General features: G+C 41.5%; 1 protein-coding gene and 1 long non-coding RNA gene across 5 annotated transcripts; one reads left to right on the forward strand and one right to left on the reverse strand.

Moving 5' to 3' along the window:
- Positions 1 to 13425: 13425 nt before the first annotated feature.
- efnb3a (ephrin-B3a) lies at positions 13426 to 55997 on the reverse strand. 4 transcript variants are annotated; one of them, XM_053516361.1, is made up of 6 exons: positions 55916 to 55997; positions 54666 to 54833; positions 43867 to 44147; positions 19778 to 19870; positions 19529 to 19591; positions 13426 to 18771 (listed from the first exon to the last, which is right to left on the reverse strand). In XM_053516361.1, exons 2-6 carry the CDS (start codon positions 54764 to 54766, stop codon positions 18323 to 18325), a joined length of 987 nt encoding a protein of 328 aa, XP_053372336.1. In that variant the 5' UTR covers positions 54767 to 54833; positions 55916 to 55997; the 3' UTR covers positions 13426 to 18322. The 4 variants fall into 4 exon arrangements, with proteins under 4 accessions (XP_053372336.1, XP_053372335.1, XP_053372334.1 ...); XM_053516360.1 differs by having other exon boundaries at positions 54662 to 54833; XM_053516359.1 differs by lacking the exon at positions 55916 to 55997 and having other exon boundaries at positions 54662 to 55759.
- LOC128545749 (uncharacterized) lies at positions 39678 to 41209 on the forward strand. Its single transcript, XR_008365886.1, has 3 exons — positions 39678 to 39876; positions 39994 to 40161; positions 40685 to 41209. It is a non-coding gene; the product is annotated as an uncharacterized LOC128545749 (long non-coding RNA).
- Positions 55998 to 57795: the final 1798 nt, after the last annotated feature.

Consider the following 57795-nt stretch of genomic DNA (forward strand, 5'->3'; position numbering starts at 1 on the left):
GATTGAACAGTTAGAGGCCTGTATTAGACAAGAATGGGAGAGCATTCCTATTTCTAAACTTGAGAAACTGGTCTCCTCGGTCCCCAGACGTCTGTTGAGTGTTGTAAGAAGAAGGGGAGATGCCACACAGAGGTGAAAATGGCCTTGTCCCAACTTTTTTGGGATTTGTTGACACCATGAAATTTTGAATCAACATATTTTTTCCTTAAAATGATACATTTTCTCAGTTAAACTTTTGTTCCGTGATTTATGTTCTATTCTGAATAAAATATTAGAAGTAGGCACCTCCACATCATTGCATTCAGTTTTTATTCACGATTTGTATAGTGTCCCAACTTTTTTGGAATCCGGTTTGTATATATATATATATACTAAATATAGTGTGCTATATACTGTACATTCTGCAGTTAATAAGAATAGTGTGTGTGTGTGTGTGTGTGTGTGTTCAAAGAGTGATGCATTATGTGTGTCAGCAGTGAGCAGCTGATTGATTTAGGCTGGATTTGTCCAACACCTCATCTTGCGGTGTGTGTGTGTGTGTGTGTTAACAAATGCTAAAGTTGTCCAGAACTGACAGGTGTACGTACTGTGGTGTTGATAGAAATAATATTGTGTGTGTGTGTGTGTGTGTTTCTTTGACAGTGATGAAGTCGTACATCACCAGGTGGTGTAACAGTGTCAGTAAATATACAACCAGCTTTACTGCTTATGAAAGAGAACAGAGATGATTTTCACACACACCGTTTACATAGCTGAGGACTGAATTGAAAAAAATGCGCACACACACACACACACACACACACACACACACACACATAGAGGATAAAGCTCAAGGTTCCTTTAGACTTCCCCAGTTAACACACATCCTGTAATTCATACAGGGTTCTCAAGGTTCCTTTGTATACGTAAACATAAAGACATTTTCTGAGGTTGTCATGGACAAAATGACAAGTGAAAGACCTTTAAAGGTTCCCTCTGGTCTTTCTTCTTTAACAAATGAAGATCTCAGTCCTCAGAGTTTGTGTTAATGTTTCAGCTGAAACTCTTTTTATATAAGGTCACAATAGGTAAAAAAAAAAAAAAACTAATAATTGACTTGTTTAAATTGTAACTGATACTAATATTTAAAAAAAAAAAACATGAAAAGCTTTTGTCCTCACATTTTGGTTTGCTCATAACTACATCTGGGCGTCTAAACAGACTATGAAATTAATTTTGAACATTATGTGTCCTTAAACAATTCAAGAATAATTAAATGGTACCTTTGCCTCGCCTCATGAATTTTGTTTTAATTTCGCAAGAAATTTGCCTCGGCATATGAAGCATTTTCAGCGTACAAGCGACCGAACCGAGTCGAACCGAACACCAACAAGTTCCGCGTACATAAGTAAGTTTTAATGTCTACTTATTTCATATTTACCTAATTTATATGTCTTTACTAAATGTTGTTTTTATATGCAAAAATATGATTATAGTGTTTCATTTATTATGATTTTAAGTTGTAAATTTCAACTTAAGAATGTAAATTTTTGAGTTAAAAAAAATTTTTTTTTGGAAAAATTGCAAATGAATAATATTAAAGAATATTGTTTCCTCTCATTTTGGAATCTTATTAAATCAGGATCTTTTTCTTACTATGCACTCAGTTGAAATGATTCAAATATTGTCCTGGCACAACGTCACTGCAGCTACACTATCGTTTATTATAAAAGTTATAAAATTATTAATTGTTGTCTTTACTTCAGTCAAAGGCAGAACAGCAGTCCTGAGTTGAACATTCATTTGCCTGGTTGAACATTAAGTTTACCATTTGAGATTTGTTTTGTGTTAATGATTCACGAAATGTATTTAATCTCCACCAGACACTCGGCGCTGCTCGAGTCCGACCGAAAGGCAGCGAGACTTCAGGTGTAAAAATGTTTAATACTCTGAGATCAGTGATGAAAGAGCAACACTAAAGGCAAGATTCCTGCTCTGGTGCACACCTCGAGAGTGTGTGTGTGTGTGTGTGTGTGTGTTTATGCAGGCTCTGGTTTATTGAATTGATCTGTCTGTTAGGCTGTTGTTGGTGTGTAATGTGTCACTGCCTCCACCGCAGAGCAAATATTGAAACTCATCCTTCTGTAACTGCATGCTTCAGAGACAAGCCATCACAAACAATCATAAGCTTTTCCACTCTCTCCACACACACGCACACACACACACACACGCACACACACACACACACACACACACACCTGCTGACAGCAGGACAGGAATATCCCCAAGCCTGGGGAGAGGCTTTGTGTTTATTTTGTTCATTGCTGAGACACGGATAGATGGAGGGAATGGAATTTTTTTTTATTGTTTTGCTAATTAGCTGCTCCTGAGAAAAATATGATGATGATGCAATTAAAAAGGAAAACATCACCATCATCATCATCATCATCATCATAGAGAAACTAACCAACAAATCAACAAACAAACAAACAAATAACCCCAAAGTCACCCCACAAGCACAAGAATCAAACAAAACCTACATTGGAAAAAAAAAATTACAATTAAATTGGTTTCTATGTGATATGAAGTAATTCTCATTAAGCTGGTTACTACAGGTGACAGGATGCACCTACTGTAGAGGCCACGCCTCCTTCTATGGAACCAACAGGACAGGAAACAATTGGCACGCTTCCTTTACAAAAAATAATAGAACATAAATGAAACACAGGCCACACCTTCTTCACTAAGACAAACAGAGGCCACGCCCTTTTAGAACACAGACCATTAAGACTTTACTACACACCTTCTTTAATAAGACCAACAGAGGCCACACCTCCTTTACGAAGAGACCAACAGAGGCCACACCTCCTTTAATAAGACCAACAGAGGCCACACCTCCTTTAATAAGACCAACAGAGGCCACACCTCCTTTAATAAGACCAACAGAGGCCACACCTCCTACACTGAGACGGATGGATAACAGAGGCTAATAAAAAGCTACATGTGCAGCCGATCTACCTGATCTTCTGTACTAACATTAACTAGCCTTTATACAGTAGTTATTGTTGTTCTGTTGCCATGGTGACCACAATGTTAATGTCACATAAGTGAAATTTAAACTTAAACATTGATAAATAAAACATAGAGATAGCATGGACCTTCGAATCTAACGCTGCTTAGGTGTTAATGCTAATCGTTAATGCTAAAAGACTCGCTCGTGGTGATGTCATATCTCTGATGTAGAGACTCTCGAACCCGTTCCGTCTCCGTCGCCTCCCGGTGTTCATCCAACACACAATGTTTAGTAAATATTGAGAGCGGTGAAGCGAGCTGAATCGTTACTCCGGGCCGTTCTCACGCCTCTCGGGCCATGAGAACGCTCAGGCCTTTTAGTCCCGAGTTAAATAATGACTCATAATGAAAGAGAGGAGTGTCGTTTGTTACTCTTTAATATCCTTTCACTGTGTTTGACTTGCTGCGTTCAAAGGTGAGAGGCACTCTGGGTTATTGCTGTGTACACATACATTACACACACATTACGCACACACACACACACACACACACACATCGTGTCTATGTAAAGACACAGACATGAATCTGTCCAGTGGAACAAAAGACGAGACAGAAAGTACATTTTCCTCGCCGCGGGCTCTTTTTCACCGAATGCTTGATCGTCACTCTGAGTGATTTGATCCCTCGAGCGACACTCATGATTATTCAATGTTCATATTTTAAAAAACATTACGCACGGATTTGAATGAAATTGCCCTAAGTGTGTATAATGACTGCAATAATGAATCCGAATCGTCTCGAGCTGTTAGCTTTTGTTCTGGCTTTGTGCGTTGTGTTGATTAGCTCAGTGTGGTACAGTTGAGCGCTTGCTCTGATGCGCGCTCGGTTTTGCCCCCCCGCACAACCCCCCACCCTCCCGTAGTGTTCACAACAATCCTCTCCGTCTCCGCGGTGCTCGTCTCAAAGAGTCCCTCCTGCACAGGTTACTGGTTAACCAGGCTGATGTATGTTTAATTTAATGAACACACTCCATAGTTGGACAACGGGGAAGCACAGAGACCGATGTTATTTTAAAATGTGTGTCTCAGTTATCAGAAATTTGGTGATAATTTCATTCCTGAAGGCTCAGAATTATATTTAGCATCAAGTTTACCCCAAATTTATTAGAATTAGCCATATCAAGAAACAACTACAACATGTCACAAGTCAAAAAACTGTTGCTAGGCAACATTTAATCAAAGACATTTTTTGAAATACTGTGAACACACAACACAATCGTTCCTGCTGTTTTTACTACAGCAACATTTGCAAAATGTAAATGTCGATGGCCAGGATAAACAACAATAATCTAAATCTAGGTGCCAAATATACAAGAGTCTCTGGTGAAAGGTATAAAATAAATCCTGGAATTTGTCTTCTAAATGGAAAACAGATTTGTGAACTGTGATTGAACTTGTCTACAGTATATAATTCCACTAGGAATAGGCAAAATAGAGCAAAAAAAAGCTCAGCTACTAACAAAATGTGCTATTGTGAAATCTTAAATGAAATAAAAATAAATATGATCTCTATGTCTCTATGTCTCTTCAAAATAATGGGGCTACACAGTAAGAAAGACTGATGCAATAACTTATATAATATATTTTATATACTTCAACTTATAACTTTATTTTTGCATTCATGAATATTTTTGCGAACTAGATAGATTTTCCCCACCAGCTGGCCCATCTGTTTGTGCACTCAGAATACCTTTTAGACAAATGCGAATAAATAACTATTTAGGAGAAGTTTTTAAAAAGAAGCTTTAATGCTGAAAAAAGTAAAAAATTAAAATTGCAAAATTTCTAATTAATAAAAAATACATTTATGCAATATCATTTAACATTTTTAACTGTAAAGAATTACAGAATTTTGTTATTGTGATTGCTGATAACACTGTTCTTCTGTAAAAATCTCTGTTTATAATTATTTAATTCAATAATATTATAGATTACAGAATTTGCCTGGTATTAATATTCAGAATAAGAGGATGTGTTTGGGGGAAAATGTGTGGATTAATGGGTAAATTATTCAATTTAATCACTCTACTTTCTGTCTTTCTTAGAAACAAAAGTAAATTTATTTCATGGTTGAAATGAACTTTTTTGTTTGGATCAAACATAACGCTGTATACAGCACTTTGTAAAAGTGAAGCGTTTGCATGTTTATTTGTGGATTTTAGACTTTTGGATCTAATTTGATCTTATAACCTCAAAGCAGTTGATTTGGTTAATTATGTGCGTCGTTGTTGTCATTGTTGTAACCGTAAACCAAGACTGGCCAATATAACGAAAACTGTCTACTAATAATAATCTAATAATCTACTAATGCGCTTCTTGCTGGATGTAAACAAACACCTGCACCGATAGATATTAATTAGAAAAGAGTGTGTATCTTTTAGCCTTTATGTTTATAAATACTGTGAATCATTTTGGAGAGATCTGGAGAAACGTTAAGTTGCTGTGCTTTAAGGAGGCCAGGGAGCCACGTCCTTTCCGCCCTATAACTGTAGAACATGTGAAATCCACGCCCTTGTATTTTCTGTGCTGCTCGATTAATCGTGTTTTCAGGAGGAGCATCTGGTGAAACCGCAGTGGAGCACTCCACATGCACACCGCACAGATGTAACTCAGTATTGCAATGCTTCAGTCATAACCTGGAATTTACAGTCATCTGATTGGCTGAAACGGCCTTCAGGAAAAAGTGCATCTGTCAATCAGGAAAGTCTTAAATATCTACACAAACGCAGGGAAGTTCATGAACGCCGAATGGTTTGTAAATGTAAAATACACTGATCTGACTTGTGTGTGTGTGTGTGTGTCTGTGTGTGTGTGTCATTGCAGTGTATTATTATAACATATACACCAGTAAAGCGTTCAAACCTTAATAACATTATACCTGATTGTACTGACATCATATTTCATCATTTTATTCCTCCTTTATTGCTCTTTTTTTATTGAGTCTTTCTTTGACGTCTCCTGCTGTTTGATTAGGATTCTTGTAAATCTATTTCTCTCGCTCTTTCTTTCTTCCCTCCCACTCTTTGGTCCTGCCTTTGTATCTGCTGTTCTTTCATTTCTTTGATATCTTTTTATCTCCCTCTTTGTGAAAGGTCAATATTTTCTGGCTCTGAGCGTGAGAGCTGACTTTCAACTCGGCTGCTCGGGAGTTTCTCTCACTTTGGGTGTTAAATTCCATTAAAAAAGAGACGTAACAAAGCGACCGTGTATTTCTGACACCTCGCTGAGGGACTGATTCGGATCAATCACCGTGCGCTCGGACCCTCAGCTCGTGGTTGTTTAGCGGACGCTACGCTGTGTCGCTGTAGCTAGTGGGTGTGGCCTGTTAGATAGACGTACGGTAAAGTCTAAAATCATTTCACATTCAAAAATCAGGGGATGTAAACTTTTGCACCGCGCCTGTGGATGAGACCCGCTTTAAAGCGTCGCTTCCTTCTTTGGTGTGTGGAGCGGAAATAAATCAGCTACAGACGTGATGCACTACAGATGAACATCTCCGTGGTGTGTGTTATTAGTCCACCCTGAACCAACACACTGCTACAGCAGAGGAGTGTATGACTGCTCTCTCTCTTCTGCCGTGTGTGTGTGTGTGTTTAATATAAATGTGATATATGGCCAAATATATGGGCTGTTTAGGACAGACAAATGGTGACCACCCTCACTTCTTTGCTCACTAATGCAACTATAATACTGTCTGACCCAATGTGTGTGTGTGTGTGTGTGTGTGTGTGTGTGTGTGTGTGTGTGTTGGTTTGGAGACAGAACATTAGGGAGTATGTAGAGATTATTAGTTGATTTATAGAAGTAAAACATTGGCTTGATGAGTGAAACATGAATATAGCGCTAAGGGATGTGGAGATATAACTCATCCTGAGACCATGATCACACACACACACACACACACACACTCCATCTGACAACAGTTTTGGGTGTCGTACAGGTCAGAAATCAAATCCCCGCATCCTGCATGTGTGTGTGTAAGGGTGTGTCGTGTCTGATACGATTAGGAATTATGATTGATACCAGGATCACCATGGCAACGCCCAAACATGTCCAGTGCTAGTAATGTAAAACTGACCACACACATACAAACACATACACACACACACACTGCATTAACCCTGAACTGTGGAAACGGGTGAAAAAAGTTCAACAGGAAGTCGATCGCTGTATTGGGTTAATGCGAAGGATTATCTCACGTCACTGAACACGGTGTAGCCCCGCCCACTTTAACATGTCTCGAAAAAAGAGTGAAGACACAAAATCAAAAAGTTTGCTGGATTTGTCAGGCAGCAGGCCAGCGGTGGCATTTCACTGGAGTGTGTTTGCGGAAATATTTTCATTGAACAAACAAATCTGAATTTAAAATTTTCCGAACTGGGTTTTTTTTGTATTTTGTATGTTGTAATTGTGTATGACGTGGAGATATAATACGTAAATAATGAAAGAATGATCAGGTTATATATTAGTTAAGGAGTTTTCTTGGGGGAAACAATCGCAGACCCTTGTTCAGGAAACACCATCAGATTATCAGACTAGATCTTATTCCAGGAAAATCAATGACGTTAAACACACACACCTTACCCTGTGTGACTTTATTTCTATTTGACTTTAAGGCCTTGTTCACACGGGCGTTAAAATCGAGCGTTTGTAGCGTCCGGTGTGCGCGGATCAAGCGGCGAGTGTTTTTTACACGTAGGAGTTAATGAGAGTGTTCACACGGGCTTTGGTGACGTGCGTTTGTCCGGCTGCGCATTTATACGGCATTAAAAAAACGTTGCATGCAGCTTTTTCTTGGCGTTCATTTTACGCTTCGGAGGACCGGATATATCCCATGATCCTACATGCTATACATAGGGAAATGTGGAAAAGGGCAAAATTAAAAAAAAATAATTGTTGAAAAACTTACGCGGAAATTTTCGCATTTCTTTATAAACCACAAAAAAACTTCCTTTAATCCGACGTTGTGCAGTTAGAGAGTGAACCCGGTAGTGGCGGCCTTTCATATCCAGTTCGACACACTGCCCCCACAGGTTAACACACAAACTACAATCTGGGCTGCAGGCTGACGTTAGACAGAGACAAACAAACGCCAGTGTAGAAGTCAATCAAGCGCCGCTACAAAGCGCAACATAAACGTCCAGGACGTTCAGAGCGCGTTCGTTTATCCAAAAACTTAACGCGTGAACAAGGCCTAAATGTTCCATATTTTAGTACTGCTTTTTAACAATTTAACATCTGTTTAGGGGGGGCGCTCTGCGTGACGCTTCACAAACGTATTAAGTTGCCCGCACGGCAGTTCTTCAACTCCAGTTTTATTATAAACATCAGAAACGTCGCTCTAACTAAGAGAAACAGATTTTGCATTTTGAAGCAGGTTCAGTCGAGGCAGAGTTTAAAGAGGAAAGTGGAGTGTATGTGTGTGTTTCATTAGTACTGGACACATCAACCTCTGCTACTTTAGCTAACACTTTAACACTTTAACGCACTTATTGTTAAACTAGTAAAAATCTTCGTTGTCAAATGTTTTTCGATTTAAGACACAGCCGGTGTGTCACACACTCGAGTCGGCTTAAAGAGACGCGGAGCTCGTCGGTCTGTTCAACATCACTGTGTGTGAAATCACTGAACACATACTGAATACACTCGCGCGCCGGACTGACAGGGACGTCGTGACTCGGGCCGCGGTGGATGTGACGGTTTAAACCTCCGGGTGCAGAGAGGCAGGCGAGTGTGTGAATAAACACCTCCTGGCGTGAAGCTGCTTCTGCGAACACACACACACACACACACACAGCTGTGTGTGAAGAATAAGCCACGCTCCTCTGTTTGGCCCCGGGCCGCATCACACCACGTCTGTCCCGCTTAACCGTTCGTCTGTTACACCAAGCCGGACATGACGGCGGGTAGATCCGCGCCCGTTCACACACACACCTCCTGACGTTTTCACCCACGTTTCTTTGTTTTGTTTTAGTTCTATACGTCTTAAATCTGGTCGAGGCCTTGAGTGGCAGGAAATCCAGGGAGCCGTTTGAGGAACGCTCTGATCTCTGAGACCTGGCAGCGCTCGGGCAATAAGCACTCCTACATACGGACTTGTATTAGTGGAGGATGATGGGACTCATTAGCTCTGTGTGTGTGTGTGTGTGTGTGTGTGTGGTGTGTTTATTGCAATGTGACTTTTTTTCCACATTAGCAGGAGGAACGTGATGGAGCAACGGCACAGGGATTAAATAAATATTTACACAACAGATATTCAGCAGAACACAGAGTGTACACACACACACACACGCACGCACCAGTGAGCACCTCTACGTTAGACCCTCGGGTGTGTGTGTGTGTGTGTGTGTGTGTGTGTTCTGTTTGTGGCTCTATTTTTTCGAAGAGTACTAATGGTCGATGCCATTAATGGTTAGGAAAAATGTGTGTGTGTGTGTGTGTGTGTGTGTATGCATGCCCATGCACATGGCTCTGTGTGTGCATGTGTGTGTAGCTTTGGGACTGTGCCCTACATTCTATGTTAACCCGGTTCACTCAGCTGGAATCTCTCTCTGAAGCTCCTCAGCAGAATTAGCCAAATTTACCCGACTGTACGTGACTCTCGTTAAACTGTGTCAAGCCATGACACACACACACACACACACACACACACACACACACACACACACACTACTAATGCAAGCGTATGCTACATTTCTATGTCCTAATCTACATCCTATTCTGTTATATATTAACATTTTCTTGCTATGAACAAAAACTGTCCATGTTTTTTCCTTTCATTTTTACGACGTTTAAATGTCACAAAGAAACCAGAAAAATCCAATTTCTTCAGCATCAGAGACTGAAATGCAAAGTCGTTATAATAAAAATAATAAAAATTATTAATATTGTTATTATTGTTATTATTATTTGTTGCCTTCTTCCCCTAATTCCTTGTTGGGTAACATGTTAGTAAGTTCTGCTGAATCCCCAATGTTTGTGTCTGCGTTTATCACAAACTGACATCATTCGGTTATTTCATTTTATTTGCTAACAAATAACGAGTGTCAGGCGTTAACGAGCCGGGACGTGCTTCTTGAATTCCTTCAGCTTCAGGATCTGGAATGTGATTCGTGATCTTCGCGATCGTGAAAAATGTCCAGTTTCTCCGGTGCTGTTGAATCCTGGATTCCGATTGGCCAGAAGATTGGCAGCACGTTTGTAAAGCGTTACTGTTTCTATAGCAACAGCTCATTCAAACTAATGTGTATGCCAGATGCTCCATTAACAGTGTGAACAATTTGACCTGGTAAAGTTTAACGTAAATGCACCATGTATAGAAGGAAGGAGTCTCCAGTTTAAGCATGACGAGCTGCAGGAAAGCGAGACAGAGCGAGAGTTTATAACTGATCCAGTGCACGAGCTGTTGCTATAGAAACAACAAACTGGTACAAAAGTGATGCTGACTTTTTTATTTTTATTTTTATTAGGCAATGTTCTCTGACCTATAAGAATCCAAAATTCATTAGCGCCACTGCATGATGCCGGAGATTTGGGGTCCAAATCACGAAACGGATTCTAGTAAGTGACCAGTATTGACAACGTGTTTACACATGTGACTATAAACGGATAAAAAGGCTGAAAAAAAAAAATACATACATGTTTTATTTCTCGGGCATTTGTGTTTATTACGGCTTGTAAAAACCTTCACAGGTCGTCATGAATAAATGAAACGCACTCGGAATGTCTGACTCCCGCCGAAAGTCTTCGGCCTTCGGAAATTTAAGCCACCCATCAGAATTTATTGCTGCTTCCACACTGGAAAGTCGTTCCGTGAAACACAGAGTTTGTTTTATGGTTTTGCGCGGAACGGGACCCGTGCGGTCCAAAAGCTTCCCCCTTTTGCCTCGTAAATCCGATGAACGTTCTGGCAGCGGCGCTGGGAGTCGTCCAGGCACTTCTCGCCGAATGTTAGATGAGCGTTTATGATCTCGGTGGTTTCCACCTTCTCCCCCGAAACTCATTTTTTTCTAATTTTGGAGTCTGGAGCGCCGAGCGAAGAGACGCCTGCAGGTTTTTATGAGCCTCTGAGACTCCCGGGATGATTTTACCCTGCATGCTTAGAGAAACTCTGGCAGACCGGACGCTCTGGGGAAAAGTTACCGCTCGTCCAAGCAGGGAACGGTTTGGAGGATAATCAAATTCACACCATTTTCTCCTCGTTTCTCAAACGCTAGTCCGTGAGCCAGGACGTGTTCAGAGTGAAAAGTGAAAGTGTGTTCCTTCTGCTTTTTGCACTTCCAGATAAAAGGCTAAACGGAGCAACAAAGCGGACGCGCGGTCTCCGTCAGGTTCTGTCAGGCTCGGGGGGGAGGGGCGTGGCCATAGGGTTTGTTCTGTCAGTCATAGTAAAAAGAGGTGTGGCCTCTGGATCTGTTCTGTCAGTCACAGGAAAGAAGTTTTTCGCACTCAGACTAATGGAGACACACACACACACACACACACACACATCCATTAAGGAGTGTTCCTATCTCTAAAGGCCAGATTGTGTGTTTGTGTGTGTGTGTGTGTGTGTGTGTGTGTGCATGTGTTTTGCCCCAGGCAGCCATTTTCAGGTCTTTCATATCTGAATAGAGATGCCCTGCATTTAAACTGAAGGAAATTGATTTAATAATACATATGATTATAGAAAGCTCTTCACACACACACACACACACACACAATACACAGTCCACCTTTTCTTCTCCAGTTGTGTGCTTTTATTCTTCAGGACCTAAATGACAGCTGTGTGAATCTCACAAAACAAATAAGCTTCAGTAATGACAAAAACACGATAATACAACAAAATTCATCAATTCAAGTAAACCAACTTTCAGAAAACAGGTGGGAAAAGTAAGTACACCCTATAATTCAGTACAATGAATAACCCGAAGTTAAGGTTGGCTGTCTTTACAACGCCGCTGTAGTTATTATTTGGTGTGTGTGTGTGTCCTGGTCATCACCCCTCCATCAGTAGGACATACTGTAGGAACGAGAATCGTATACGCCCAGTCGTCCCCAATACGATACGATATGATCGTGACACCTCTGTGCTGATTCGATTTGTATTGTGATTCTGTAAGTATCCCGATTCTGTATTATTTACAATTCTACACATTCTATCAATAGGGCTGTCTTTGGTTTTCACCGAGCATCTTCACCTTGGGCTCCATCGGTGGCAGCCGGTCAATAAGTGAATGAAAAAAAGTCATTTAGTCACAATATTCTGCCGTATTGGGTTTTTTTAAATCATCCTTGGGGCGGAGCACTGTGCACCCCGAACCTTTCTGGTTTGTTCAGACACAGATTCACAAACATACACAGCGCTCCATGTTTGCTACTGAGAGAGGAAGCTGCCTTTTATCCAATTCAATTTTATTTCTATAGCAGTTTTAGCAGTGGTCATCGTCACGAAGCAGCTTCACAGAATCAAAACAAAATCAGGGAAATGTGAGAAAGGCAATGTTGAGGGAAAAACCTCGGTGACATGACAATAGGAAGAAACCACCATATTAGCCACCTTTACATGAAACTCAAACTCGTTCAGCTTTTTTTTCCCCATCAGCATGTGTCAGGAATGTGCTCACAAAGACCTGTACAGTAGGTCACATGATGGAGCTTTTGGGTTTTTCTGTAAACTCTCCGATGATGAAGCGGTCTGATCTTGGACCGAATTTGCTTGACCGCTCGCTCCTGGGAAGGTTGGACACTCTCCGTGAACATGTACACAATCCTCGAATGCTGAATCTGCTGGTTCGGTTTGGAGACGCCCTCCTGACTCGGGCAGGCCAATGAGAAGCTTCACAGCCTCTGATGTCATGGCTAATGTCACTACTTCTGGGCAGGAAGTCCAGAACGCTCCAGAACATCAACCTGCCCAGAGTTCTGCTTCCATAGAGCCACACACACACTTTTCAGTGATTATGTAATCCTATGCACATCTGTAATAACACCTGGCTGAATACATAGGGAGGGTTTCTGGGTGTTGGTTTACTTTAAGGGAAAGACGACGCTGTATTGAACTTACTTGTGTTTGTTTGTTCTAACCAGAGAAAAACTGCTAGTTTATAGAAGTTTCTGAGGTCAAAATCATTGCTATTTAGGCTCTCATATATATATTTTAAACCAGCACAGAATTAAAGGAGGGTGTACTTTCTTTTTCCCCAGATGACTGTATAGAAAATCTGTGTGCATGTGTGTGTGTGTGTGTGTGTGTAAGAGAGAGCGTCAGTCCTCCTTTGAGTTGGTTATTATTAGACTGTAGCCTGAAAGCATGTCCATCACATAACACGTACAAAATTCTCTTTCACATACTCTCTCTTTCTCTCTCTCTCACACACACACACACACACACACACACACACACACACACACACACACACACAGAGGACCATGGCCTCACTTTATCGTGGGTCATTTGAGTTTCTGTCAGAACGGTGTTTTGATTTCAAATTCAGAGATCATGGAGATGAGCTAAGGGATAAGACAGACAGCTTGTGATATGAACAGTGTGTGTGTGTGTGTGTGTGTGTGTGTGTGCGTGTCTGAGTGAAGGTGAGCTGCACAGTGATGACACAATTAATATGCCAATGACGTCGGTCACAGCTCGAATCTCAACAGTCTGTGGATGAAATGGAAGGACATGAAATAAGAAGATAAGTTAAAGAACCGAAAGCGAGACGAAGAGACATGACATCGTTCAGGTGCCAGAATGTGGGCGGGGCAAATTAAAATGTTCGCAGATGAGAAGCAAGTGTGAAACGTTGATAGCTAGGCGCTGATCGAAGTAACTCAAACCTATCGTGATATAAAATATGATAATTGATCAGTATCGGATGCCGCGGTCAGGAGGAAAGAGATGTGCAGTTTTATAACTGATCGCTGTCTTGAGATGTCATCAATGTGCATCAAACTCCTCCCACTGATGAGTTGTCCTACTGACACTTATTACTTGTATTTACCTTAGAAGTTGTTTTATTATAGGAGTAGCAAATCAATCCAGAGACGTTTTATGGAAGAGGATAACCGTATTCTATGGTGTTTTATAAGAGAGTTTTTTATGAAAGCAGCAGTCGTATCCTCCTTGTATTCTGATTGTTTTCTAATAACCATTTTATATTTCAAGGCGGAGCAGGAAGGAAAACTTTCAATGCGGTACAAAAAAAAACAACTTTTGGAATATCGAGGCAACTGGCACTGCTTACACACGTCTAATCGAGTCTGCTTCATAATGGATAGACACTCCAGATGGGAGGAGCCTCTGCCCACCCACCGTCTCTGTGATTAGCTCGTAGGGCTGCGTGACTTAAACGTGGATACGGAAACTGACAGGATCACTCCTTGATTGACTGTGACTCCAGATTGAGACCAAAGAAGTAAACACTCTGCCGTTCACTCCGAGCGCTCCATCCCTCCAAAGAACCCTCACGGTGCCTTGTGTGGCATTTTGCGCGTACAAGGTGTGAGGTGGTGATGATGGTGTTGGAATAAATGAACAGCGTGAGAACGTTGTTCATTGTCTTATTTGTGTAAACGTGTTAAGAGGCGGAGCTTCGTGAACTGTCACCTCAGTACGACCAGTTATGTCTCCTGATTGGTCAGCTGAGCTTTTTTTTTTTTATCCTCCAGGGTCCTCAAGAGTCAGCAGTTTCTCTTCTGAGCAGAAATACAAGGAGAAACCTTAGTTGTCTAACATAAACATGAGTGAACTCACCTGGTGACACTGTCGCTAAATTATTTTCCTTTTGATTTGTTTCTCTGTAGAGCTGTAGAGAGACGGCGTGCGGTCGTCTGGAAGCAACTAACAACCAGCGTGAGGCGGGAAAGTGCTGGCGGTGTGAAGTCAGGGTTAGACGCGTGTAAAGAGAAAGACAGCAGGAGAAATCGGGACAAACGCAGGAGGAGGGAAACGCCGGCGCTTTTGGTTTCACGGCGACTGAAATAAACACGCCGAGGGAAATGTGAGCGAGGATCGGAATAAACACCACGCACACACACACACACACACACAGATTTAAAACCACTCACTTCAATATTTCAACTGTTCCATCTCACAGTGTGTTTGTGAGGTTTTAGGACATCGTTAACACACATGCAATCCAAACATTTACTACAACTGCCAGTCTCTGCTGCAGGTGTGTAGAAAGTTCTTTAGTTTAACACACACACGCAAACACACACAGTGTTCAGCACAGTCTGAAATTAAAATGTCCACAATGTCACCTTTAATCCCAAAATGTATTTAGCGAACCGAGCCATGTCTGTTTTGTCATGTTCGCGTCTTTAGTTACAACGCTAATGTTGCTAACACGCCCAGGAAGCATATAGCCTCCATAACTAGTAAAATAACTGATTATTTTAGAAATATAAACACAAAAACATGAACTTATGGCTGTATGAAGAGAAACTCGTGCAGTAATATTGGGTTTATTAATAAATGAAAGATTTCCTGAAACTGGTTCATGTTTATATTCTTTAATATTAGCTCTAGATGTTACATAAACACCGATCAGCCATGACATTGACTTTCTTGTGGCACCAGTAAGGGGTGTGTCTAAGGGGTGGTGTGTATCAGGCAACACGTGAACACAAGTGACTTTGACAAAGGCTAGATTGCGATGAGCATCTTCAAAAACGCAGCTCTTGTGGGATGTTCTCGGATGTACTGCAGAGGTCAGAAGGAAGGAGAACATGCGACAGGGTCTTAAGCGGCTAGGGGTCTCTGGTGCACATGAGGAGTGAAGGCTAGACAGAGCACCCATGCTGAAGGTTTGCAGAAGCTTGATTATAATTTTTTTGGTTCCATGGGTGTCATTTTAAAAGACAAAGGTGCTATAAGAGCTGCAGGTTGGTGTGAGACTTGGTGGCTCTGTGGTAAAAGCCTTGCTGCTGGACTCGGAGGTTGTTGGTTCGAATCTGGTGTGTCCCTGCTCTTGCTGACATTGGGTGGACAAAGGTGATGGAGGAGAAGAAGGAAGTGGTGCTAGTGGAGGAGTGAGGAAGAGGTGGTTGCTGAAAATGATGCTGGAGAATTCCAGTGAAAGTGTGGGTGACAGTGTTTCTATATTTATGCAGAAACTAAGTCAATCCTCTCTTCAGGCTCCAAAACCCTTTTCTTCTCCTTCTTCAACCCAGTGGGGGGAAGCTGCCCAGATTTAACCCCCTCAGGTTATGCCCCCTGGCACCTTCCACTACTTCCTGAACCATCCAGACTCTTATCTTGGAGTCCTGGCTAAGGTTTGAACCAGCAACCTCAACCATATGAGCTACAGGAACTTATACTAGTGTGCTGTTTTATAGAGCTTGACACCAGCAACATCATACATCAGTGCACTAACCCATACACGGCTGGGCAGGACTGGGTTTGACAGGGTTTGAGCCAGTGACCTTTTGGTCCTGCAGCAAGTACTCCCCATAAACTACAGGCACTCATACTCACACTCATCCACATGAGCTTCATGAACTCATACTGTAACTCTGTTTTATAGAACTTGTACACTACATGTGTAATCTTGATCTACAGCAAAAGTAAAACCTAACATTGTTGAATTAGCAACACCACACAGTGAAGACTGTGACACTAATCACTACACCACTACATGTGGTCACTGCTTATCACATACCATGGATTTCCTCTCAGTCGTCTGATAGCACCACTAATCAAAATACACCCACACACTCTGTACATCATTGATGACTGGGAGGAGTTTAAAATGCTTCCAGTTGCTCATTTGGGGAAGTTTTATGAAGATAAATAAAACAAAGGGTGCGCTTATTTATTATAGATTTTAGTTAATTGGTTGTAAAGACATTTTAAACACACAACTCATCTAAACCACACTCCCTGGGGCGTGAATCAACCATCTCCAGCATGAAGAGCCACCACTTAAACCACCTGCCCGATGAGGAACACAAAGGGGGGCTTAGATAACATCTGTCAGGTTTATTAACAGCTTCACATCAGGAACCAGAGAGAAGATGTTTGGAATTGTTTAGAATTCTTATCCTCTTTTCTTTATTTGTCCTTGAGTTCTCGACAAAATTCTTATGGGAAACCTCGGGAGCTGTGCGATGTTCTTCTGGGAAACCTCAGGACCTGGGTGATGTTCTGATGGGATCTGGGTGATCTTCTGCTGGGAAACCTCAAGTCCTGGCCTTCATATGAATGTTAATCTGACAGGTACCACCTACCTAAACACAGTTAAAGACCGAGTTACACCTCTTCATGGAGACATTGTTCCCTGGTGGCAATGTCATCTTTTAGGAGGATAATGCGCCCTGACGCAGTGCACACACTCTTTAGAAATGGTTTGAGGAACATGACAGTTGTTCAAGGTGTTGACTTGGTCTACAAATTCTCCAGATCTCCAGTGGAAAGTCTGATCAAGTCTGATCCATGGAGGCTCCACCTTACAACTTACAGGATTTAAAGGATCTGCTGCTGACGGTTCGGTGCCAGATATCACACACACCTTCAGAGGGCTGTTTTAGTGACACAAGGGGGCGCTAGACAATAATAAGCACGGGGTTTAATATTATGGCCGATCGCCAAACTGCAAATATTACGCTAGGTATTTTAATATTAAAGAAATGTAATATTTAATATTAAATGTTTATTTACCATTAGATATTCTATTACTACTATTATTAGTCACACTGAAAATATAACACTGCGAAGCTAACAATGTTTATCTAGCTAATATCAAGCTCTATGTTGCTCAATTATGTTGAAATCTTCCGTTGTAAACTGTGTAAAAAATATACACAATAATCAGGAACCTCAACGTTTCTCTCAGATGTGTCGAAAAACCTGAAAAATAATACTGAGAACGACTGAAAATACACCACCTTCACATTTAGCATTGACCAGCATGAACTAACTAAGCCCCGCCCCCACACCTGAGCCTATGTGTGTGCTGATGACATCAAACTCTCTGCCGAGGAAGAAAGTGATTCAGTCTGTGTGTGTGTGTGTGTGTGTGTGTGTGTGGGATGATTTATTCACACAAATGTAGTGTAACATGATGAACTGTGGGCTATAAGCTTTCATTACATGTTAGCAGCATTAGTCTTGTAGAACACCAACGATGCAAACACACACACACACGCACACACATATAACGTGTTCCGGTCGATCAAGGGTGTGTATGATAAGGAGATGTTTCAGTGAAGACAGAAATAGTCTCCGGTCTTTGTGTGTGTGTGTGTGTGTGTGTGTGTGTGTGTGGGACTGTGAGAGTTTTCCAGGTTCCTCCTCATACTTTGTAGTAGATGTTAGCGGGACTCTGAGGAGGCATCTCCTGTACGATGTAGACCGGATGTCCATAATCGCCGCTGACCTTCTCATAGTGCGGGCAGTAGGCGGAGTCAGAAGTCCGCAGCGGGATGATGATGTCACTGGGCTCTGTGCCGCCGGTGATGTTTCCCCCTGACATGACTCCGGTGTTTCCTGTCATGTTGGCCCCGCACCTTCTGGGAGTGAGGGCTGGGAGAGACCGGCTAGGGCGCTGTGTTTCCGAGTGTTTGGCTTTCCTCCTGCGGTAACACACCACCCCGATCACCACGGCGACCAGGAGCAGGACGAAGGTTCCGCCCACTGCACTGAAGATCACCACGGTGAGTGAGGAAGAGATGGCGTTGTCGCCTGTATCTATGCCTCCTGTCTCGGGCCTGTTCACGATGTTCGGGGAGTCCGTGCCTTGATCTGAGAGAAAGAGAGACAGGTAAGAGACAGGTGAGAGACAGGTGAGAGACAGAGGTGTAAGGCAGACATTGGTGAGAAGGATGGAGTCATAGAGACAGACATTTGAAGTAGGTAATAAGTGCATGACAGAGACAGATGAGGTTAACAGACGGACAGGTGAGACAGAAGAGAAAGATGGAGAGATGGAGAGAGAGAGAGACAAGTAAGATAGCTAATGAAAGCGTAAAAAAGAGACGGAGGAAGTGAGACAGGTGAGGTTAACAGAGAGACAGGTGAGGGAGTGAGACAGGTGAGATTAACAGAGAGACAGGTGAGGGAGTGAGACAGGTGAGGTTAACAGAAAGACAGGTGAGGGAGTGAGACAGGTGAGGTTAACAGAAAGACAGATGAGGGAGTGAGACAGGTGAGGTTAACAGAGAGACAGGTGAGGGAGTGAGACAGGTGAGGTTAACAGAAAGACAGATGAGGGAGTGAGACAGGTGAGGTTAACAGAAAGACAGATGAGGGAGTGAGACAGGTGAGGTTAACAGAGAGACAGGTGAGGGAGTGAGACAGGTGAGGTTAACAGAGAGACAGGTGAGGGAGTGAGACAGGTGAGGTTAACAGAGAGACAGGTGAGGGAGTGAGACAGGTGAGGTTAACAGAGACACAGGTGAGGGAGTGAGACAGGTGAGGTAGGTAATGAGTGCATAAGACCGAAACAGACGAGCTTAACAGAGAGACAGGTGAGAGAGTGAAACGGGTGAGGGAGATAAACCTGAAGATTTGCTGCTGGAGCGACCGGGATCAAGTTTTGGTTTGGGGGGAAGACCATATGCACCTGTGGGGATAAACACACACACACACATAGACACACACACACACACACACACTATTATTAAAGGATGAACAATATTACAAAGAAACTATTACTGAACAGAACATGCTGGTGATGGAGATCTTTGATGATGTTGATGATGATGATGATTGTGGTTGTCATGGTGATGAAGAAGATGATGGTACTCACTCTGTCCCACTTTGAGCACAACCTTCATGCCTCGTGTTGCACACGCCCCCCCTCTCATGCTGTCTAACCCCTGCCTCGTCCCGTCCGAGGTAGCTGAGAGAGAGAGAGAGAGAAAGGTGAAGTCAACAGTAAGGAGTGGGGGACAGTGGGAGGAGAGAGACAGGTGGAGAGAGTGAGACAGGTGATCGGTCAGACAGACAGACAGACAGAGAACAAGTGTGAAGCTCTTGCTGAGTTAAACCTGTGTGTGTGTGTGTGTGTGTGTGAGACAGTGTGTGACCACAGTGCTGAGTCTTCCCACTGCTTTCTGACACACAATATCTTCCGTGTGTGTGTGTGTGTGTGTGTGTGTGTGTGAGAGAGAGAGAGAGAGTGTACAGCCTTTCATGACAGTTGAGCTCCTGTAGAGGAGAATGAAACAGGTCACACACTTCTTGTGGCACAACATGTACACTTACCCACGTTAACACACACACACACACACACACACACACACGATTATAGGCTTTAAAACAACCTGCGTTTCCTGATTCTATGGAATTCCAGCATTCTGAACAGGACTCTCCTCCGTTATTCGTCATGAACACAGTGTTTATTCCACGCTGCCTCGCTGTGATCATGTGATTTGCGATGCTTGAAATTTTGTTTGTTAAAGCTGCTCCGCAACTAAAATAATCATTTGCACAAATCGGATTGAATCATTTACCTGCACAAACACTCAAAATGTTAATGTTGTTAATTTTAATCATTTAATTTAATTATTATTTCTTTACATTATTTTAAAAACTGAACAACAGAATCACTGAGTCAGACACTAAACAAAAAGATCACAAAGTCAGACACTGAACAACAGAATCACTGAGTCAGACACTAAACAAAAAGATCACAAAGTCAGACACTGAACAACAGAATCACTGAGTCAGACACTGAACAACAGAATCACTGAGTCAGACACTGAACAACAGAATCACTGAGTCAGACACTGAACAAAAGAATCACTGAGTCAGACACTAAATAAAAGAATCACTGAGTCAGACACTAAATAAAAGAATCACTGAGTCAGACACTGAACAACAGAATCACTGAGTCAGACAATGACCAGAAGAATCACTGAGTCAAACCGTGATGAATTAGTGAATCATTAAGTCGGGCCCAGGATTAATTCCGTGACTGGAATGGAGTGATGGAGTGGGTGAGTGATGGGAGTGAGCGAGTGATGGAGTGAAGGAGTGATGGAGTGATGGAGTGAAGGAGTCATTTTAGGCAAAGCATAAAATCTCCTTGGTTTATCTCGCACCTGACACACGTCTCATTAAATCAACTAGTTTCTGATTTAGTCTGGCAATCATCCAGCTATCGCGCGGCTGCAGCTCAGCGCGACGTGTCGATGACTCGCGTAGCAAAACGCGTTAAAACCTGCAACTCAGCTACAGGAAAAAAAGACACTTGGCTAAAGATCCAAAACACAAACGCCTGCAGCGGGCTAGCATCCAGAGCAGCGCTAAATCAAGCTAGCACAAGCCCACTCACCAGAGCGCTCGCTAAACACCTCCTTCAAACACACACACACGCACGCACACTTGGATCTTACACAAGGAGAAATAACTTTCCCTCTCGTTCTCTCTGTTCAGTGTGTCTCACTCATTCTCATCACTTCTTTTCTCTCACATTCTTTCCCTCTCCATCTGTCCCTCGCTTATTTCACTCTCGCCCAACTCTCTCTCTCCCATTCTTCTCCATTTCTTTATCTCTCCATTCTTTTACTAAAGCTGCAGGGGTGCGAGAGAACATGCAGGAACAGAGAGAGAGAGAGAGAGAGAGAGGGAGATAGAGAGAGAGAAAGATCACATGAAAGGCCTCCTTTTTAGGGAAAGCAGGACAGGACGAAGGGAGGAAACAGAGAGAGAGAGAGAGAGATGGATGACGATGTAGTAATTGAGATGATGATCCAGAGTGACGGCGGATGAATAGACAGTAAAGGAAAGAAGAGACAGACGGAGGACAAGGTGAGAGACATAAATGAGTGAAACGGATAAACAGAGACAGACAGAGAGACAAAATGGAAAGAGAGAGTAGGATAAAATGGAGTAGGATAGAGAGATGACTTTAAACATGCGGAGAGACAGAAACGGAAAGACGAAGAAAGGAGAAGAGAGACAAAAGAGACAAAGAGAGACATGAAATGCAGTGAGAGGTGTGAGAAAACTCTCTCTCACTTCATCAGACTCTTTACAGTTTCATGATGTTTTCATCCTTGTGGTGTCTGTCTGTTCGCTTGCAGCACGAGGACAAGCCAAGCTGACCCCGATCACACACACACACACACACACACACACACACGCACGCACGCACACACGCACACACGCACGCACGCACACACAACTCACTACTGAACTCCATACGTAAAATAAGTCTTCAGGTGTTCTTCTTTTTGTCAGGAGTTTAAATCTTATTGCTGGGTGTGAGGGGCGGAGCTCAGACCTGTCAATCAAAGAGACACTCAATATTATTTATTTATTTATTTATTTATTTATCTTGGTTTGGTTTGTGTGTACCTAATATGATATCCTTTCCTATCTCATATGTTTATAATGTTTATAAATTTTAATGTTTGATGTTATTTATAATGTAATTACTGTTTTATAATTGTTTATGTAATACTGTTGTTAACATTCGCTCTTCTGAACTGAACTGACGCCGGCCAATCACAGCTGCCTGTTTCACACATACAGAAAAGAATTGTGTTATAACTAGCATGTTGTGTGTGTCTCTCTATTACACACACACACAGACAGACACAGGCACACACACACAGGCACACACACACAGACACACACACACAGGCACACACACACACAAATGCAAATTGAACATGAAAAAAGTGGTCGTAGTCTCGTGTTCCAGACAGGCGGCAGGTCCCCGTGTGCTTTATGTGACCATCAGCCCATAAACTACCGTTTAACAAGCACACACACACACACACACACACACACACACACACACACACACACATTTACTGCTTCATTCCACACATTCTCAAGCAGCAAATATAAATCATTAATGATCTACAAGAATGAAGCGAGAGAATAATAAATACTGAAGAGAGATAAAGGAGCTGGAAGTAAAAAGAGAGTGAAATTAAAAGAGAGGGAAAGTGGAGGAAACTTTTAAAGATGTTAACACGAAGAGAGAGAGAGAGAGAGAGAGAGAGAGAGAACAATCTGAGAGTGAAATGCTTAAGGGTTTTCTGGGTCATGTATCTGTCAGCTCGACATGAGAGACTGCAATAAACGGAGAGAGAGAGAAAGAGAGAGAGAGAGAGAGAGAGAGAGAGAGAGAGAGACGAGGAGAAAAGGAAGAAGGTAGAAATACAGAGAATGGGAAAAAACAAAAGGAGCGATAGATGGAAGGCAAGTAGATAGAAACTATAAAAGAAAGCTATACAGTATGTAAGATATCCTTACACACACACACACACACACACACACACACACACAATCATAATCAGTGATGTCACAGTTTATATAGAAAGACTCACAATAAAGCTGCATTGTGGAGAAGCACTGAGCAGCAATAACACACACTGACATCTCATTCAGAGAGAGAGAGAGAGAGAGAGAGAGAGAGAGAGAGACCGGGAGAGAGAGAAAGACGGAGAGGGAGAGAGACAAGGAGTGAGAGAGACAAGGAGAGAGAGAGACGAGGAGAGAGAGAGACACAGAGAGGGAGAGAGACGGGGAAAGAGAGATGTACATTTACAATTTTACAATTTAGCTCACGCATTTGTTCACGTTATTTTAAACTGAGCGTGATTAAACATTACAGCACCATCACCAATAGGCCACACCTACTTTCAGCACTGGGCAGTAATAGGTTACATTTACTCCGTTAGATTTACATGAGAAGCTTTTTGGAAAAAAATTACTTCTATGAGTAGTTTTACTGCACCATACTTTAAATTTTTCTTGAGTAGATTTGTGGAGAAGAAACGCTACTCTTACTCCGCTACACTCGACTCATTACTTTTATAAACATTTATTCTACACATTAAATATTCTTAATTTTTTCCAGAGAAATGCAGCCTTTGGATCTACCACATGACTGTCTTTGACCAACCAGCCAAATAACAATAACCACAAGTAGTCACATGGCCACACACAAATGCTGCATAGCGGGAAAAAAAAATCATCAGCCATTATTTTTTCTTTTGTTTTTTTATTCCTTAATTTGCTATTTTGTAAAGATATAATTTTATTAATTTATTTTATTACATTTATTTTGTTTATTTTATTATTTGGAAATGTCAGAATTTGTAAATTATTTTATCATTTTGTCTGGCTGCTTACATAATAAAAAAAAAATTATAATCGTACATTACAATGAAACAGTTACTTATTACTTAAGTATCTTTTCACCAAATACTTTTCACTTCTACTTGAGTAAGATTATTTTGAAGTACAGTGAAACCTCGGATTGCGAGTAACGCAGTTTGTAAGTGTTCCGCAAGAAGAGCAAAGACTTTTAATAAAATCTTACTTGGAAAACGAACAAGTCTTGGTTTATGAGTACCGAGTATCATGTATTACGCATGCGCTTGTTTTGACGTCTAGCGTCAGAGTTTTTCTCTCTCTTGTGCGGAATTGTGGGTAATCGTCTCCTCTGCTGGTGTCTCTCACTGGTATTATCAACATCCGTGCGCACGTGTACTGTTTACTGGGTCTGTATGCGTGTGTGTACATTGCGTGTGTAAAGCAAAAGCAAGTCTCAGAGACTGCTCAAGGCTCAGCCTGCTCTTTGCATGCTGTCTACACAAGCCCCTCCTAATTTTACCTTCAAAGACACAAACACTTTCTCTCTGCTTTACAGCAGTGATTCTGTTAGTGTGTCGCTCAATCGAGTGTCATTAGAGAGATTTCTTGTTTATTTTTTCGATAAACCAGCGGTTTTGTTGTGTGTGTGCGTGTGTGTGCGTGTGTGTGAAAAGAGTGGAGGAAAGGTAATTGTGTAAGATGAGAAGGGGGAGAGGGAGGGCTCCTTACTTAGATTCTCACACACACACACAGCCTGCGCAAACAAACAAAAACGCTTATCTGTCAGGATTTATTTTAACTTTATTTAAAGGTAAAGTGCAGGTTAATTTGTTTTATTTTTACTTAATATTTCATGTTAATTATTTTATGTATAATTTTTTTTTTGAGCTGTGGACAAATAATTCGAGTTTCCATTATTTCTTATGGGAAAATTCAATTTGGTTTACAAGTGTTTAGGAACACGAGCCTGCTTCTGGAACAAATTATGCTCGTAATCCAAGGTTCCACTGTACAGCTACTCTTACTTGAGTACAATTTTTGGCTTCTCTACCCACCTCTGCCTAATTCCCTGTGACAGACACACAGTGGCCACACGTCCTTCACTGAGACTGACACACAGAGGCCACGCCTCCTTCACTGAGACTGACGCACAGAGGCCACGCCTCCTTCAATGTGACTGCCATAAAGAGGACATACCTTATTTACCAAGACCAACAAACTGAGGCCACGTCTCCTGTACTGAGACTGACAGACACAAGCCATATATATATATATATATATATATATATATATATATACACACACACATATACACGTCAAGGAGGCGTGACACAGTCAGTCCATTGAGTTAATGGACTCAGTGGGCGGAGTCAGTTCCTGACACAGCGGTGATTAATAAGTGATGTCGTGTTCAGACTCTCGGAGCCAGAACCTGAACGCCGCTCCTCGTTCTCCTGCATCATTTATGAGAAACTCATCACGAAACACACCGAACACACACTGCAGTAATGTAGCACTTAGCACGGGCTATTTAAAAGCTTTTCGACTTTTCCACCTATGAAACAACTGCTGTGTGTGTGTGTGTGTGTGTGTTTCCATTTGAGGAACTCATGTTGAGAAAAGCTTAGCAATTTAAGACCTGCTTCCACTACAAATAATAATAAAAAAAAAACTGTAGGAAATGTGGATGATGCTTTTCCATTACAGGAACTCCGGAATGTTAGATGCGTCTCTTTCGCGTAAACTGTTTACAAAGCCAGGGAATTTTAGACATCTTTCCATTGGAGAAACATTTTCAGGAACTCTAGGCACGCTGCTACAACAGAAACGAAGTGTAGGAGGAAAGGGGAACTGTTTCAGGAACCCAGGAACTATTTCATTAATAAACTCCAGAACTTTCCATGCCAGGAACTTACAAACTGGGTCTGGGGCGTTTCTTTCTCCGGGACTGATGCTTTAATGTTTGTTTAAGTTAGCATTAGCCTGCTAATAATTAAGCTACATTCAGAGGGGGGAATGTGAGCTTAGCATAAACAGCTACAGTAGCTTGTAACTTCATAAAAAATAGCATTAAATAAGAGCGTTGTCAAACATTAGATAAACAGCAATCCGATTAGAACCAGGTAACGCTGCGGGAGCTGTGTGTCCGTCTGAAAAAAACGTGCGAACGTTAGGCGGTTAAAGAGAGTAAACAACCTCGAGGACACGCCCACGTTTAGATACAGTCAGTGTTTGGCATTCTTTCAAAGTGTTGCACAAACATTTCTCACAGCAACGGATTCAATCGTGTGTGTGTGTGTGTGTGTGTGTGTGTGTGTGCGTATTGGGTTAAAGCGCTCCTTTGGGAACTGAGCTCTCGGCAATCGAGCGTTTGATCTAAAACACTCCGAGCGCTCATACTCAAAAACGGTAGCAGTTTGGAGTACAGCCAATGCAAAACGCTCTAATTTCAGCACCAACACACACACACACACACACACACACACACACAAAATATCCAAAAGTCTAAGTGCACTTCCAAGAGCTGTTTTTAATTCCAACCCTTATGCTATTTTTGTCTAAGTTTATTTCTCCTTCAGTGCTTGTCTTTTGTAATACGATCTGAATCTGAAAACACACACACACACAACAGGTTTTTAAAAAATTACTTTTTAAAGATTTTTACGGTTGTTAGAAAAATATACACCAAATTTAATCTATCCAATTCCTGATGTAAATGACTTATTATCCTGATTTATCATTAACATCTCCTTTATACTGAACCGTTACATGTTGTGGTTTTAATGGGGATGTTTTATCAAAATTTTACCAGAAATTATCTTACTTAATTTTTTCTAACTCTGATTTTCTTTGTGTGTGTATATTCTGATCAAGTGCAAAGCGTGTGTTTTGAGTCACAGCACATCACCTTTAGCACAGACAGAGCCGGGAGAATTAATTAACTTAACATGAAATAATAGAAATGGAAGTTATTCAGGTTATTTAAATGTACTGCTGTATTACAGGAGAGGATCAGGTTCAGAGCATAAAAAATAATTAAGTTCTGAGTTTTTTTTCTTCTTAGAATTATTTTTCCCCTTAGATTTCTGACCTTTTTTTAAAATTAGAATTTTGATTTATGTGTTTTTTATTAGAATTTTAATATTTCTTCTTAGAATTCAGTTTTCCCCCTCAGAATTCTTTTCCCTCAAAATTAGAATTTATTTCTTAAAATTTAGTTTTGTTTTTTTTGTCAGAATGCTTTTTATTTTTTTCGGAATTCAGATTTTTTCCCCCCTCAGAATCCAGATTATTTTTTCATAATAAAATTTTTTGTTTCTCAGAATTCTCTTTTAAAAGAGAATTGTTTAAAAGAGAATAAAACCTTCTAAGATATAAGCCTGAATTTTTAGATAAAAGGTAAGAACTTATGTCTCATAAATTTATGTTTTCGTAGCTTTAATCCTCTTTTGAAAATATAATACTACTATACTACCACTACTACTACTAATAAATTGCACTGCCAATAAACAGTGAGCACTAAACCCCCCCATCAGCTGAGGTAGTGTGTGTGTGTGTGTGTGTGTGTGTGTGTAACCTTTAATTTATACCCTTTAATTAAAGTCAGTAAAACAAATCACCTGGTTTGGACTAAATGTTCTGGATGGAGCTCTGAGGCGCTGCCCATGTGCTCCACCATGAGGATGTGTTTTTGATTGAGACCCCAAAGCTCCTCTAGAGGCGTCTCTGGATAAAAGGGCGTCGACTAAACACTCTACACCTCATCAACACCAACAGCTTCATCTCCACACAGTGTTTCAGACAGAACAGAGCCGGAACCCTGCAGGTTAAACCGTCTTAGCTCCAGCAACTCCAGGGTTCATTTTACTTAGTGTTCCTGCGTCTTAGTTATATTTACACACACACCATCTGGAAACCAGATGGACTTATCTGGAAAGTCAACATTTACCTCAGGTGTGTTTTCAAAACGGTAAAAAAAATATATATTTATATATATATATTTGCGTCTAAATTACACTTAATGTTTCTTGGAAAATTAGCGTTAATGGTAGAATTATGAACGCATTAACAGGAAAAAAAGACGTCGTTTTTGGAGGAGTTGGGTTCAAATGAATCCTTTGTTCTGGAATTTTCTTGGAACTATGAAGCGTAGCGTTTGATCCGGCGGTGTCGCAGCACTAAACGTTCGGCAGAACGCCGTCCTGACGAGATTAGTTCCGCTCTGTCAGAGTAGTTGACATTTAAAAAAAATATTTATATTCCTGTGTGTGTGTCAGAGAGACATGGGAAGCTAAGCCTGATTTATAAATCAGACTGAATCTACAAGAGTGTGTGTGTGTGTGTGTGTATATATATATATATATATATATATATATATATATATATATATATACACTTATACTGTATATAAAGCCTATATTTGAGGTGGATATAGAATTTCTCGGGAATTACAGACTCATAGAATATTACCTGCATAAGGCTTCATATCACATTTATAAGCAGAGCATGAATATTTTACATTTCTTTAAACCCCTGAGGTGAACGTCATGGTTTTAGCTATAAACCCAAAATAAATAAAAGCATAAATTTTCATGAAATATTTAGACAATATGAATGTCTTGGGAAGCCCCTGTGTATATAACTTTCAAATAAAGTTGATCTTTATCATTATATTTTTCTCTCAGATATATTCTTCAAACTTCACTGTTTTAATTTAATATATTAACACAGGGTTTTTTATTTTAATACATTTTAAATACATATTTTTAGAAAAAAATTATTAGGTTGAGTTTTTCTTGGTGAATATTTTAAATGTTAAAATTTTCCGTAATGCTGTTTATTACAGAGGTTCCTCAGCATACGAACCCCATGCCTCACAAATTTTTATCTTAAAATCGGAAATTTTTTTAAGTCGAACTGACTGCCAGCTAAGTTGTGTGTACGTCCAGAACCCGTTCAAACCTCGTTTGCGTTAGTGAAAAGTCAAGTGCAGCGAGAAAACTTTTTTTTTTTTTGGAGTTTACATGAGTTTTTTTTTTTATTTTGTGCCAAGAGGAATCATAAAATAAGGTTAAGTGAATTTTTATGTATATTTATGTGATATGTTACTTAATTTACCTGTCTTTTCTAAATGTTCTGGTTGTTTTTTATATGTAAAAATATGATAATAGTGTTGGAAATTGGTAATATTAGTAATATTTCTGGATGGCTTGTACGGATTATCTGCGTTTACATTATTTGGGACAATGCGATTTATTTACATTATATATGTACAATGGGATTCACAATACGAAATTAAGTCCTCACATCCAGGACGGATTAAATTTTTATTCTGAGGTACTTATGTATTTATTTATTTATTAAAAATAAAATGTAAAACAAAATGTAAATGTAATGTAAACGTGTAAAACCAGGAAATAAAAAATGTTTTAAAGAATATTTAAAATCTCTAAAAATATTTTTCACACATACACATACTGTTGGTATATATCAAAGTATAGGTGTGTACTACATAGCCCTCGCTCTTCCCACACACACACTCACACACTCACACACACACTGGTTGATTATCTCTCAGTCTGTCTCTACATGCTCTCCATTGTTCTGTCAGTAATGAACAGCTGGTCAGGATATTTATCCTCACACACACACACACACACACACACATTTAAATGTGTTCAGTTTGTAGGCAGAAGTGGCGTGTGCTGGTTATTAAACCAGAGGAAGTACAGCTTTCATTTATGTCGTCTGTACAGGGATGTGAGATTAATAACAAACACAGCTGATCGATTTCTCCGCTGCAGCTGCAGGTAAAAAAAAAACAACAAAAAAAAAACCGTTTCTCACTGACCAGCGACCTAAAGCCTCGCACTCTGTTCTGTTTAATCTTCAGAGTCTCCTCACGAGTACGAGCCTAACAAGAGTTTTCTCAGATCAGGTCGGCATGAGCAGCGAGCTGAGCCGTTTAGAAACTAAAACTATGTAATAAAAATGATTTTAAAATGAGTGATTCGCACCAGCACCAAGACGTGAAGACGTGAGATGTCTCACGTGATTAAATGAATGTGATTATTAGGTAAAAAGTTCAACCCCCTGAGAGACGTTGGCCAAAGAGGCAGGACAAAGGAAGTTGAATAAATGTTAAGATTAGAGCTGTGCGTTTAAATTTATTGCTTCTGATTCATTTTTTATTTGAATTATTGAATTAGTAACTCCACTTTTGATTCAGAATTAATTAAAATAGTTTAATGCTCTTATAATTTAGCCAAGTCCTTGTAAAAAAATATATTAATTCTGCAAATACTCTGATTTTGCAGGAGTCTCGTTCTGTCTTTTGAATTTACAAGCACAACACCGCCACCTGCTGGACTGGAGTGTTGCGCGAATGACTGACAGGATTTAAACTCTTGACAACACAACAGTGTTTCAGTGTTTATTAGATACTTTCAGGATTTTTAAAATATATTTAATAATAAAAATGTTTAATACTTTTGAATACTTGTAATAAATAAAATATCTGTAAGTAAATATTAGTGCTACTGAATTGAATAATTTAAAATAATAATAATCTAATCAACATTCCACCTCTGACTCACGGCTCACCCTCACACGCTCGCCCCCCAGCACTCCCACAGCTCCCAGTTGAGCCGTGCATCTGGCACGGCACACACACCCCTGCGGTCTAACGAGCGTTAATCTTTCTTGTCCAAAGAAACAGTGATAGACAAACACCGAACACACACTCCGACTGACACACACACACACACGAGCTCCGGCAAGTGTCGCACACTGCGCCGTACACCCGAACGAGTCTGAGATTAACGAACAAACGGTGCAATATTACGCCAAGATGTTTGATCATATGATCTGCTAAAATATTAAATTCCACCAAGATTGATGAATTATACACACGTACACTCGGGTAATCGTTTCATCACCACATTTTAATGAAGTTTTAGAGGAAGACGGGCTTCACGTGTCGCCTTAAAGCACACACACACATTCCACATATTTAATAAAGGCTTTTTTTGACAGACATGTAAGCCAAGAGAGAAGAGTGTGTGTGTGTGTGTGTGTGTGTGTGTGTGTGATGTCTATAGGAGCAGCTGCAGCAGTCAAAAGGTTAATGAATCACAACTTAAAACTGATCCAATTAGACTTTGAGTCTTTCAGCACAGACCTTACAACACACACACACAGACACACACACTGAGGTTACATCAGACCAGACGACAGACACGTGTGTGATAATGATGTGAACACAGCTGAAGACTCAGACATCCAGATAAACACAGACTCCAAAACACACACACACACACACACACATACACACACACACACACCGTAGAACTCGGCTCTGGTTGGTGACCTAGTTCAGGAGGCAACATGTCGCTTTGGGTTACTTACTCAACTGACTCAATGTACACTCCCGCGCACGCACACACACACACACACACACACACACACACACTACAGTGGAAGTCATTTTCAGTTACAACTTTTCCTCAGACTTGTTCTGTACTGATTCATGATTTGTTCACTGATTCCCTTTATTACACACTTATTGACTTATTATTAATGGTATTAACTGATTGTTAACTTATATTGTTCACTGACTCGTGTAACTCACACCTTACAGGCGGCTTCACACTTCATTAACGCGCTGTTCAGACTCACAGATTCAGTAGGTGATTCATTAACTGATAAGACTCGTTCACATCACTTTCTCGCCATACATTTCCCTTTCAATGGACGATTCACTCACTTACTGACTCAATTACTGACTCACTGTCTCACTCACTGACTTCCTGTCTCACTCACTGTCTAACTCACTGTCTAACCCCCTGTCTCACTCACTGACTCCCTGTCTCACTCATTGACTCAATCACTGACTCACTGTCTCACATACTTACTCCCTGTCTCACTTACTGTTTCACTCACTGACTCAATCACTGACTTACTGTCTGATTCATTGTCTCACTCACTGACTCCCTGTCTCACTTACTGTATCAGTCATTGACTTAATCACTGGCTCACTGTCTCACTTACTGTCTGATTCATTGAATTACTGACCCACTCAATGACTCACTCTCACTCACTGACTTACTGTCTGATTCATTGACTCACTCACTTAATCACTGACTCACTGTCTCACTCACTGTCTGATTCATTGACTCACTGACTCACTGACTGACTCACTGTCTCACTGACTGACTCACTGTCTGATTCATTGACTCACTTACTCACTGACTCAATCACTAACTTACTGTCTCACTCACTCACTGTCTGATTCATTGACTCACTGACTCACTGTCTGATTTATTGACTCACTGACTCACTGACTCAATCACTGACTCACTGTCTGATTCATTGACTCACTGACTCACTCACTGATGCACTCACTGACGAACACTGCACAACAATTTTTGCTTTCTGAAAACTTGTTGCTTTTTGTAATAGGCACCTTATGGGTAAACACAAATATAGTTTTGGTTTGGCTGCATCATGTGGAAAATTGACAGTTATTATTTTATTGGCATATAATGCATTTAAGTGTATTCATGTTTCTCATATGCTGTGAAAGTTAAACAGAATTAAGTGTTTAGCTCTGCATCACGTTTCAGTGTCCACAAGAAGTCAGCATGCATTTAAAGATTCCCGTTGCCCCAATGTTGCCTCTTTTCCATTATAACAATGTCCTGATAAAAGGACACCACCATGTTCATCATGATGGCACCAAGAATTGAAAGGAAGAATTCTAAAGGTGAGCGGAGGAAATGAATCTTGAATGACATGTTGCACTTTATTGATTGGTTGGTTTTAAGAAGATTGTCCACAAGCTCAATGTAGTTTGGAGCTCTGTGATTGCCAAGGAAACTGTCAACAACATCTTTGAGGCGTTCCAAGCAATCTGTTTTGGCCTAACCATCAGACCTTCAAACTGAGTGTCATCCATAATATGTCCAATAGGACCAACAAAAATGCCCTCTTTGATCTTGGCATCAACTATTCTTGGGAACATTTGTCTTAAATAACAAAAACCTGCACCTTCCCTGTTTATTTCTTTCAGAAAATTCTTCATAAGTCCCAGGTTTATGTGAAGAGGAGGCAAAAATATTTTTTTATGGTCTATAAGTTGTTCATACACCATATTTTCCTGTCCTGGAATTAACTTTTTGCGGCATAGCCAGATCTTTTTAGAATAATTTTTTTGGTAATCTTTCCAGTAATAAAACAACACCTTTTAGATCTCCACAGATATTCCACTTGTACTTTACATGAGCATTTCCATGTTCTCGTAGGTTTCTTTTATGTTTGCAGCGTAGTCAACAGGTATTGAAGGGTGAACTTTGCCATTGATTCAACACTGATGAATCAATAAACAGACGTCACTTTTCGGGGTCATGGTCACAAACTTCAGTGTATTCACAGAAGGCAAGATTGTCTACTTGTGCAAAGAAGTCGATTATATCGTCCTGGCGGCTTCAAAAAATGAAATTTTCATACCTGGTAACCTCAAATACAAATCTCGAGCCCAGCAATTCAGCTTTTGTTTTTGATAAACCGAAGTCTCTTGGCACCCACTTCCTGTCTTGATCACCAATTTTACAGCCAAAAAGTACAATTGATGTGCTTTCTTTACAAGGGCAGTCATTGAGCCTCTTTGAATCGTAAGTGTATACAAATGTACAAATGTAGAAGAATGTATCATGGCTGTTGTGACAATGATAAAACATTCTGACCATGATAAGTCCTGTTAAAAGTCTACAGCCTCTAACTTACTTGCTGCATAGCTACTGAGGCAGTGCTATATTTTGAAACAATACGTCACACTATGATGCCTCACAGATTCACAATGAATAGCATATGTTGCTTCTACGTACCTCTAAATGCTACCGGTTGATGACTAATAGATTACTTTCTTACGTGTTTTCAATAAGGCTCATGCTCTCACACACATATAACAAGATGAACGTTTATTAGTCTTCCCCTTTTGGACCAATGCCTATCACTGAACACAGTAAAAAACTGTTCGCCTCCTTAATCATCACACCTGAATGACAAACAGTTGACCTTAAATAACCCCAGGCCACAGGCAAAACACCCAAACTATGAAACACCGCCCTCTAGTGGTTGGGAGAATACTCAAATGAAAACATGGCTCCTACAGCACACATGTAAGCAAGGTGAACCAGTGAACTGGAAGCCAACCGGCCCTCATTCTGTACCTGGGCACGGCAAGGGTGCAAAAAATATTGATGATAGGGTTATCACAAAAGCAAAGTTAAATCAGGAAAAAAAAAAACTGTACATGGATTTGGGAGTGATTTTTATGATTAGCAGCCAAAAATCTATAAGGTACACCAAACAGTGTTCAAGAAGAAAAATCCTTTTTGTGTAGTTTGAACCGGTCGATCAGTCATTGAGCAGTCATCTGGTTTTCAGTGTGATTGCCCGTGACCGGTGATCAGATACAAACCTTACTGTACCTTTGCATAATGAAGCTGTTTCCTTTCCTGTGTTTAAAAGAAACTGGTCACACTGGTCGTTTAAATATGGCCAGCGGTTTGCTTCATAAGAATCTGATGGCATTTCGCTTTCAGCTAGGTCTGCATCACTGGCATCTGTTTAGTCCTCCTCAATCGTTCTTGTGAGTTTAGCGCGTTTGTTCTCCCGCCCATCAATCATTCAGTGCAGTGGTTTCCGGGATGCATTTTTCCCCTTCTCCATTGCATTATTTTAATTATTATTTTTTTTCATTTATTTATTTTTTACTCAGTAGCGAATATGATTTTAAATGTAGCAAAGTACAACACTTCAAGTACAGATGTATCGTGATAACATTGTATCGGGAGGTGACTGGAGATTCCCATTACTACTCATTTGCCTGCTGATTTTGCCCAGTGATTGTTTACTTTTTCTCTCTGATTCTCTTACTTGATTTGCGATTGATTTGTTCGCTCATTGGCTCACTGATTCCTGAATTAGATGTTGCCTGATTTTATTGTCTCTTTCTCTGCTAGTTATCATTAGCTAGTTAGCGGCCGTTTAAAAAAAAAAAAAAACTGAAGGACGTCTCAATCTCAAAGCCTGCCAAAGTTCCTTTTTGGGTTACAGCACTGAAACAAAAACCTAATGCAGCTACTGAGGCAGGTGACACACACACACACACACACACACACACAAAGTTAATCTCTTCTGTTATTTCAGCTTAACCTTGATAAATAAATCAAAACATGCTCTTAAATAATTAACAAGGCTTTCACCACTAACACACACACACACACACACACACACACAAATAGAAAATTCACTTTGGGAGTAAACAAACTCTTGTGCGCAGATACTCATTTCACACACACAAGCACTCCTCTTTGGGAAGTGTATGAATGTGTATGTGTGTGTGTGTGTGTGTGTGTGTGTGTGATAGAGAGAGTGTGTGAGTGTGAGATATCCACTGTAAACTCCTCCCGCTCAGCAATCAAACATTTTATGAGAAACGCTTTGAGGGCTCTTACTCCCAAAAGCAGTTTGGAACACAGCCAATAGCCATTTTCAGTCTTTCTATCTCACACACACACACACACACACACCTAGAAATCCACTAGAGGTACGTACACACACACAAACAGCCTCAAATGCACACACAGCCTTCCAACAGATTATCACATAGTAAATACTTTCTCAATGCGGCTCCGTCCCAAACCGCACGCAGCTGCACTAAAGAGTGTGTATCAAAATAACAAACTCGGTCAGCACATTACTCTGAGAGGTTATTTAGTGCACTAGGGCGTGAGGTTTGGGATGGAGCCACTGGCATGGGACGTTGTCATGGTAACCAAGAAACCTTGGTTGATGATGCTGCCTGGTTAGATGGTTAGATGATTAGCTAACGCTGATTTAAAAGGGGCGTGGCATCTGTACCTACTGTCAGTCTCACAAAAAAGGGTGGGGTCTCCGTACCTACTATCAGTTTCACAGAAAAGGGCGTGGCTTCTTTATCAAATGCAGGTCTGACACACAGTGGCACGACATCTTCCTACCGTCAGTCTCAAAAAAGTGGGCGTGGCCTCTTTAATATTATCAGTCTGGCAGAAAGGGTCATGGTCTCTGTTCCTACTGTCAGTCTCACAGAAAGGGGTGTGGCCTCTGTACCCACTGTCAGTCTCACATAAAGGGGTGTGGCCTCTGTACCTACTGTCAGTCTCAGATAAATGGGTGTGGCCTCTGTACCTACTGTCAGTCTCACATAAAGGGGTGTGGTCTCTGTACCCACTGCCAGTTGTAACAGAAAAGGGCGTGGTCACTGTACCTACTGTTGGCCTCACAGAAAGGGGTGTGGCCTATGTACCAACTGGCAGTTGTAACATAAATGGGTGTGGCTTCTGTACCTACTCTCAGTCTCACAGAAAGGGGCGTGGCTTCTTTATCAAATGCAGGTCTGAGACAGAGGCACGACCTGTTCCTACCGTCAGTCTCAAAGAAGTGGGCGTGGCCTCTGTAATATTATCAGTCTTGCAGAAACGGTCATGGTCTCTGTTCCTACTATGAGTCTCACAGAAAGGGGTGTGGCCTCTGTACCTACTGTCAGTCTCACATAAAGGGGTGTGGCCTCTGTACCTACTGTCAGTTGTAACAGAAAAGGGGTGTGGCCTCTGTACCTACTGTCAGTTGTAACAGAAAAGGGCGTGGTCTCTGTACCTACTGTTGGTCTTACAGAAAGGGGTGTGGTCTCTGTACCTACTGTCAGTTGTAACAGAAAAGGGAGTGGTCTCTGTACCTACTGTCAGTCTCACATAAAGGGGTGTGGTCTCTGTACCCTCTTCCAGTTGTAACAGAAAAGGGCGTGGTCTCTAAAGCACACTCTCAGTGTGCTTTAGTTTTCTAAATTGGATTCTTCTCCACTGGTAAGGTAGGTTTTTAACTTTTGTACTGTTTTTGAAAACACAATTGGTTCATACTGTATACTGTACCTAGTTTTTGCTGTTTGGTAGTGTTGATTGCAGTGTGATTGAAGTAGGTCTAAAGCAATTAGTTCTCAGGTAATTAATCAAGAGTAGTTTCAGGCTTCCTTAAGGTGTGAATTGTGGGCAGGGCTTAGCTACATATATTGAAGGTGGATCTAGCTCATACTTTAGTGTGCTTTAGTTTTCTAAATTGGATTCTTCTCCACTGGTAAGGTAGGTTTTTAACTTTTGTACTGTTTTTGAAAACACAATTGGTTCATACTGTATACTGTACCTAGTTTTTGCTGTTTGGTAGTGTTGATTGCAGTGTGATTGAAGTAGGTCTAAAGCAATTAGTTCTCAGGTAATTAATCAAGAGTAGTTTCAGGCTTCCTTAAGGTGTGAATTGTGGGCAGGGCTTAGCTACATATATTGAAGGTGGATCTAGCTCATACTTTAGTGTGCTTTAGTTTTCTAAATTGGATTCTTCTCCACTGGTAAGGTAGGTTTTTAACTTTTGTACTGTTTTTGAAAACACAATTGGTTCATACTGTATACTGTACCTAGTTTTTGCTGTTTGGTAGTGTTGATTGCAGTGTGATTGAAGTAGGTCTAAAGCAATTAGTTCTCAGGTAATTAATCAAGAGTAGTTTCAGGCTTCCTTAAGGTGTGAATTGTGGGCAGGGCTTAGCTACATATATTGAAGGTGGATCTAGCTCATACTTTAGTGTGCTTTAGTTTTCTAAATTGGATTCTTCTCCACTGGTAAGGTAGGTTTTTAACTTTTGTACTGTTTTTGAAAACACAATTGGTTCATACTGTATACTGTACCTAGTTTTTGCTGTTTGGTAGTGTTGATTGCAGTGTGATTGAAGTAGGTCTAAAGCAATTAGTTCTCAGGTAATTAATCAAGAGTAGTTTCAGGCTTCCTTAAGGTGTGAATTGTGGGCAGGGCTTAGCTACATATATTGAAGGTGGATCTAGCTCATACTTTAGTGTGCTTTAGTTTTCTAAATTGGATTCTTCTCCACTGGTAAGGTAGGTTTTTAACTTTTGTACTGTTTTTGAAAACACAATTGGTTCATACTGTATACTGTACCTAGTTTTTGCTGTTTGGTAGTGTTGATTGCAGTGTGATTGAAGTAGGTCTAAAGCAATTAGTTCTCAGGTAATTAATCAAGAGTAGTTTCAGGCTCCCTTAAGGTGTGAATTGTGGGCAGGGCTTAGCTACATATATTGAAGGTGGATCTAGCTCATACTTTAGTGTGCTTTAGTTTTCTAAATTGGATTCTTCTCCACTGGTAAGGTAGGTTTTTAACTTTTGTACTGTTTTTGAAAACACAATTGGTTCATACTGTATACTGTACCTAGTTTTTGCTGTTTGGTAGTGTTGATTGCAGTGTGATTGAAGTAGGTCTAAAGCAATTAGTTCTCAGGTAATTAATCAAGAGTAGTTTCAGGCTTCCTTAAGGTGTGAATTGTGGGCAGGGCTTAGCTACATATATTGAAGGTGGATCTAGCTCATACTTTAGTGTGCTTTAGTTTTCTAAATTGGATTCTTCTCCACTGGTAAGGTAGGTTTTTAACTTTTGTACTGTTTTTGAAAACACAATTGGTTCATACTGTATACTGTACCTAGTTTTTGCTGTTTGGTAGTGTTGATTGCAGTGTGATTGAAGTAGGTCTAAAGCAATTAGTTCTCAGGTAATTAATCAAGAGTAGTTTCAGGCTTCCTTAAGGTGTGAATTGTGGGCAGGGCTTAGCTACATATATTGAAGGTGGATCTAGCTCATACTTTAGTGTGCTTTAGTTTTCTAAATTGGATTCTTCTCCACTGGTAAGGTAGGTTTTTAACTTTTGTACTGTTTTTGAAAACACAATTGGTTCATACTGTATACTGTACCTAGTTTTTGCTGTTTGGTAGTGTTGATTGCAGTGTGATTGAAGTAGGTCTAAAGCAATTAGTTCTCAGGTAATTAATCAAGAGTAGTTTCAGGCTTCCTTAAGGTGTGAATTGTGGGCAGGGCTTAGCTACATATATTGAAGGTGGATCTAGCTCATACTTTAGTGTGCTTTAGTTTTCTAAATTGGATTCTTCTCCACTGGTAAGGTAGGTTTTTAACTTTTGTACTGTTTTTGAAAACACAATTGGTTCATACTGTATACTGTACCTAGTTTTTGCTGTTTGGTAGTGTTGATTGCAGTGTGATTGAAGTAGGTCTAAAGCAATTAGTTCTCAGGTAATTAATCAAGAGTAGTTTCAGGCTTCCTTAAGGTGTGAATTGTGGGCAGGGCTTAGCTACATATATTGAAGGTGGATCTAGCTCATACTTTAGTGTGCTTTAGTTTTCTAAATTGGATTCTTCTCCACTGGTAAGGTAGGTTTTTAACTTTTGTACTGTTTTTGAAAACACAATTGGTTCATACTGTATACTGTACCTAGTTTTTGCTGTTTGGTAGTGTTGATTGCAGTGTGATTGAAGTAGGTCTAAAGCAATTAGTTCTCAGGTAATTAATCAAGAGTAGTTTCAGGCTTCCTTAAGGTGTGAATTGTGGGCAGGGCTTAGCTACATATATTGAAGGTGTCTCCGCTACAGACACAAGTGTCTGTAGCGGTTAATAAGAACATCCTGCAACAAAGGTAGTGCACAGAGAATTGATTTAAACTCTTGTTTGCCAAGAAGTTACAAGTTTTTATAGACAGTTACCTCAGTCTAGCATGTGTCTTCAACCTATCTCTGTCAGTTCTCACAGACCAAGATGCTTTTACTCACACAGCAGAGGCAGATCTCCCAGAAACCTCATCTACCCTCCAGTACTGTCTCATTGTCCTGCACTGGTGGTAGGTGGGCTCTGGAACTGCCAATCTGCTGTAAATAAAGCAGACTTTATCTCTGCCCTAGCTACTCATTACTCTTTTGACTTTCTGGCACTAACTGAGACCTGGATATCTCCTCAGAACTCAGCTACACCGGCTGCCCTATCCTCTGCCTATGTATTCTCTCACACTCCACGAGAAACTGGCAGAGGTGGTGGTACGGGTCTCCTGTTGTCCAAGAGGTGGTCCTTCTCGCCCATCACCCTGTCTCATCTCAGTTTTTCATCATTTGAATTTCATGCAGTTAAGGTAACCTCTCCAATTAACCTCCACATCTTGGTTATTTACCGTCCTCCTGGCTCTCTAGGAAACTTTCTAGATGAAATGGACATACTTCTTAGTCTTTTTCCTTCTGCTAACACTCCTCTCACTGTTCTAGGAGATTTCAACCTTCCATCTGATAAACTCCAATCCTCTTTCCTTCTCCCTCTCCTTAACTCCTTCTCTTTAACCCTAAACAGCTGCCCTCCTACACACAAGGCAGGAAATTCTCTCGACCTTGTTTTCTGCCGCCCTTCCCCAGTCACAGATATCACTACTATTCCTCTTCATAAATCTGATCATTACCTGGTATCCTTCACTATAACCCTTCCCATTCTATGTAAACCTAACCACCAAAATGTCTCTTTTACCCGCAAAAACCTTCACTCTGTCTCCCCTTCCTCTGTGTCTTCATACACCCTATCATTCCTCCCAGACCCAGACTCCTTCTCCTCTTTACCACTAGAGACTGCGACTGAAACTTTCCTCTCCTCTCTCTCCTCATCCATAGATCTCCTTTGCCCGCTGTCATCTAAACCAAGGAAGAAATCTTGTCCTGCTCCTTGGCTATCTGATGTACTGCGCAACAACAGGAGAGAATTAAGAACTGCGGAGAGAAGATGGAAGAAATCACAGCTTGATGCAGATCTCATCTCTTACCAGACTCTTCTTTCCAAATTCTCATGTGATGTGACTTCTGCCAAAACTACCTTCTTCAGACAAAAGTTGGAAGCGTCTGCACATGATCCTGGCAAACTCCACAACATCTTCTCCTCACTACTCAACCCACCGACTCCTCCTGCCCCTTCCTCTCTGACTGCTGACGATTTTGCCACATTCTACGATGGGAAGATTGTAGCAATCCGCCAGTCCTTCGCTCTCAACCAAAGTCCTACGGCAGAACCTCAGGACCTTTCCTTCCCTCCTTTAGCAGAATTTTCCAACTTGTCATCTGACGAGATTCAACAGATCATCTCGTCATCTAACCCCACCACCTGTTCATTAGACCCAATCCCTTCCACAATGCTCCAGGCCATCTCACGAGACCTCCTTCCCTTCACCAGAGCCATCATCAACCAATCCATATCATCTGGTCATGTTCCTGCCGCTTTTAAGAAGGCGAGGGTTATTCCCATCCTCAAGAAACCCTGCCTGGACCCATCAGAAGTTAACAACTATCGCCCGGTATCACTGCTCTCCTTTATTTCCAAAATTCTTGAAAGAACGGTTTATAATCAAATGTCTCTTTATCTCTCACAGAACAACCTTAATGACCCAAACCAATCTGGATTCAAAGTGGCACATTCCACAGAGACTGCCCTTCTGTCAGTCACTGAGAAGCTCCATGCTGCTAGATCTGCTAAACTTTCATCTGTCCTCATCCTCCTGGACCTGTCAGCTGCATTTGACACCGTGAACCACAAGATTCTATTATCTATTCTTACAAGCCTTGGAATTTGTGGAACAGCATGGCAATGGTTTGCTTCTTACCTTAAAGATAGGTCATATGAGGTAACATGGAGGGGATCTACATCTGCCCCACGTAGACTCTCTACTGGTGTCCCGCAGGGCTCAGTACTTGGTCCTCTTCTGTTCTCCCTCTATACCCGGTCTCTTGGTAAGGTCATATCATCGCATGGATTCTCATACCACTGTTATGCAGACGACACCCAACTTGTCCTCTCCTTTCCTCCCTCTGACACTCAGGTTTCCACCCGGATCTCAGCATGTCTGGCAGACATCTCATTTTGGATGGCTGCTCATCAGCTGAAGCTCAATCTCAGTAAAACCGAACTGTTGTTTATCCCTTGTGACTCATCTCCAGGTCAAGACCTTGTGATATCCATGGACAACAACCAAATCACTCCCTCAACCACCGCCCGCAATCTCGGGGTAACCGTGGACAATCATCTGTCATTTTCCCCACACATCGCTAACCTTACTCGCTCTTGTCGATTTCTTCTTTACAATATCAGAAGAATTCGCCCATTTCTTTCTTCACAGGCTACTCAGGTGCTTGTTCAGTCCCTTGTTAGTTCAAGACTGGACTACTGCAACTCACTCCTGGCAGGCCTGCCTCTGTCCACGATTCGTCCTCTGCAACTGATCCAGAATGCAGCAGCACGACTTGTTTTTAACCTTCCCAAGTTCTCCCACACCACCCCACTCCTCCGCTCCCTGCACTGGCTTCCTGTAGCTGCCCGCATCAAATTCAAAACACTGATGCTTGCCTACAAAGCCAAAAATGGCCCAGCACCCACTTACCTCTCTGCGCTAATTACACCACGCACTGCACCACGTTGCCTCCGATCCTCCAGCACTGCTCGCCTCATCCCACCATCTCTCAGGGATCGAGGGCGGCATTCATCCAGGCTCTTTTCTGTTCTGACACCTAGATGGTGGAATGAACTTCCTCTAGATGTCCGTACATCAGAGACTTTGACTATCTTTAAACGACGACTCAAGACGCATCTGTTTCTCCAGTTCTTGGACTAACCCCCCTCCCCCCGGGGGAAAAAAAAAAAAAAAAAAAAAAAAAAAACTCAGTTGTGTTGGACTAATGGTACTTAGTTATTAACCTAGTTAACCCAGTGTAAGTATGTATCCAATGTTGTAAACATTAAAGCACTTTTTGTAAGTCGCTCTGGATAAGAGCGTCTGCCAAATGCCTAAATGTAAATGTAAAATGTCTCTGTACCTACTGTTGGTCTCACAGAAAGGGGCGTGGCTTCTTTATCAAATGCAGGTCTGACACAGAGGCACGACATGTTCCTACCGTCAGTCTCAAAGAAGTGGGCGTGGCCTCTGTAATATTGTCAGTCTTGCAGAAAGGGTCATGGTTTCTGTTCCTACTGTCAGTCTCACAGAAAGGGGTGTGGCCTCTGTACTCACTGTCAGTTTCACATAAAGGGGTGTGGCCGCTGTACCTACTGTCAGTTGTAACAGAATTTGGGGTGTGTGGGTTTGGAGACCATTAATCTTTGTGTGTGTGTGTGTGTGTGTGTGTGTGTGTGTGTGTGTGTGATATGAAAATTTATGATTTAACTGCTGAGTAAGACAAAAATGCAAATAGTCTCTCTCTCTTTCTCACTCTCTCTTTTTCACACACATACACACACACATACATACACACACACACACACACACATACATACACATACACACACACACGCCCCTCCTCCACAGGGCCCTTGTGCCTCTGAGACCCATTACCGCCAATTAGGCCTCCAGCTTCAGCTAAAACATAATGGCTACACACACACACACACACACACACACACCTCCCTCTTCGCTCCAGCTCATTACTGCCTTACTGTATAAATTACCAAAAGCCACAATAGGTTAATTAAAAATGATTTCCCAAAGGAAGAAATATACACCTACGTTGGTGTGCGCGCAGACACACTCTCTCTCTCTCTCACACACACACACACACACACATTTTAGGTGCAGTATGAGGATATTAATGCATTTAGCCCATGACATCATTGAGATCCTTCAGCTTACAGTTATGTTTCTGTAATATTTTTTTTTTTAACAAATCAGGTAAAAACAAGGGCACAATACCTCATGCGCACACACACACACACACACACACGGTGCAGACTTAATGTGCCTAAAAAGTTTAAGGTCGGAGATTAATAAAAAAAAAAGTTGATTCAGAAGGCTTGCGGTCAGGCCGCAGGAACACACCTATGATGTAGTAGTCGTGGAGGTTCTTGAACTCGTGACCCCACAGGTTGGGGGAGAACTCCTGGAACTTGATGGTGAAGCGCGTGTCAGCGTTGGGTTTGTCGCAGGTGAGTAGCAGGTTGGAGTCTTCGCTCAGCTCGCACCTGTCCGCCTGCTCGCGCTGCGACACCAGATACAGCTTATAGAACTCGTACTGCAGCGGGGACGAGGACGCAGGACACACCAGGTCCAAACGGTCCCCCATCTGAGGGTACAGCACGTAACCTCGCTCATCACCAAACCTGCACAGAGAAAGAGAGAGAAAATCAATCGTGAGTCTCTCAGTAAAAACATCGTAAACCTCTGTTCAAGTCTTATTAAAGAAGACGTGGCCTGTATCAGTCTCAGAAAGGAGTTTGGCCTTTACCAGTCTTAATAAAGGAAGTGTGGGCTCAGTCTATTAGTCTCAGAGAGGAGTAGTGTGGCATCTGTTTAAATATCAGAAAAGGAGGTGTGGCCCCTGTCTATCACTCTCAGAAAGAGGTATGGCCTGTATCAGTCTCAGAAAGAGGTGTGGCCTCTGCTTAAGTCTTAATAAAGAAGATGTGGCCTCTGTCTACCAGTCTCAGAAAGGGGTGTGGCCTGTATCAATTTTAATTAAGGAGGTGCATCCTCTGTGTATCAGTCTCAGAAAGGGGTGGGGCTTCTGTTTAAGGCCTCTGTCTACAAGTTTTAAGAAGGGGGTGTGGCCTGTGTAAGTTTCACAAAGGGGTATGACCTGTATCAGTACCAATAAAGACACTGTGGCCTCTGTCTATTAGTTTAAAAAAAAGTTGTGGCCCAAATCTATCAGTCTCAGTAAGGCCTTGTTCACACGGGCGTTAAAATTGAGCGTTTTTCTTGCGTTTGTAGCGTCTGGTGTGCGCTGATTAAGAGGCGAGTGTTTTCTACACGTAGGAGTTAATGAGTGTGTTCACGTGGGCTTTGGTGACGTGCGTTTGTCCGGCTGCGCGTTTACGGCATTAAAAAAACATTGCATGCAGGTTTTTCGTGGCGTTCAAAACCCAACGAACGCAAGGAAACCGTTTCTAGTTCGTTTTCTTCCCTTTTTACGCTTCAGAGGACCGGATATATCCCATGATCCTACATGCTATACGTAGGGAAATGCGGAAAAGGACAAGTTAAAAAAAATTTTTTGTTAAACGTACGCGGAAATTTTCTCGGACGTTTGGAGCAAGTTCGTTTCTCCAAAAACTTAACGCACGTGTGAACAAGACCTAAAAGAGGTGTGGCTTCTGTCTGAGGGCATTCTCAGAAAGGGGTGTGGCCTGTATACAGTTTTATCCCAGTTTTAAAAAGGGGTCGCAGCCTGCATTTATTAGTCATAGTAGAGGAAGTGGCTGAGCCCATTAATTTTTGCATTTTAAAAGATTTCATGTTGAACCGCACTGTTGAATCTGCATGAATTCCTGATAACATCATGGACCTCGTTAAGCTGCGCAAAAGTAAGATGAAACAATACAAATGATGTAAAGAAACAAAAAAGAAAGCTAAAAATCATCAATTGTGTAAGATGAACTAGCGATAAAACACCAAACTCTGACTGATGGTAACGCTAGCTAGTGAATGTAACCACAGGCATATTTAAAAGCTAACCATGTTAAGCTCGATAGAAAAAAAATCATCCTGTCAGATATTATTAATTTAGTTTATTATTAATATTACTGTTTATTATGGTTCATCACATTCCTCCGCCTTCACTAACTATAGTAACGAGTTGTGGTGCTGCGTTAGCGCAGGCCAGCCCAGGTTTTTATCTAAATGTTACAGTTGTTCTGCTAAAATAAAATCCACAGAGGCTGAGCTTTACTTAGCTTTGACAGGACAGGAGAGTTTACACGCTACTCTACGTCCTTACCTCAGATAAAAACGCTGTGTGGCATTTAGCAGAGTGACATTTCCTCCTCTCAGAGAGAGAGAGAGCGAGAGAAAGAGAGAGAAAGGGGGGGGGTGTTTTGATGTCAAGGGATTACCTCTGTAATAAACCTCATCTCTGTGTGCCGAGTGTTAATGAACAGAGGACATAATCTTTCTTTCGGTCAGGACATAAGGACACACAGAGATAGAGAGAGAGAGAGAAAGAGAAACAAAAAGCCACGCAAACACATACCCACACAAATAGACTGAGACAAAAACAGGAGAAAGACAAAGAGAAACAGAGACACAAATAGACAAAAGAAGAGTAAGCAAGAGGTGAAGACACAGAGCATTTTTTTCGCAGCAGGTTTTGCTTTATCACTTCTGATTTTGTTGATTTCTGATTTTAAGGTGTTCCTCACACTGCTCCTGTAAAGATGCTCCTCAATCCGCTCTGGTGCTGGCGTTTCTCTCCTCTCTGGTGGTGGTGGTCCTTACTTCCCTCCGATGATTGTGTTCCTCACTCCTCTCTGGTGGTGATGGTGGTGTTGCTCACTTCTCTCTGGTGGTGATGGTGGTGTTCCTCACCCCTCTCTGGTGGTGTTTCACACTCTGCCTTGGCGGCCATGTTCCTCTCTCCGCTCTGGTAGTGTTCCTCAGAAACCTCTGGTGGTGGAGTTCTTTACTTTTCTCTGGTGGTGGTGTTCCTCTCTCCTCACGGATAGTGATGTTCCTCACTCCGCTCTGGTGGTGGTGTTTCTCACTCCTCTCTGGTGACCATTTTCCTCACTACACTCTGGTGGTGATGTTCCTCTCTACACTCTGGTGGTGATGTTCCTCTCTACACTCTGGTGGTGATCTTCCTCACTCCACTCTGGTGGTGATGTTCCTCACTCCACTCTGGTGGTGGTGTTCCTCACTTCTCTCTGGCGGTGGTGGTGTTCCTCACTTCTCTCTGGCGGTGGCGGTGTTACTCACTTCTCTCTGGCGGTGGCGGTGTTACTCATTACCCTCTGGTGGTGGCGGTGTTCCTTAATCCTCTCTGGTGGCCGTTTTCCTCACACCACTCTGGGTGTAGTGGTGGTGTTCCTCACTCCTCTCTGGTGGTGATGGTGGTGTTCCTCACCCCTCTATGGTGGTGATGGTGGTGTTCCTCACCCCTCTCTGGTGGTGATGGTGGTGTTTCTCACTTCTCTCTGGTGGTGATGGTGGTGTTTCTCACTTCTCTCTGGTGGTGATGGTGGTGTTCCTCACCCCTATCTGGTGGTGATGGTGGTGTTCCTCACCCCTCTCTGGTGGTGATGGTGGTGTTCCTCACCCCTCTCTGGTGGTGATGGTGGTGTTCCTCACCCCACTCTGGTGGTGTTCCTCACCCCTCTCTGGTGGTGATGGTGGTGTTCCTTAGTCCTCTCTGATGGTGATGGCGGTGTTCCTCACTCCTCTTTGGTGGTGGTGGTGGCGTTCCTTAATCCTCTCTGGTAGCTGTTTTCCTCACCCCTCTCTGGTGGTGATGGTGGTGTTCCTCACCCCTCTCTGGTGGTGTTCCTCACCCTTCTCTGGTGGTGATGGTGGTGTTCCTTACTCCTCTCTGATGGTGATGGCGGTGTTCCTCACTCCTCTTTGGTGGTGGTGGTGGCGTTCCTTAATCCTCTCTGGTAGCTGTTTTCCTCACTCCTCTTTGGTGGTGATGGTGGTGTTCCTCACTCCTCTCTGGTGGTGATGGTGGTGTTCCTCACTCCTCTCTGGTGGTGATGGTGGTGTTCCTCACTCCTCTCTGGTGGTGATGGTGGTGTTCCTCACTCCTCTCTGGTGGTGTTCCTCACTCCTCTCTGGTGGTGTTCCTCACTCCTCTCTGGTGGTGTTCCTCACTCCTCTCTGGTGGTGTTCCTCACTCCTCTCTGGTGGTGTTCCTCACTCCTCTCTGGTGGTGATGGTGGTGTTTCTCACTCCTCTCTGGTGGTGATGGTGGTGTTTCTCACTCCTCTCTGGTGGTGATGGTGGTGTTCCTCACTCTGCCTTGGTGGCCATGTTCCTCTTTCTGCTCTGGTAGTGTTCCTCAGAAACCTCTGGTGGTGGAGTTCTTCACTTCTCTCTGGTGGTGGTGTTCCTCTCTCCTCACGGATAGTGATGTTCCTCACTAGCCTCTGGTTTTGGTGTTCCTCACTCCTCTCTGGTGACCATGTTCCACACTCCTCTCTGGTGGTGGTGTTCCACACTCCGCTCTGGTGGTGGTGTTCCTCACTCCACTCTGGTGTCCATGTTCCTCACTACCCTCTGATGGTGGTCCTCATTTCCCTCTGATAATAGCGGTGTTCCTCAATCCTCTCTGGTGGCCGTTTTCCTCACTCCACTCTGGGTGTAGTGGTGGTGTTCCTCACTAGCCTCTGGAATTGGTAATTTTTCTGACTAACCTCTGATGGTGGTGTCTCTTCTCTGGTGGGGGTGTTCCTCATTCCTCTCTGGTGGTGATGTTCCTCACTCCTTTCTGGTGATGGTGTTCCTTACTCCTCTCTGGTGGGGGTGTTCCTCATTCCCCTCTGGTGTTGATGTTCCTCACTCCTCTTTGGTGGTGATGTTCCTCACTCCTCTCTGGTGGGGGTGTTCCTTACTTCTCTCTGGTGGTGGTGGTGTTTGGATGGATATTTTGAGTCTAGCGTGTGTATGTTTGTGTGAAGACCATGTCGTCATAGTTTCTAGTTGTGGTCTGCTGTAAAGTGGGTTTAAGAGGAGCTTCAGACTGAAGGATGCTGATAATGAGGTTGAAAAGCTATGATTCAACCACGTACTTTGTGTGTGTGTGTGTGTGTGTGTGTGTGTGTAAGTGTGTGTGTGAGATTATGGTAAGTGGTCATCGAGTGTTGTTTAATGTGTTTATCGACGCTGTGTAATTGCCTCAGCACCGCAAGATAATCAGCACATTCCTGAGCGATGACTAAACTCCTCGCTAAAGCACACACACACACACACACTTAGCAGTTTAACACAAGTTGTCTTCTGGTTTTAGGGAACAATGGAGTTGTTTAATAAACAACTAACAGTTATTTAGTTTATTAATCACTAATATTATTATTAGTTATTAGGAGTTAAATGCTCTCCAAATAAAGCCTGATACACACTAACATTGCGCAGATTTAAGCAACACGTCCAGTGAGCAGTTCTCCAGGAGGAAACGTCGTGTAGATGAGAGCAGTCAGGGGAGACTGGCCAAACTGGGATGAGATAATGGGATCCCACCAGGTCATGAAAAGGCGAATGGAACTAGTACAACTGTGCTGAGCAGAATAGCATCACCATGTCACAGCAACACAGGAAACCTGCAGACTCAGGTACCGCAGGGAGCTTTAGAAGCTCAGAGCTGCTCTTACTGCTGCTGCGAGACTCATACACACACACACACACAAAACTGTGATGATGACGACTTGGTGATGATGACGAAGGTGATGACACAAAAACACTCAGTGAGAAAGGTAAAAGATAACGCTAAAAATAAATGTCTCGTCTGGTGAAGAAGTTCCAACTCTCTCTCTCACTCTGTTTATAGTGTATCTCCTGCTTCCTTTATTTCTCTCTCTCTCTCTCTTACACACACACACACACACACACTTTTACACACACACACATCACTGGGGGATTTGGCTGATTCTCATTCTCTTTAACGTTTGTGAATAAAATGTCAGACAGTCTGAGCGGTACGTGAGTGTGAGTGTGTGTGAGAAGAGACAGAGAGAGAGGGAACAGAGACAAAGAGAGACCGATGAAGTCATTTGGGATAGAGAAGCCAAGGTAGCAGCAGTTAAAGGTGAGACGGAGAAAACGACTGAATCCTTATGTGATCATTTACACTGTTACTATACCTAGCTGTGTACATCCTGTTTAAAGAGAGCGTAAGACAGAGAGAGTAAGAGTTAGGAAGGGGACAAACCGTTATATCGAACATTTATTAATTCATATGATTCAAAGATTGATCACCTGTTTTTTAATGGTCTAACATGGTCAACATTTTTAAAAAGTAGGTCCTTGTGGGTGTGGTCTAATATTCTAATGAGCATGTTGGATAGATACCCACCCCTCCCACAGCGGAGACTCCGCGCACCTCAAGCAACTTAACACAATCAGGATTAAACCTCCATGTAGCAACCATGCAGTTATAGTGATGCATCTGGTTAGGTTAGCTCTCTCTCGCCAGGTCAGCTTTCTCTCATTACGTTAGCTTAGTTTTCTCTCGCGAGGTTAATTTTTCTCTCACCAGGTTAGCTTTCTGTCGCTGTGTTAGCTTAGCAGTAGATACTGTATAACTGTTTATCAGTCTATGCCTGTGGTGTAGATTTTCAATTGTCGTGTCGGACATGTTTTTTTTCTTTTGGTGTACAAACACCTCAGAGAGATCTGAGTAATATTACCCATAATGCCTCTGTGCATTCATCAGCATCAACGAGTGAAAAGGGAAAAGAGGAGGTAATGAAATGAGGCGAGAACAAAATGCGAGTGTTAAAAGATGACAAAATGAACAGACGACAGGAGGAATGAAGTGTGTGTGTGCTCGTATGTATGTGTGTGTGTGTGTGTGTGTGTAATCCTCTATCCTCAAACCGTCCATTATCCTTTCAAATGGAGAGATCAACCATCAGCAAACCTGTCCAGGGATTGTATACACACACACACACACACACACACTTCTAAGCTGGGGTCAAGTAGTACAATCCATTTTACAGAGCTATTAGAAGCTTTGTGTAACAACGACACACACTCGGTCTCGGCCAAAACTCTGCATGTGCTGGTTTATTTTAGGGAAAAAGATTCATTTGCAAATGATTCAGTGATCATAAATGAGTCACTATGATAAGTAAATGAGTCTGTACTGAATCATTTTGGTCCGAAAGTCAAAAATTTGCTCAAATCAGCTAATCAGTATTTGGTGATGGTCAAGCCCGAGACTTCCTTAAAAAGAGTATAAATCAGAAAATAGTATTTGTCGTGCCCGAGACTGACTTATGCAATATTTATCCGTTGGCCATATATGTGCTGGGTGGCACGTAGACGAACCCATGTTTCATGAGACTAACTCTCTTAAACAGTGTATGAATCAGTGAATCATTTTGGTTAAGTAAAAAATCATTTTATTCATGTTCTAGTTTGAATCAGGAAATTGTTCTGGTCATGACTGACTTTGAATTAGTGAATCTTTTTAATTGTGGCCTAGATTCATTCCCAAATCAGTTGAATCAGAATGCGTCTAAGTGCAGTAAGTGAACTCAAACTACTGTCTGACTTGGACTGTACCGTAATAATCAGACTTGGATTCGGGTGGCAGGTCAGCCATAATCAAACTGTGTAGCTGAACAAATCAGTGAATAAACCTGAATGAATCATGTAAATGAATTGACTCAAATGACTCTCTAAATGGCACACTAAAAAGTAGTGTGATTAGACTTCAAGATTTTATGCTATGATTAGTTCCAATTTTGTAATAAATCAGTTTAAGACACTGAACAACTCCACAAAGCTGGCTGATTAGGCGCTGCACCGCACATCCATTGCATGCGAGAGCCATTAACACTGCAGTGCAAAGAGGCAAAACTCACTCATGCACTGAACATGTCTAGAAAACGTGTGTGCGCACGCATACAGGGACATAGTGAATCAATATCAGATCACCGTATTTCTTATTCAAACGTGCGTCCATCAGATTCACCTTTACTGACTCAAGCGATTCATTATTAATGTGCATTCAAGCCTGAAGTTGTACAACAAATTCCCCCTGCTGGAGCTCTCTCTCTCTCTCTCTCTCTTTCACACACTCACCATTGGACTCTCAGTACATTTCCACCCACACGTTTAATAAAATCTAAATTTCTAAGAAAAAATAATTATAACATGCAATATTTAAAAAAATGCCAGCAGAAGTGGTGTGTTCTTTAGTGCAGGATTTTTATTCATGTTTTAAGTGTAAAGTTGCTCACAGGAGCTGATTGTTGTTTATTTTGATGCTAAGCACTCGTCATGGATAAAATATTTATTAATTAGTACCATTAGTAAAGTGCTCAGCTTTGTACTAGCTTCGATCAGATACTAGATTAGATCAGATTATATTTTTGATATAAAGTCTAGAAAAGGTAAAGTCTACACAAAACTTCGCTCATTCATTTGGTCTGTCAAAAAGGACCACTTTCCAGTTTTGCGCCACCTAGTGGAATTCTAAACCCAACATGGCTGACAATGGGATCGCGAGTTAGACTGTTCTGCAGTAAAGAAATAGGTTTTCCAGTTCACTACAATAAGCATCAGCATTGTTATAACCCAGGTATCTAAGCTCCAAAATATTCTTTGACACCGGTCTGTATTTACTTGTCTACAGCAAACAAAAGTAATTATTAATTCATCTATATTTGTGGTATATTGTTCAGACTGCCACTAGCGGGGCTAGACTGAAAAGCACTCAATTGCAAGTACGAAAGTAAAGTACGAGTTGAGAACTGAAATAACATCAGCCTACAGGATCGGTCATGTCCAAGCGTTAATATTTGTTGCGTGGACATGTCCTGTCTGGCCAAATCTTTGACCTTTTTTCCCTTAAATATGCCACGGATGTGATTTTCTCCGCTCTCTGTCAGCACACGCATCCCATTTTGTTTTAAATCGCTTCCGACATGGATGGTCCTGTCTCATGCGTCCTCGTTTAACTCTACTGAAAATAAGCAGACGGGCATCCATGTGCTAGCTGTGTTACACATCGCTGTCGTCATCCCGCGTTCTACTTCTTTCCTCATTAAAGGGAAAAATCCAGACCTTCCCAAAACTCTTCCAGACTCTTCATGTTTCCCTTTTCTTGCTTACGTTTTTAAAAGGTCAGTAAATGCATCGTGACATCGCAAAAGGACGTGATGTGATACGCATTAAGGACTCGGCTGGCGCAGACGACAAGGACGAGTCTGAAGACTCTGATCCTTTACTTCACATCATCGTTTTTTTTCTTTCAGGTCTGGAAATGGCTGCCTTTCCAAACTCAAACTCCAGACCTTCCTGATCTGTGCAAGATCATCCTTTCCCAGCATGATAACTGCCAGTAATATCTGCAAAAACAGCAGACGCTCTGCCCTTTATTCTGCGCAGACGAGCTCCAGGGCAAATCAGCTCTGTGATGAAGGCTCATGCTGAGAGGTTTTTTTTTTGCCGCTGCAGTGATGGATCATTTTGCAAACATGGCACTTTTTGTTTCACTTCTCTTGTTTGAAAAATGTGTACAGGTCATCTCAGCACAGTGCTCTGTTCACACTCACAACATTTAGAAATGCAGAACTGGGGAAAAATAAGTCTTGAGTTGTGTCTGCTTGCGAATCTTTTTCTTTCCTTTCAATATGGACGACATCCTGCTCTCCACTTCTCCTTCCACACCTACAGTAGGCTTTACCTTTGAAAATGTCTCAGCACCACCAAATTAGCATGCAAAGCATAGCTGTTAGCTCAGTGTGTCTCTGTAAGTGTGTGTGTGTGATGTGACGTTAGTAAACACATTGACCTTTTCAGAAACCCAAGGAACATCTTGTTGAGTTTGTGCTAGAGCTCCTTCATCTCCCTCCATCCTTTCCAGCCTCGCTTTAACAAACACATGACTCTCGTGGGCACGGCTACTAGACTTGAGAATTTCATTCCATACTCTGATCCACGTGCGACGCGACTCTAATCACGTCTGGTGGACACTTTTACACGCTGGCTGCTCGGTCATCGTCAGACACGCCATATTTGGTGGTACTTGTCATCTTTCCTAGCAGTCACAGGCATCACTGGAAATCAGAACCTCATGTTAATGGCTTATGGCATCTGATCTGGCGTCTGAGCGTTACAGATGTGACGTGATGGAAGATGTTTACCAGGAGGCATGAAGGAAGTAACGCTTGTTTATGGCGCTGCTGAGTTCTGGATGCTGATGAGTCAGAAGGTGTTGAGTAGATTTAACAGCCGCTCTGAGAATAGTACAGGGTTACTTCAGGGCGTTTTCACATTGGGGTCCCGGGATCGTTTTCAGGAACACTCGACCCCAAGGTGGTTCATTTTGATCAGTGAGAACACACATTTCACTTCATTTGTTCTAAAATATAAAAATTATTAGGCATAGTGTGAAATTTATCTGTGTTTAATGGCGGCTCACAAACCAAGTAGGTGCATACTGCCACCTACTGTATCGGAGAGTGTTAATACACAATGAAGTCTTACAGTTTCTATAGCGACGGTAGGAACATATAGTTGGAGTAATTGACCTGTGACTGTTAATTGACGTTACTGTAAATGCAGCATCAGTGTCAGCAGTTTGTAAAGTTCTTAGTAATAATGTAAAATCTTTAACATCATAAAACCTCTGTGATTAATGTTTTACAAACTTAAATGTAACACGGAATGGATAAAACTTTAACAGAAATTATTAATAAATTGTAAACAGATTGCTGTGGTGTAAGATGAATAAAACACTACTTCAGGAGTATAGTGTGTTTCGGGGCTGTTATAGCTAACCGTTTTTTTTATTCATGGACGCTTGAAATTATTGGCACCCCTTATAACCTGACACATAAAACCTTTTCAAACATTAATCTTTAAAATGATGTTCTTCAAAGACATCTTTGTTAGTTTGTTGTTGCTGATGTTTCCCTAATAGGGATGTGTTAAAAACTACAAACTACACTGTTTATCATTCTCATATAAAATCAGAGTATTTATACTGTGCTGTTTATTCACGCTTTACACTGTAACTGCAATCGAACAACATCATAAGACAAAGTGACGCTAATTAAACTAACATCTGAGCCGAGCTTCGCGGTAAAAATATTTCACGCGCAAATAAGATCTCGTCTGTGTAAAGGCAGAAACGGAAACCACGTTCTTTAGGTTCTCCAGAGCGATCACATACCTACTGTTTAAGGAGTTCCAGTAGATGGGCTCGAGGTTGGCTGCCGTGACCGTTAAGCTCTCCATGAGGAACATAACTAGAAACGTCAAGGGTCCATGAGAACATCTAGAGAGATTCTGAGCTCCTCTCTTCATCCTGCAGAAGAAACCCGAGGAGTAATGCATACAAGAATCTGCAATCAGAGATAATCAGAGCAAGTTCATGAGCTCCTTCAATGCTTAGAGTTCATTATCCTGCCAAGTTCATGAGATCCTTCAAAGTGTGAATTTAACCACATGCTTCTTCAGACCCTTCAGAAATATAAAGTTCATGAGATTGTTCAGAAAATGTGACGCTGACAAGATCCTCACAGCATTGAGTTTATGAGTTTATCTTCTAAACCACCAGGTTTATGAGGCAATTCAATTAACATGCACTTCAATAAATCCTGTTGACGTGTACGATGTGTATGAGAGCCATCAGTGTGAAGACCACGCCTGAGCAGCTTAAAAAACGGCAATGTCGACTCTAATAAAGCAAAGTGTCTGTAGATCATCAATTCTTTGCAATGAGTTCCTCACAGGAGAACGCCAGTGATTCTTTTGCCTTGGTTTATTTTATCAAAATAAAGAAACTCTATGAGAGCCTTTCAGAAAGTTCTCCATCTTTTGGTTGTATTGAGTTAAATATTAAATCCAAAACATTCCAACGTATGAAGATGATGATCTGGTCTTCATTTAGTTTCTTCAAATTCTGTTTCTGAGAGATTTTAGCTTTTTATTTTTTTGCCTTTCTCTAAAACACATTTCAACAAGATGAAGACCAGGTGTGGATCACTGAGGTGGAGATCGGATGATGATGATCCTCAGGACTTGGAGGGAAAGTTCTCCTTGACCTTTCCTCCTCAGATGAAGCTGAGGCTTGTGCTCTCCACACTGCTGTTCTCAGGCAATAAAAGATAAAAAAAAAAAAAAAACGTCCGTCAGGTGTTATTGAGGAAATACTGACTGAAACATCGCCCCAGTTCGCCTCGAAAACACCTTTAATAAACAATAAATACTCCGGTAAAAACGCGGGAAATACCAGCGCTCATGCAAGGAGCTCGCGCGACTCGATGTGTTCCCGCTCAGCGCTCGCGCACAACTGACACTGATGAGCGCGAAATGATTCACTTCAGCTTCCTGAGCGAGTCTTTAACAAGAGAGTCGATTCCTAAAGAAAGTTCTGTGTCGCCGTGTGTGTGTGTGTGTGTGTGTGTGTGTGTGTGTCGCTCACTGTCTGTCTCTCTGTCTGTCTGTCTCTCCGTCTTTTGTGGTTTTGTTTTTGAGCGGCACCTTCTTCACACGAAGCACTTTGTTTTATTTTTTAAAATATCAGAGTACAGATACGCTACAGCGTTGCCAAGGTACCGACCGTTGCCAGGCGCAAACAGTGCCATCTTGTGGTGGTTTAAGGTAACAGTATTTTCTTGAGTAACTGAAAAAGAAATATAATTTCTCAGAATATTGTAATGAAAAAAAAAACTTTACATTTAATAATTACTTTACATGTTTACGACATGTAAAGTTAAAATCTAGACTAGTTTTTGGATTCATTTCTGAGGTAATTGAACACAAAACTGACTGGATTTTTTTTAACCCCATGAAATGTACAAGTGGTACCTTAGCATACCGAGGCAATTTGCCTCACGAATGTTTCCCTTAAGAACTGAAAATTTGCAAGAAATCTCCCTTAAGTTAGGTTTACTTCATTTACATTTACATTTCTCAATAAAGATTTTTGCCTTAACCTTTAAATTAAATTTGTAGGCCGAGGTACTACTGTTTTTAACTTCATAAAATTGATCACGGCGGTGGTGTAGCATTGTTGCCTTGCACCTCCAGGGTCTGGGTTCGATTCCCGGCCAGGCTTGATTCCTGTCTGTGTGCATGGTGGGCTTCCTCCGGGTACTCCGGTTTCCTCCCACAGTCCAAAGATATGCAGGTTAGGCTAATTGGCGTTCACAAATTGCACGGTGTGTGTGACTGAGTGTGCGTATGTGTGTTTGCCCTGCGATGGATTGGCACCCTGTCCAGGGTGTAACCTGCCTCATGCTCCAAGTCTCCTAGGATAGGCTCCAGGTCCCCGCAAACATGAATACAAGATAAAGCATACAAGATAAGTGAGTGAGTAAGTGAGCGAGCGGTACCCTTGGCATGGACTTCTTAAGGTGAAATTTCGTATTGTGAAACGCATTGTCCCTTAGGAAATGAGGTAAATGCAAATAATATGTTCCAGCCACTCAAAAATATTGCCAATATTACCAATGCTATAATCATATTTGTGCATATAAAAACATTTTAAAAAAATTTAAGAAGATGTAAATGAAGTAAAATATGAAATAAATAAAAATTAAACCTCACTTAACCTTAATTTATGATTCCTCTTGGCACCGGCTACTTTAAACAACAAACTGAAAGTGACCTTTCCTTTTTGCTACTGTAATTGCTAACATTCTTGGGACCCATGATGTCTGCACTAAATCTTGCACGAATGCAAAAAAAATAAAATAATAATAATAATAATAATATTACTTGCTTCAATTAGCTTTCCACTGACAAACAAATTGTGAACACCTCTTTGAAGTATGAAAACTAATGACTTAACCAGTCGGTCGTTTGCCGTGGCAAATTTCTTGCAAAATTTTTGTTATTAAGGCAACATGCATTCATAAGCCGAGGTACCACTGTATTATCATTAAAAAAAAAAAAAATACTACTGTACGACTTAAAATTGATAGCATTCGTATTTCTGGATCAATTGAACCTATAAATCAAATCACATGATTCACTTACAGGAATCGTTAAAAAGAATCAAATCAGTCTATTGTAACAATCATGACCAATAACTGAACAGAATTTTGCTCTCTATCTACATAACTTATTTTTTTACTGCTATCCTCACTTATGTTTTGGATTTATTGATGGCACCCATACTACAATACAGGACTGTACTTCGTTAAAACGTGTAAACATGTCACCCTCTTGTGGTGATCGTTTAAGTGACACCCATTTTATAATCACCTGCAAACACCAAAGTGTATTCCAAAAACCCACTGAGGACCTTACCTGGGGAACGTCTCCAAGAAGTTCAACACTAAAGCTTTTGTAAAGCTG

This window comes from Clarias gariepinus, chromosome 17 (assembly GCF_024256425.1).
Source record: "Clarias gariepinus isolate MV-2021 ecotype Netherlands chromosome 17, CGAR_prim_01v2, whole genome shotgun sequence".
NCBI lineage: Eukaryota > Metazoa > Chordata > Actinopteri > Siluriformes > Clariidae > Clarias > Clarias gariepinus.

Excerpts from the sequence above, each read along its gene's own strand:
- efnb3a (XM_053516360.1), bottom strand. The coding sequence starts at position 54,825 with ATGCATTACTCCTCGGGTTTCTTCTGCAGGATGAAGAGAGGAGCTCAG. Across the intron at positions 44,148-54,661 it reads TGGAACTCCTTAAACAGTAG|GTTTGGTGATGAGCGAGGTT; the intron begins GTATGTGATCGC and ends TTCTCTGTGCAG. Across the intron at positions 18,772-19,528 it reads CTCCAGCAGCAAATCTTCAG|ATCAAGGCACGGACTCCCCG; the intron begins GTTTATCTCCCT and ends TCTTTCTCTCAG.